Source organism: Myxine glutinosa, chromosome 13 (genome assembly GCF_964187855.1).
Source record: "Myxine glutinosa chromosome 13, kmMyxGlut1.1, whole genome shotgun sequence".
Lineage (NCBI taxonomy): Eukaryota > Metazoa > Chordata > Myxini > Myxiniformes > Myxinidae > Myxine > Myxine glutinosa.
Window position 1 is genome coordinate 36747150 of NC_136273.1, and position 72089 is coordinate 36819238.

The 72089-nt window shown below is 41.8% G+C and overlaps 1 protein-coding gene across 1 annotated transcript; it reads left to right on the top strand.

Annotated features, from left to right (window-relative positions):
* The first annotated feature begins 5347 nt into the window (after window positions 1-5347).
* LOC144888576 (uncharacterized) lies at window positions 5348-29356 on the top strand. The gene is made up of 5 exons (XM_078767003.1): window positions 5348-5729; window positions 6179-6610; window positions 6698-6903; window positions 6999-7197; window positions 29252-29356. The coding sequence occupies exons 1-5, from the start codon at window positions 5613-5615 to the stop codon at window positions 29354-29356; spliced, it is 1059 nt and encodes a 352-aa protein (XP_078623129.1). The 5' UTR covers window positions 5348-5612.
* Window positions 29357-72089: the final 42733 nt, after the last annotated feature.

Below are 72089 nucleotides of genomic sequence, written 5' to 3' on the forward strand. Positions count from 1 at the left end.
CTTCCCACCGTCAGTGTATAGTTTGAAGACCATTCCGCAATTCGGTTAACTGTGGGCGTAAGTCTGTTAGGCAGGGTGCAATGGAGCAGCGGGACACATTTATTTATGTTTTAAAACTGTCGCACTCAGGGTCAGGTTAAAAGTAGAGGGAACTACACCTACGTGTCACACTAAAAGTAAAAGTTGTAGGCCCGGGCCGTGCCTAAGAGGAGGAGGGTGCAGTGTTGCGGAGATGAGGACTGTATATTTTTTGATTGTGTGCTGTACTATTATTATTATTGTTTATTCTGCGCCCCCCTACCTCCGGAGCTGTGTAAAGGTGAAAGGGCATCCCATAATTAGTCCACAAGCATACACATCAGCCAAATAATAGAATACCCCTGTTAATAGTTATCTCTTATTCTGTGTTTTAGAGTAAGGCTGTGTCTCCCATTAATTGAAGTACTCCATTGCACCAGTGAAAGAGAATAGATCCCCTTTCCTTCCCATCCCCAAAATCTCCATTTCCTTTTACATCCCCTTCCGTCATTGCCGGGCCTCGATTCCCATATTACCTCCCCTCCAATAACCGCCATTGACCACGAGGCAGGGTCGGAGAAGAAAGGCGTGTCTCCACCTCATCATAGAGGGGAAGATGGGTGTGCCCGCCCGTCATCAAGGGCGGAGCCAGAGGGTCGCGCGACCAACCAGGGCCGAGGTGAGCACCCCGATGGGCGTGTCCAAAAGGCCGGCGGCTTAATCGCCGGAGGCGTTATAAAGGCGCGCACGCAGGAAGCAAGGGAGTTGGTCACGGAAGAGTTGGTCGCCAAGAGAGTCGTGAGGAGTCAGGCAGTGGAGTCGGTGGTCAGTTGGTTGCGGTGAGGAGTCGGTGGTGGCGGTCAGTGGTTGCGTTGTTTGCGGTGAGGAGTCGAAGAGGGAGGAGATCAGAAGTCAGGAAGGCCTTGAGTTGGACTAAGCAAGAGAGGAAGTTGTTGGACTGGGTGGGACTAAGAAAGAGAGAGAAAGAGTCCTGAAGCTTGTGAGGGAACGAGAGAGAACCCGTCACACCAAGGCTCCCCAAGCTCCGCGTTGGCTCCACCAAGCGTTCACCTCCACCAAGGCTCCACCAAGCTCCGCGTTGGCTCCACCAAGTGTTCACCTCCACCAAAGCTCCGCCAAGCTCCGCGTTGGCTCCACCAAGCGTTCACCTCCAGCCATCCACCTCCTGCCATTCCTGTCATTCCCCGCGTGAGTCTGTCTTCTGTTTGTTCTGTCCTGGGTTAATTAAGTCTGTATAAGCTAGTATTTTCCCTGTGTCACCTGCGTCTTATGTGCTTGTAAATAAACGTGACTGCTTTCTTTTTGCTTGTGTGTAAATAGTCAATAAATTCAGTAGCATTTCCAACCTTTTTGTCTTCTTTTTCTTCTTCACATCCGTGTCGCCTTTGTCTTTTCCCTATTGACTAGCTGCGGTGCGACCCGGCCAACGTTTGGGTGGAATCGGGTGAGTCGGGGATCCTGTTAGGTCGCGGTAATACACCACCGCTCGGTCATCATAACATCTAAACCGCGATCTGTAACAATATATATATATATATATATATATATATATATATATATATATATATATATATATATATATATATATATATATATATATATATATATATATATACACATGGTCGAGGCTCGTGGAATAGATGGAACAAAATGGAAAGGGAAAAACATCAACATGAGAGTCGGAGTGAGAGTGAGATGAAGGGGATGGGGGAGAAAGACAGATGTGGGTGAACAAGCTGAATGAAACGCAACAAGAAGAGGAAGGGAAAACCTGGGATGAAAGAGGAAAGGAACTAATTAACCGCATCGACTATAAATTTGAATCGGGGTTACGTGTGTCTCGCGTTACCATGGTGGCTCGATCGTGACCCTGTGATTTGGGGCTCAATCGTGACCCCGTGATTTGGGGCTCGATCGTGACCCCATGATTTGGGGCTCGATCGTGACCCCTTGATTTGGGGCTCGATCGTGACCCCGTGATTTGGGGCTCGATCGTGGCCCAGTGATTTGGGGCTCGATAGTGACCCAGTGATTTGGGGCTCGATTGTGACCCTGTGATTTGGGGCTCGATCGTGACCCCTTTTTTGGGGGCTCTATCGTGACCCCGTGATTTGGGGCTCGATAGTGACCCAGTGATTTGGGGCTCGATAGTGACCCAGTGATTTGGGGCTCAATTGTGACCCAGTGATTTGGGGCTCAATAGTGACCCAGTGGTTTGGGGCTCGATCGTGACCCCGTGATTTGCGGCTCTATCGTGACCCCGTGATTTGGGGCTCGATCGTGACCCTGTGATTTGGGGCTCGATCGTGACCCCGTGATTTGGGGCTCGATCGTGACCCCGTGATTTGCGGCTCTATCGTGACCCCGTGATTTGGGGCTCGATCGTGACCCCGTGATTTGGGGCTCGATCGCTGCAAACATGCGATGACCCTTTAAATGGCGATCAGCCATTGTGATGCCAAACAGACTGATGGCTCGTTAAGGTGCGCGTTTTCGAGAATTACTCGGACACGTGGAACCCTCTCCCACCCCTGCACCCCTCCGCCTGCACCCTTCCTTCCTGCATCCTTCCTCCCTGCATTCTCCTGCCCTGCACCCCCCCCCCCTCACACGCTCCTCCCTGCACCCCTCCTGCCTGCATCCTCCTCTCTGCACACCTCCTGTCTGCACACCTCCTCTCTGCACCACTCCTCGCACAGACAATGATGACGTCACACAGACGACGTCGTAACCATTGAGTTTTTCTGGAATTTTTAGGGACAGTTCCCACCAGGTTTGCTTTTTTTAAACTTTAGCACCTCAGAAAATTATTGGAACTAGTGAGATACCAGTGCTACGCATGAGTGGGAGGCCAGAAGCAAACAGACCATGCAGAAACGGCGAACGCTGAAGCATGAAACCAATAAATTCCACATTACTGTAGCATATTCAGTCGCATGTCAGACATGGACAGCAAGTTCATGAAGGACTTCCATGAAAAACGTACCCGTACGCAAACAAACGGGTACATCCACGTAAAGAAACATCGATCGTGGGACCGTGGCAAATCTGCATATGGCGATCCAGGAATTTCACGTTTAGAAAGTATAAACTTTCTAAACGATATCTCTTCGATATCTCTTTTTTTCATTCCAAACAGCATAACTCCAATCACAAATTAAATAGCATTAATATAAAAAATAACTTTTAACAACATTGTTAATGTTTCCTTTATTGTAAAAACTACGAAGTCAACAGGTAAAATGATTTTGAGCCGATAGGTGTTACGGCCTTGGCAAGATCGATGGAGACAGCGATCTGTTAGCTTATACACCGCCCAAATAGCTACAGTCACGTGAAAAAGTAAGTACACCCTTGGCTCTAATAGGTGGTATTGCCCCCCTTTGGCAGAAACAACCTCAAGTAGGCGTTTCTTATAACTGTCTACCAGTCTCTGACATCGACTGGGAGAAATTTTGCCCACTCCTCCATGCAGAATTCTTTCAGCTGTGCGATGTTTGAGGGGTTTCTTGCATGCACAGCTCATTTCAAATCCCCCCACAACATCTCGATGGGATTTAGATCCGGGCTTTGACTTGGCCATTCCAGAACCCTCCATTTCTTTCTTTTCAGCCATTCCTTGGTGGATTTACTGGTATGTTTAGGGTCATTGTCATGTTGCAAGTTCCACTTTCGGTTGAGCCTCAACTTTCCGACAGATGGCCTCACATTATCCTCAAGCACCCTCTGGTACAATGAAGAATTCATAGTGGATTCTATAATGGTGAGCTGCCCAGGCCCTGATGCAGCATAGCTGCCCCAAACCATAATATTTCCACCACCATGCTTTACAGTTGGTATCAGGTTCTTGTGGTCAAATGCTGTCTTTGGTTTTTGCCAAACATGTCTTCTGGTACTGTGGCCAAATAGCTCTACCTTTGACTCATCTGTCCAGAGCACATTGTTCCAGAAGTTCTGGACTTTGCCTCGGTGTTCATTGGCAAACTTCAGTCTTGCCCTGATGTTCTTTTTGGACAGCAAAGGCTTCCTCCTGGCACACCTCCCATATAGATCAAATTTGTGCAGCCTCTTTCCAATGGTAGACTCGTGCACTTTGACATCAATAGTGGCAAGAGCTACCTGAAGGTCCCGTGATGACATTCTGGGGTTCTTAGAGACTTCTTTCAGCATATTGCGATCTGCTCTTGGGCTGAACTTGCTGGGGTGGCCTGGCCTGAACAAGTTGGCAGTTGTTTGGAATCTTCTCCACTTGTTGATGATCTTCCTGACAGTCGAATGATTGATTTCAAATTGTTTGGAGATCTTTTTAACTCCCTTCCCAGACTCGTAGGCATCTATAACCTTCTTTCTGAAGGCCTCAGAGAGCTCTTTTGATCGAGGCATGGTGACGCAGCATTCTTCAACAACAAAGAGCAAACCAAACTAAATGTCTGAGGTTTAAATAAGACAGGTTCCTCCAAGATCCTCTCTAACGATGTTCTAATCATTTGCACCTGAGCTGGTGCACCCGATTCTAATTTTAGGTATTTGAAGTAGTGATAAATGTAGGAGTTTACTTACTTTTTTCCACATGTGAAATTTGCATTTATGTTTATTTAAATTATACAATGGACTACAAAATGTAAATGTTTCATGATATTTGTTATATTATATCACCTTTATCTATCAATATTGTTGAAATGAAGATCAAATAGCTGTATGTTGAAATATGTTGAAAAAGTCAAAACTTTACATGGGGTGTACTTACTTTTTCACATGACTGTAAGTAGATGATAAATGTTGCTTCTGGGACACCTCCGTTTAACATGGGAAATCCCTATCTAATGTCATTTACCCCCCTGTCTTTAACAAAAATCATAAACACCTCTATTTCTCCCTCTATGAACCTATAATCCTTCTCACCTTATGAACCTATGATCCTTCTCGCCTTATGAACCTATGATTTTCTTCCTTTATGAACCTATAATCCTTCTAGCCTTATGAACCTATGATCATTCTCACTTCCATGTAAATTTCCCTCTCACCATCACTTTTCTTCATTTCCCCTTAACACCTCTATTCCTGACCCCCTTGGTCTTATGGGCCTTTTACTCTTACTATCAATGATCATTGTTGTTCATTGATCATTGATTAATTATGTTCGGGTCCTGTGCCACACACTTTTTGTTAAGCTCCGCGCCACTTTTTGCTAAGCTTCGCCCACTTTTTGTTAATCCCCGTCCCCTTTTTGGTAGGTCCGCCCCCTTTTTGGTAGGCCCCACCCATTTTTGGTAGGCCCCGCCCACTTTTTACTAAAGCCCACCCACTTTATAAACTCTCCAGCATTACATTATTTTTAGTTAAGACATTACATCATTTTCTGTTGAAACATTACATCATTTTCTGTTGAAACAGTACATCATTTTCTGTTGAAACATTACATCATTTTCTGTTGAAACATTACATCATTTTCTGTTGAGACATGCCCAGACTTGCCCAAGGGAATTTCCACAGGAAATGACACACCCAGTCTTTCTTATAAAAGGCACTAACCACACAGGCCTTTTCAAACACACTTTCTGCTTCACTTGAGAATGGACTACTATGCTGAAAAGGAGTTGGATAACTTTGACATTCCTTGGAGTCCTACTACCTGTGTGGAGCTCAACCTTCAGATTGATGAACTGGACTCGAACCTCTTATCAATGGAGGTAAGTTTATTTATTTATTTATTTATTTATTTTATTATTATTATTATTATTATTATTTTTTTTTTTTTGGGATATTTTTTTTTTTTTTTTTTTGTATATATTTTTTTTTGTATTTTTTTTTTTTTTTTTTTGTATTTTTTTTTTTTTGTATATATTTTTTTTTTTGTATTTTTTTTTTTTGTTTGTTTTTTTTTTTTTGTATTTTTTTTTTGTATTTTTTTTTTTTGTTTTTTTGTATATTTTTTTGTTGTTGTTTTTTTGTATTTTTTTTTTTGGTATATTTTTTTTTTTTTGTATATATATATATATATTTTTTTTTTTTTTTTTTTTTTTTTTTTTAGATAAGACTCGTGTAAGAGTCAGCAAAGTTTCTTTTAATATTCATAGAGCTTGATTTATATAAATAATAATATTGTATTAAATTAATACGTTGTTATTTTCTCTCACAGGAAATTGTATCTGAGATACAAAATGAAAATACTACTTTTGCCACAACCTGGGGTGAAATGATGATTGATTTGTTTGAAGACCTTTTGAACAACCAAGACCCACAGAACGAGTTCTACCTTGATGACCCAGCCAAAGAGTTATACCTTGGAGACTCACTAAATTTGGGAAAAACAAATTATGAGGTCTGCCTAGATGGTTCTAACTGTGGAGCCTACCTTGGAGACTCACTAAATTTGGGAAAAACAAATTATGAGGTCTGCCTAGATGGTTCTAACTGTGGAGCCTACCTTGGAGACTCACTAAATTTCATAAAATTAGGAAAAGAGTTTTACCTTGGAGACTTTGAAAACTGGTTTCGTTTTGGAGACTCTAGCTGTGTGGAGCTAAACCTTCACCTTGATAAACTCGATTCAAATTTCTCATCAATGAAGGTAATATTTTATTTTAATATACATATAATAATTGTGTATTAAATGTAAAAAATAATTAATTAATACGTTGTTATTTTTCTCTCACAGGAAATTGTATCTGAGATTCAAAATGAAAATACCACTTTTGCCACAACCTGGGGTGAAATGATCGATTTGTTTAAAGACCTTTTGAGCAACCATGACCAAGAGAACGAGTTTTACCTTGATAATCCAACGAAAGAGTTTTACCTTGGAGGCTCTTTGGATTCTAAAGCAATGAACAATGTTCTTTCTTTAATGACGTTTGATTTAAGGTAAGTTCAGTTGATTAATATAATCAATTAAAGTATATGTTATTTCATTCAATATTAGATAAGTAATATATTTCTTTTTTTTACATGTATTTCAGCAATATCAAGAAAGTTCGGGGAAGAAGATGCTGGAAAATACTTTCTTCCCATTTCTACTTTTTCCAACTTGAAAGCCTTGAAAGACAGAATTGGAGGAAGAGGAAAAATATATATATTGAAATACGTATTAAAAAACATTTTAAAAAAATATTGAAATACGTATTAAAAAAAGAAAAGGAAAAAAAAGATTATGCTAGGGTTAGGGTTGGGATTTTGAATGTGAGGGTTAGGGATGGGGTTGGGTTAATGGGTTAGGGATGGGTTGGGTTAGGGTTGGGATTTTGAATGTGAGGGTTAGGGATGGGTTGGGTAAGGGATGGGGATGGGTTAGGGATTGGGTTGGGTTAGGGTTCTGGATGTGAGGTGAATTTTTGAATGAATGTCAAACCTCACAGACTCATTTATCTTATATTATCATTGAATTGTTTTAAAAAAGTTGGGAAAAGATAAATAGAATTGGAAGGTCATACAAAGAGATGGAGTTAAGAACTTTTTTTAATGGTTGATGTAATGGATTCAGTTGTTTTGACTAACAAATATGGTGTTTTAATGTGGGGGTTGGGTTAGGGTTTGTACATTATTATGACCCACTCACACACACACAAAAGTTAAGCCCCAACTAAAAAGTTGTGGGATTCTGTGTTTGGGGTTCACAGATTTAAAAACGTATCCCCATGATACACACAAAAGTTAAGCCCCAACTAAAAAGTTGTGGGATTCTGTGTTTGGGGTTCACAGATTTAAAAACGTGTCCCCGTTATACACACAAAAGTTAAGCCCCAACTAAAAAGTTGTGGGATTCTGTGTTTGGGGTTCACAGATTTAAAAACGTATCCCCATTATACACACAAAAGTTAAGCCCCAACTAAAAAGTTGTGGGATTCTGTGTTTGGGGTTCACAGATTTAAAAACGTATCCCCATTACATTTTTTTATTTATTTATTATTTTCAAGGGTTATCAGCTTTGTTTTTTGTAATTCCTGTGAATAAAATGACCCTAAGATTTCTTCTCCATTTAAATCATATAATTTGTAGGTCCAAGGGACTGTATCCATTACATCAACGATTTTAAATAATTCATTAGTCCATTTTTTTGTATAACCTTTCTCAAAATGGCTTTTCCATCTGTATATTCTTACAATATCACCAACTTTGAACTTCGGTTTTCTCAAATTAATCTCCTTTTCATATTCTAATTTTGTAAATGATTCTGATGGTTTTGATTTTGTTGATGAATGAACGGTATTATTGTAATTATCTACAATACCCTGAATTAAATACACCCATTTTTGAGAACCGAGTTGTGTGAATTTTTTATATAGCCTCTCTTTCAAAGTACGATTAAAACGCTCAATAACAACTGCTTTTCCTTCATTAAAGGTGCTGTATAATTTAATACCCTCCCCCTTAAGAAATTTCATAAATATTTTGTTATAGAACTCTGTTCCCTCATCGGTCCACAGTTTCTTTGGTTTTCTTTTATCCCTATCAAATATTAGCTTAAAGGATAACATTAAAGTATCACCCTTTTTATTTTTTAAAGGAACAACCCAGGCAAATCTACTCCTCAAATCAATAACGGTTAAAGCATACCTGTATCCCCTGTCATTATTCAATTCAATTAAATCAGCGGACCATATGTAGTCAGTGTCTTTGGAATAAACCTTCCTTCTTTTAAACTTGGTGATTATAGGTTTGTGTAATTCTTCAGCCAAAAGCTCCTCAGTCTTGATGACATCATTAGAGCCTAATAGTTTTTTGAGGGTGAATAACCAAGACCAAGTTTCAATTTAGCATTTATCAAATTTCTCACAATAAACCTATCAACTTTCTCTCTCAACGTTGGATTTTGTATCAAAGACAAATTATACAACATTTCTCTGTCGGCTTTATGTTTTTCAGTCAACGTAGTGGTTTTCCCATAAGCAATATCATGCTTCATACACACTTCATCAACCCTATTTGTAGGTTTAGACCAAGGTTTAGGATTGTCAGCCTCATCTAATCTTTTATCCAAGTTTGTTCCTGGGCCACAGAAAGAATACCCTGGAAGGTGTAATTCCCCTGGAATTCCAGTTGTTGTAAATTTGCTACCTGACAAAAACTTTTGTATGTCTCCTCCACTTTTATGAGAGATGAATTGACACTTTTTAGAGCCACACACTTGACATATTCCTTTTTGATAAACTCTATTATTTTTAGCTTTAACATAAGAGATATTTTTAGATTTAGTTTTCTTTTTACATTTGAGACAATAACTCATATTTATTTATGAGAAAAAGTCCTACATAGTGCCAAAACCTTTTTGGTTTTCAACATATACATTTCTATCTTGATTTTTAAAACATAAAGAATCCTTAGAAATGGCTTCACTCTCTCCTCCATTTATTTACAAATAAAACTAACTAAAGTCAATAACACCAACATCATCAACTATATGTTGTATATCTGCGCTCTGAATTCATTATAGCAAATTTAAAAACCAATAAGTTCGGAAGAGTCATTAATTCTTTATTTTCCTCTTCAGTGCGTTGAGATTTATTTATTTGCCGTAATACCTTCAATCTTTCATTAATCTCAGGAATGGTCATATTTTTATATTTTTCCACCCTCTCTCTTTCCTCCCTCTCCTCCTTCTCCTTCTCCTCCTTCTCCTTTTTCTCCCTTTCATCCTTCTCCTTTTTCTCCCTCTCCTCCTTCTCCTTTTTCTCCCTTTCCTCCGTCTCCTTTTTCTCCCTTTCCTCCTTCTCCTTTTTCTCTCTTTCCTCCTTCTCTTCTTCAACTCCTTCCTCATCCCTTGCTACCCTTGAGCTTGAGCCCCAAAGAATATTATACATATACTCATCTGGATTTTGAGATATTCTTGTATCTATAATTATTTTTCTCATAATAGGATACCAATAAGATTTGTTGACGATTTCTAAAAGAGTTTTATATTTCATAACTTTGAGAAGTTCATTTTTATTTAATATTTTAAACAAGTCTCTATTTGTGGGTTTAACAATATCAGTATAAGGCCAGTTTTTTATGACAAAATTCCCATGTATATGCTCCAAATCATAAGGTATGTAATACCGAGCACCCTTTTCTTGTAGGTATCCTTGAATACAAAAATTATAATTCTCTTGTAGTCTTCTTCCTGCCATTTATGTATCAGAAATATATGTGAGATTAATATTATGACAGGTAATACCACCCCATCTTCCCACTACCAAATCGGTTTGTATTCCTCGGCTTTCTATCCTTATCTCATTACCTTCCTTCTTTGTCATGCGAACCATCGCTATACTATCATATATTTTTCTTTTCTTAAAATCACGTATTTGTTGTTTACTAATTGTACTTCCACATAAATCCTTATCTTCACCAAGTGGATAATATTCTTCTTTACGAGACTGATTTAAATCATGTAGGTCTTCTATGTTTATTGAAAAAGACCAATTATACCCTAAATCGGGCATATCATACCCCCATTTATTAATTCGCATATTAACTAAATGTCCTTCTTTATAAAATTCAATTGTAAGCAGGTAGTTAAATTCAATGAGGAAAGGTGTATGGTCAGTATAACCAGGTGTTGTGGTTGTAAATTTTACTTGTTTAACAAAACGTGCTGTTTTCTTTAAAAATATATATTGTGATAAATCACTTAATCTAATTAAGTCATTCGCATCTGTAGGGTTTGGATAATTGATTAATTTATAAGTATTCTTCATATTAATATTTTTACTTACACTATATTTTTGTCGTTCAGCCTGTGCCTTTGTATAATAATTTGATAAATCAATATCCTGAGAGGATTTTCCAAAGATAGAACCATCTTTTCCAACATAAGTCATTTATATTAGATTAAAAATGATATCATAAAAATTTTCATTATTGTTGAGTTGAAATAATACATATAAACATAATTGACCACAACATTTAGAATTAATTTCTTGAACTTGAAATGTTTGATAAACACCATTCTGTAAGAATTGTATTACTTCAACAGGTGGTGGCATACCATAACTATCAAAATAATATTTATCCTGACTATTATGAATACAAACCCAATGAGAACCATTCTGTGTGTCTAAATTCATAATAATATTCTTTGTATTCTTATTTATATGTATTAATTCATCTCTCATACAAATAACCACATTATCAATTTTTAGTGTTTTACAATACTTAGCTAGTTCTATATTTGACGTTGTATTCTTTCCAAATTGTTTAAACCATTTATCCATTTATTTATGAGAAAGATACAATCCATTACCCTGTTTAGTTAGTTTAACACCCGCTTGAGCGATAGAGGAAAGCATATCTCCAACTAACAATCTAGCTTTATCAGGTAGACTTTCAAGTTTTTGAGCAAAATCTACAATTACACCACTTCCACTAATTTGTTTCTCCAACTCCTTGTTATGTCTTTCCAATTCTTTTTGAGCTTTTAGTTGTGCCTTCCTTTCGTTAGCAGTTTTTATCGCTGCTGAAATACCACCAGTCAATGCTCCCGCCGCACTTAAACCAGCAAATAAAGGAATTAGAAATGGGAGAAATCCTCCTCTTGACTCGTCTATTGAATATTTCTTTAACATAGGTTTTGTCATTTTAATTTTAAGTGATCCAGCATCATTTTGTGTTTTCACCTGCTCTCTTGTGAGTAAAACATCAATTCTTACTGCTCCTTTTCTTTGAAATGTATTAACATTAATAATACAAGGCTTTTGATTTTGAATACAAGATGTTAATTTATCAAGATTGATTTGATTAACATATACCCCTACCATTTATTTATGAGAAAAAACCTATGTGATATTAATCATAACACCATTATCTGTATTAATCTGTAATTCTGTTTCCTCCAAAAGCAAACAATAAGCATCAACTTCTTCATTCTCTCCTCTTTCAATGTATAGAGAAGTATCCACTCTATTAGACTTTATAGTTTCCTTTTGAGAACTCAGGTCAATTGCGTAGATTGTATAAAGTTTTTGAAACGCAACCATATCCAAAATAGGTTCATTATTACCATTACTTTCACACACCTTTTGGTAGGACTTGTAGGCTTCCGCATAATCATTTTTTTCCCAATCAATTTCCAATCTATCTCGCGGATAAAATGTTCCATCAAGAGAAACCCGAAGTTGTTTCACCTTAGCATTATCACTCAGCGCATTATTCTTATTAGTACCCTCCTCTCCATCTGGTTTTTAAAAAATGAGCCAGAGGTATCGTGGCTTTCCTTCAAGAACACCCAAATTCCAAGTGTAGGTAGTGTGTTCCAGTTTAACGTGTTGACATCTTCTTTTAAGGTATGATACATTTAGCGGTTTCTTTGAGTTAAGTCTTCTATTTAACATCTCTTCCGTTTTAAGATTAGGAGTATATTCACTGATATACCAACACAAATCATTAATAACAAATTTATTATTTTCTCCAAAAGCATTTTCATCCCCAAAAAGCAACCTATTTACATTATCATTCCTTTGTAGTTGAAATCTAATTTTAAGGCCATACAAAACTTTATCATAATCACAAAATCCAAATATACCTTTCAGAGGTACTGCTACCGTAAAACTATTCTCTGCTTTTGTATCATCATTATACATTGACTTCCTTTGACTATAACCAGGGTCAGCATTTGTTCCCGTTGACATATCAGGAATAAAACCTTCAACAGCTCCCTTACCCATTCTATCACTAAACGAATATAGTGTAAATTTCATCATTTCAGATATAGCAGAGACATAATCAACCGCTTCAACCTCTTGTGTTCCAATATACAGGCGGACACTATCAAACATTTTCCAGAAGAAATCATTTACGAGTGTAGCATTAGTATTATTCGCAGCCTTAGTGAATTTAAATTTACACAGCAAGAAACTATCAGCTATATTCAAGTAAGTTTGTTGATTATTTATTTCAAAACTTTTTGTTCCGTTTGAATTCCAGTCTGTTCCTGTTATAGCATTTACCTTAAAATAGTCTTCCTTTTTAGTAGAGTTTGAAATGATAATCGTATCATCCAAATCATAGATACTATCAATCGCTTCCATACTTGTATTTATATAGCATTAAAATCGTTGAAACCCTGACCCAAGTATTTTAATGATTTTTTGTCGTTCTTGTGAAGATAGTTGAGTTTTACCTTTTTTAATTTCTTTGATTGCTTGTAATTTATGAGACTCCTTTTGAGCATCTTTTATACTCTTTATAGCACCCGCAACTGAGCCCACGGCTGAAGCAGTTGAACCAATTAGGTCTTTATGTTTAAGGATGGTTGAACCAATACCCATTAGAGTATCAATTATCCCATCTCCTTTATTTCTAAATTGATGTCCCACACCCCGTTGTCTCTTTGGTTTATAGTATCCTCTCCCAAGAAACATACCTTCACCCTTATAGTATGGTGAAAGGAACATCCCATCCCCTGTAATTATTTTATATTTTCCCAACTCGTGTTTTCTCACAATAACCATTATTTATTTATTGAAAAACTTCACGTAGGTGAATTCTGATGGATATAATTTCATCATTAAAGGATATCATACGATTATCTTGGTCGGTTATCCTAAAATTTACTCTGTATATGGTTTTTCCTGACACAGGTAAATAGACAAGATTTTTTGGTTCCATATTAAATTTATAACCAATCGGGGTTGAGTATGCGCTGAATGAAAATATTGTATTTGTTCTTATTCCATCGTTATAAGCACCATCAATCAAATCACAATGAATTAATACTGAATTTATACCAGAGGATATTTGAATGACATTATCACTGTAAAACGTCCCGTTAGTTTCAATCTTTTTAGAAGAGAACCCCAATAGCTCTCTGAACGAATTTTCAATCGTGAAATCAACTTTATAATTATTTTTAAGTTTAATAGTTGATTTTGAAGTGTGTTTTTGAATATCTATTACAATATTTTTTGGTTCATCACCTTTTTCTTTCATAAGGCGAGAGACTTCTGAAGATATTTGAGAAATCTCGTAAGCACCGGGTGAAACGGTTATAGTTTTATATCCACTTCCTGGATTATAACTAAACTTGTTGTTTTTCTCTGTGATATTAAAAAGGGTATTGTAAGTCTCCATTGACAACAAAGAAGCCTCATATTCTTTTTTGGGGTCAAGTTGTAGTGGGTAAGGGAATGAAGCTGTGTAATCACTCGTTGTGAAATTAAAACTAAGAATTGTGCTTCTCATCTTATTTAATATCTAATAAAATATCTTTGTATTGACATTTATTAATTATTTTCATATTCATCAACTGATCTAAAATGGCGGATGCTTCATTAAAACAATTGTTGTTTCCAGCCTTCTTACTACCTAACAACAATAATAACCTATTAACTAATTGTGATGGGTCATTTGGAAGAAAACTAACACCCGAACCAAGCTTACTTAAAGCATCAATAATATGTTTCTCCTTCTCATTCTTCTTACTTTTACCAGCAACAGAAACTCCATAATCAAGTGCGTTTAGCAACTCAATATACTCTCTATCTTCCTCTCTTTCCATATCAAGCGGTTCATCAAAATAAGGTGAATTAGAATGTCCATCTTTTGTTAGAAGAAACATTAATCTTGGGGTTAATTCAACATTTGGTTGGTCAGAACTTAAGAACACCAATTTATCATTAAATATCAATAACTTTTCTTTCACAAGATGGAACTGTGCTGGTTCTTCTGTTGGAATGAGACCTGCTCTGGTTTTTGAACCCTTCAAATATTCATTGTTTTGAAGAGCTTCTACAATATAATTGGAAAGTTTATTTACCTTCTCAAGATGCCGAAATAATCCTTCATCATCATATTCTAATTCTCCAAGTTCTTGCTCTGTCATTTGACTAAAATCTTTGAGCATTTGAAATTTTTTTGGAGTAAATTCTACCGTGGGAACTGTAGGTGAAATCGTTTGTTGAGTTTTTAAAAGTGGTTTAAAAAATTTCTCTTGTTTTCTTTCAAAGGCTTCTTCACCAGTTAGTTTCTGTCTCCTTTTCTTCTTTATGTCTTCCTGTTGCTTTACAACTTTTGAAACCAACTCTTGATGTTCTTTAAACTTTCTTACTCTTTCTTCGGTATTCATTTTCTGTATTTATTTATTGAAAAATATCATTTAGTATCTCATCTTGTTTCACAACAATATATTTATATTTTCCGATCGTGTGTTTCATATTATTTTCAAATTCCTTCTTACTACGTAATGTAGAACAATTATCTCTCCAAAAATTATTTGTATCTATTGAATTTAACTTAAATAAAATAAAAGTATTAGCATTGTTTCTTATTGAGCGCCGAGGGAGTTGAAAATATGACTGACTAAGATAAATACAATTACAAGAAGAATGTCTCCCTCTTGTATAGTAGCTATCCATTACTGTTTGGTTTCTCTCATTAACACAATCATCAAAGATAACGAGGTTCTTTTTTGATTTATCTAAATCTTGAGGTGAAGGTATATCATCCGTATTATCACTGAGAATACAAGTTATGGGTTTTAGTTTTGATTTTGATTTCTGTGTATCACAAAATAATTGTATTATATCATCAATATTATAATCATTTAGTTTGTTTTGAAGTTTAAATAAACCGATAATGTCTTCCTTTTTAAGACCCGCATTAAAACCCTGTGAGAGTAGTTGATACTCAGGTTGAAAACTTGACTTTGTAAAAATTATTAAATTATCATAATCTAAAAAATTAGGACTAAGGAGCATCTTTAAAAGTAAACAGGTTTTTCCACATCCGCTTGAACCGACTATTAGACATCTCAATGAATTTGGAAGATTTTTATGGTTATTAAATTTTATCTTATTTTCCCAAACGGGTAAAAAATCATTCATTTATATATTTGGAAAACAAGTCATCCAACTTTTTTTGAGTTTTTTGAGAAACTCTATATTTTATCCTGAGTTCAGGTTTAATTTCAAAATAATCCATTATTTTGTTTATATAGTATCTTGTATTAACATTTCCATTAAAATTATTTTGAATAATAAATATCATTAAACCCTTATACATTTCCTCAATACAAATAGTCTCTTCCCTTGTAAGAAATGGTGTATTATCACCATAATACTTAACATTCATCTCTCTTATTAATCTTGTAAAGTAATTCATTTTTGGTTCTAATTTAAAAGAGTTATATATTTTTCTATATTTTTTGTTATCATTAATTAGAAGATAATCACAGAAAATACATTGTTTATATGCTTCTGATTCTGTATTAAGCCCCACTCTACCACAAGCCAGACAATTCTCTAATTTATCATATGGAGAGTCTGGAAATTCTAAATATCCTTCAGAATTTATCATATTTATAAAGTAAAATTATACTTAAAACAAAGTGTCTTTTTTAGAGGCTTTTTTAAAGATGAAACTGTGCTTAAAGTAAAACACCTTTGAGCTTTTCAACTCGTTTTATGTATATAACTTTACTTAAACTAAACGCAAATTTATTAGCTAATAAATACAATGTTTCAAAACACAAAAGACAAATTTCAATCAATCTCTACTTCGGTGGAAGATATAGAAAAATATGTCAAAGATGTTAAATTGAACAAAGATAAATATGGAAATTTTTGGATTAAACCCATAATGGAGAATAACATGTGTCCTTTTATTAAATTTACGGGACAAGCTATGTTAATTAATAACTCTATTAAAGTAAATTTGACAAAAGTTTCTCCACTACTACTAACAATTTACTCAAAGCTTGAAAAGGTCATTGATAAAGAAGCTTTGAAAATGAATGATAAGACCATCAACGATTCTAGAGGAAACATTTGTATATTCTTTAATAGACCCAAAGATGTGGGTGAAATTAATAATATGAATATTAGTGGTGAACTATCATTCCGTACTCTGATTTATTAGAGATTATTTGAAAATAACATTTAATGTAGAAAATATTGTGGTTATTAGTTCTAATGAAAGAAAACATATAGATATTGATGGAAGTTTAATGGTATGTAAATGAGTGATATTAACAGTCAATACTCTGAGAGTTATTATACTGAGAGTCTAGGATCTGAAGATAGTTATGATACTAATAGTTTGTGTTCAAATGATAGTTATGAGAGTAGCTTTATTGATGACTCAGATAGTGAAATTGAAATTGATGAACTAGAGTATCTAAACTTTCTGGCTAATACATAGACGCTTTACTTTAAGTAAAGTTATATACATAAAACGAGTTGAAAAGCTCAAAGGTGTTTTACTTTAAGTAAAGCTATATACATAAAACGAGTTGAAAAGCTCAAAGGTGTTTTACTTTAAGTAAAGTTATATACATAAAACGAGTTGAAAAGCTCAAAGGTGTTTTACTTTAAGTAAAGTTATATACATAAAACGAGTTGAAAAGCTCAAAGGTGTTTTACTTTAAGCACAGTTTCATCTTTTAAAAAGCCTCTAAAAAAGACACTTTGTTTTAAGTATAATTTTACTATATAAATAAATATGATCAAAGCAACGTATTGTGATGTTTGTGAACAAGAATATAAACACTACAAAAGACACCTTAAAACTAACAAACACACATTTAATCTACTTCACCTACTATCTCCTATTCAGAAGGAAACAAAACACTGTTCTGCATGTAATAAAAATATCCTCAAGAAAGGCTTCGAAATACATCTTAAAACAATTCTACATTTATCAAATTTTATCACAACTAAAAACTCTGATGGCGCATTCAAAGAACATATTAAAATAAGAGTCTTTAACTTCAAACCTCCTGAACCAGAGTCTATAGTTGATGCTGTAGAAATAGTTAAACCTGCTGTTCAAACGTTGATTGAAAAAACACTAAAAGAAATGAAACCACTTAAATTTTATATGGGAGTAAAATTAGAAATGACAAAGGACGAAGGAGTTATAGATACACCATACATGAGAACTGAGCCACACTTTATATCTTCATATCAAGATTTTAAAACATCAGGAGTCTATGATGAACTTATTAAACAAGAGCAAGATGTGGATAATTCAATCGTAGGAAGTGGATTCAATATAGGAAAAATTATTTACATAGACATTCATATTCTTAAATCAGATCCTCTAAAAGCTTCTTCCTACATTGATTTACCCAGTGTTATCAAAAATAGAAAAGCAGTTATCAATATCAAAAATAAAGACAATAAATGTTTTCTCTGGTCTATTCTAGCACACTTACATCCTCCACATTTTCATGATGAAAGAGTATCTCATTATAAAAAATATGAGAATACATTAAATACGAAAGATCTAAAGTTTCCGATGGCTTTAAATGATATTCCTAAATTTGAAAAGATAAATAATTTATCAGTTAATGTTTATGGTCTAACAGAAACAAACAGCATTCAGGTTTTAAAGCTTTCTGACAATTGTAAACAAACTCATATTAATCTTCTATATTTTAATTCAGAGGAAAATTCACATTATACATACATTAAAGATATTGCTAAATTAATAAAACCACAAGTATGTAAAAGAACAAATAAAATATATATTTGTTTGCGTTGTCTTAACTTCTTCCATACACAAGAAAGATTAGATAAACATTCAAATTATTGTGGTGAACATAAATCAACGGTAATCAATATGCCTAAAGAAGGCTCAAATATCACATTCAAAGATGAAAAGAAAAAGATCAAACATCCATTTGTTATATATGCTGATTATGAAAGTATTCTAGAAAAAATAGATACTGCTTCTCCAGATCCAAAAGATTCATACACAAATAAATATCAAAAACATACTCCTTGCGGTTTTTGTTATTATATCAAATCATCCGTTGGTGATAAATATAACAAGTTAGAGGAGTATAGAGGCTCAAATACCCCAGATGAGTTTGTGAAACGACTAGAAAAAGACTGTGTCCGATTAACCAAGATAATGAGAGAAACTAATAAACCAATGTCCTTGACGAGTGAACAGAAAAGGGAATTTAGAAAAAACAATGTTTGTCATATTTGTGAGGAAAAAATTGGTGAAGGTCTAAAGGTTAGAGATCATTGTCATCTCACTGGTAAATATAGAGGTCCAGCTCATCAAAGTTGTAATATTAATTATCAACTCCCCTCTTTCATTCCTGTCTTTCTTCATAACAATGCTCATTATGATACGCATCTATTTATTAATGAACTTTCAAAGACATCTGGACACATTTCAGCAATTCCTAACACAGATCAGAAATACATTTCATTCACAAAAACAATTCACACATCTCCTATTACTCATATCAGATTTCTTGATACATTTAAATTCATGGCAAGTCCATTGGCTAACTTGGTTCAAAATCTAAAAGAGTTTCCATGTCTTTCAGAGTATTTTTCAGATAAAGATTTTCTAACACAAAAGGGAATTTACCCCTATGACTATATGGACTCATTTGAGAGATTCAATGAAACACAACTTCCTTTAAAAGAAAATTTCGATAACAAATTAAACAACAGTCATATATCTGATAAAGATTATGTACACGCACAAAATGTTTGGGAAAAATATAACATCAAGAATCTTGGTGAGTATCACGATTTGTATCTCAAAACTGATGTGCTTTTATTGGCCGATGTATTTGAAGCCTTTAGATCTGTTTGTCGCACTGGATATGGATTGGATCCTGCTCACTACTACACAGCACCTGGATTGGCTTGGAGCGCGATGTTGAAAATGACAAAACAAGATTTGGATTTGATAACCGATGTCGATATGCTTTTGATGATTGAAAAGGCAAAAAGAGGTGGAATTTCACACGTATGCTCGAGCAGATACGCAAAAGCAAATAACAAATATCTTCCAAATTATGATTCAACGAAAGAGAGTTCTTACTTGATGTACTATGACGCAAACAACTTGTATGGCTGGGCAATGTCTCAAGCTCTTCCTTATGGGAAACTAAGATGGGTAAAGGAAAAAGACTACACAAAGGTTTTACAAGATGTATGTATCTCTACACAAAAACAATTGGATGATTCAAAGGTTGGTTATTATTTTGAGGTCGATTTAAAATATCCTGAAGAACTTCATATCAAACATAAAGATCTTCCATTTGCTTGTGAGAAAGAAAGTCCAAAGAAAGAATGGTTGAGTGATTATCAACGATCGTTTGATATAGGTGAATCAACAGAAAAATTACTTACTACATTATATAACAAGAAAAATTATGTACTACACCAAAGAAATTTGCGACAATATTTATCAAAAGGTCTAAGAGTAGAGAAGATCCACAGGGTTCTAAAGTTCAATCAAAGTCATTGGTTAAAGGGGTACATTGATTTTAATACACAAAGAAGAACAGAGTCAAAAACAGATTTTGAGAAAGACTTTTATAAATTGATGAATAATGCGGTCTTTGGTAAGACCATGGAGAATGTGAGGAAAAGACAAAATATCAGACTAGCAACATCTTGGGAACAAGCATCAAAATTAATTAATAGACCGAGTTTTACTAGAGCTGAGGTCTTTACTGAGAACTTTTGTGCGATCCATTTGGTTAAAGAGAGTATTGAAATGGACAAACCTATTTACATTGGAACATCAATTCTTGACTTGTCAAAGTCATTAATGTATGATTACTTTTATATTAATCTAAAATCAAAGTATAAGGATAATGTGTCATTGTTGTATATGGATACTGATAGTTTTATTTTGAAAATTAATACTGATGATGTTTATTCAGACATGAAAAAGGACATTAATATCTATGATACAAGTAATTACAGTCCAGAGAGTGAGTTGTTCTCTTCTAAAAATAAAAAGGTGATTGGAAAGTTCAAGGATGAATTGGGAGGAAATGTTATGAGTGAATTTGTGGGATTGAGGTCGAAGGCTTATGCTTATAAATACATTGTGAATAACGTTGAAAAGACTGATAAGAAGTTAAAAGGTATAAAGAAAAATGTCATTAAAGAAACAATAAACTTTAAGGATTATTATAACTGTTTAACAACAAAGAAAGAAGAGTTTAGAAAGATTAATGGAATAAGAAGTTATAAACATCAATTATATTCAGAAGAGGTGAATAAGAAAGCATTGGGGGCTTTTGATGATAAGAGGTTTATTTTAGAAAATGGAATTGATAGTCTCCCTTATGGTTATATAAGTATATAAGTGATAAGATATATAAGTGATAAGATATATAAGTGATAAGATATAAGTGATAAGATATATGTGATAAGATATATAAGTGATAAGATATATATATAAGTGATAAGATATATATATATAAGTGATAAGTTAAAAAGGGGGGTTAGGGATTTTAACAGGCTACCGCCACCTTTTTTACTATTATATAAATGATAGAACCAAGTATCAACCAGACTAAAGAGTGGAGGTGTAATCAACCTTGGTATATAAATGGAAAACATAACGAATGTGAAAAATATCAGATTCAAGAGGTTGAGAGAATCACTGGTCAGAAGGTTCTCAAGACGGATAAACGTATTCATTTGTTAAGTGGGGTAATGGAGGGCGGGAAGAAAAATATATTAGAGTGGAGTGAGAACTTTAATGGTTATCAATCGGATAATAAATATTATAATTTTAAAATGGTATGTGGGAGAGGAGGAGGTCAAACAAGAACCCTCCGTGAAACATACCACTTTATACTTTCACAACAAAAGGTTAAGGAACCTGTATACTTTATAAATATACTTGATGGGGATGAGTTATATAGGAGAATGGAACTCTTAAAAAAGTTAGAAAGAGATAATATATTTATAGGCTCATTAGTAGAGTGGTCTAAGGAACTACATTAAGGGGCTAGTGGGGGGAATAGGGTAAAAATTACATGGAAGTGAGAATGATCATAGGTTCATAAGGCTAGAAGGATTATAGGTTCATAAAGGAAGAAAATCATAGGTTCATAAGGCGAGAAGGATCATAGGTTCATAAGGTGAGAAGGATTATAGGTTCATAGAGGGAGAAATAGAGGTGTTTATGATTTTTGTTAAAGACAGGGGGGTAAATGACATTAGATAGGGATTTCCCATGTTAAACGGAGGTGTCCCAGAAGCAACATTTATCATCTACTACTGTATGTGGAATTCTCTCATGTAGAGTTTAAACCCACATCGTTTGAACTTTGGCCAAGGTCATTATTTACTTTTAAGACGTTCATTTACAAATCAAAAATAAGATACTTCGTTTTGGGTCGTCCTTTCCGCATATCTCGTGGGATTGTGAGTTAGAAAGACGACCGTGATGGCGGGGAGGGGGTTGGCATTCTCTCAAGCAGGTATTCAATACATGTCCTTTTAAAAGGTCTTTGTCTGAGGTCATTGTTTTTAACTGTGTGTTTTATTTCGTAAAGTTGCGATCGGTGCAGCCGTTTTTGCGGTACCTGGGAAAATAACGTTATGCGGGAGTCCAAACCTGGAAATGCTGGAGACCAAAGCTGAAATTGGAAAAACAACACAGCCTATTTTACTCCAGGGGGTCCCAGGATTACCCACCCAAAATATCGTTGCGATCGGTTCAGCCGTTTTTGCGGTACCTGGGAAGGGACGGACAGACGGACAGACGGACATTTGCTGAATTATAAGATTAAAAACCACGTTGTCAAATAAAAAAATCATTTTAAAAATCGGATTTTGTGGACCTTTGGCACATAAGACCTTGGCACATCTTTAAAGGTCATTTGGTGCCTTTGGCACATTTCGCACATTTGGCACCAACATCATGTCAAAAAAAAATCAGATTTTGTGGACCTTTGGCACATCTTTAAAGGTCCTTTGGCAACTTTGGCACAAACATCATAGCAAAAAAAAAATCCGATTTTGTGGACCTTTAAAGATATCATGAGAAAAGTTTATTTCTTTAAATTCATTCAATACCCCCACTCACACAACGTGCATCCATGTCAAAAATGGGGGCTGGAGGACATCTTGTAGGTGGGATGTGGGACGTGGGGGCGTATGGTGAAGTAGGTGCCCCTGCAATGTATAGTTAGTTTTATTATCGATTTCCTACACCATGAAGATCCATCTTGAAAGCATGAAATGTGCTGAATGAAGAATGTTGAATCTTTGGCACAGTAGTCGGTGATTGTTGAAAGGATTTTTCTCATCCCATCTGGCTTTGTTTCTGTCGTTCGTGGTGACTGTTCCATTGTAATTTCAAATGGCTGTCCTCTTTGCTGTATTTCTGCGGGTGTTTTTTCTGTAAAATTAGATGTCACACACATGTTAATCATGTAAAATGACATTAAAATTACACGTTAATCATATAAAATTACATGTCATGCACATGTTAATCATGCAAAATTACATGCCACACACATGTTAATCATGTAAAATTACATTAAAATTACACTTGTTAGTCATGTAAAATTACATTAATTAAAATTAAACGTTAATCATGTAAAATTGCATGTCACACACATGTTAATCATGTAAAATTACAATTTTTTTTTTTTTGTTTTTTTTTTTTGTATACAAGATCGAGGCTCGTGAAAGAGCGAACATTAATCACACAGAAAGACAAACAGACACACAAAACAAATAACATCGGGAGCGGTAGACAAGATGGGGAGAGAGGGGGAAGGACACAAACACAACATTTGAGAGCAGGGACCGAGAGACATGGAGACATCGAGAGAACTGTGGGAGGGAGAGGGCTTTGGGGGGGAGGCATGGGAAGGGGGGGGGGAGGCATGGGAAGGGGGGGGGGGGTGGGAGAGGTATAAAACATATGGACACTGCCAAGACTTCCAGGAAAGAAGTTGGAATTTCAAACAAGGTGGATCTGGGGTGAATTAGTGGGGGTAGAAAAGATCAAGGCTTTGGATGGGGGAAGATAAGAGATGGTGGTGAACAGCTGTTTTGAAGACCTGGAGGGAGGAGTGTGATTGAAGTGAGTGTGGGAGTTTGTTCCAGAGGCGGGAGAAAAGAGGAATGAAAGAGTGAAGGTGAGCAGAGAGCCGAGATTTCGGCAGTTTAACCATCAGAGGGTGGCTGGCAGATCTTGTGCGACCTGTAGGAATATTTGGGGGACAGAGCACAGAGAGAGCTGGGGGAGCAAGGCCGGAGAGGAGTCGGTAGAAGACAGAAAGACCACCTACCTGCCTGCGGTGAGTGAGTGAAAGGCCCTCAGAGATAGCTTCATCGCGGGAGATTCCAATGATTCTGAAAGCTTTGGATTCAACAGCGTGAAGCCGAGCCAGGTGTGAGGCAGGAGCACCAGCCCATAGGGGAGAACAGTATTCCATTGAGCTGCGGATGAAAGCCTTGTATGTGGTGAGGAGCTCAGGTGTGCCTAGGAAGGACTTCGCACGACGGAGGATGCCCAGTCGGCGACTGGCTTTGGAGGCCAGCTTGGAAATGTGGTTTTCCCAAGAAAGATCATGGCAGATGGTGAGACCCAAAAGCTTGAGCGACAGAACTTCTTGGAGAGGATTGTTGAGAAAGTAGATGGGAGGGTTGTCCAGTCGATCTTTTCGGAGAGACATAGTAAGAGTGTGAGATTTGGCAGGATTGAAAGACATGTTCCACATGTTTGACCAGTCTGTGATTTTGTCCAGGTCTTCAGAGAGTGAGGAGGCTGCAGACTGCCGATCTGAGGGAAGAGGAATGGAGCGGCAGAGAGTGGAATCATCAGCAAAGAGATACAGAGGATTTTCCAGAGAGTCGGAGAGATCATTGATAAAGACCAGAAAAAGCACAGGGCCCAGCACACTGCCTTGGGGAACTCCAGCCTGAACGGGAAGGGGAGATGAGAGAAATCCATTCAGGGCCACACGTTGACTACGACCAGAGAGGAAGTCCGCAAGCCATGCATGGAGATTTCCATGGATACCATAGGAGGAGAGTTTGGTGAGCAGAGCTGGGTGCCAGACCGTATCGAAGGCACGTGATATGTCAAGGGAGACAGCTCTGATTTCCTGTTTGGCATTGAGGACCTCCATCCATTGTTGAGACAGCAGAAGCAGCATGTCCAGAGTAGAGTGACCTGGTCTGAAACCAAATTGATGATCAGAGATCAAGCCATTGGAGAAGAGGAAAGATTTCATATCCGAAGCAATGATGGATTCCATGACTTTGCTGATAATTGGGAGCAGGCTGATTGGTCTGTAGTTGCAAGGATCTGTTTTTGCACCTTTTTTGTGTAAAGCGGTAATGTTTGCTGATTTCCAGGATGCTGGCAGATGACCTTGAGCAAAAGATAGGGTGAAAAGAACAGAGAGAGGGTGAGATAGAGCGGTAGAGCAGGATTTTAGGACCCGTGGGCTGATGCCATCTGGTCCAGTTGCAGAATCAGAGTCGAGGTTTGACAAAAACTCCTCCACCTTGTCAGGAGAGAAGGTCACAGAGTCCAGGAGCAGTTTGGTTCGACTGGGAAAGGTGGGAACAGAGAGAGATGGGTTTGGGACTAAGGATTTTGAGGCAAACACAGAGTTGAGGCATTCGGCTTTGTCACGTGCGATGTCAACTGTGTGGCCATTTGAGGTAAGGGAGGGGATGGAGGGGGAACAAACACCAGAAACGGATTTGACCAGACGCCACCAGGATTTGGAGGAAGGAGACAGGTTTGAGAGTTCATTCTTGAGTGAGGAGAGATAGTGCTTCCTGGCACTCCTGAGGGTAGACACACACTTGTTCCGAGCTTGGTGGAAGGAACTGAGATTTCCTTCAGTTGGATTAGCCTTCCAAGAGGCAAAGGCAAGTTGTTTCAGGGCAACTGCCTCACCACAAGATTCAGTGTACCATGGACGGGAGGAAGGGTAAGACAACTGAAGGCGAGATGGGATAAATCTGTGCATGAGAGAGATCAGTTTGCTTTGGAAGAATTCCCAGGAAGAATTGATGTCAGAGGCAGTGGAGATGGGAGACCAATCCAGACGATTGATGGCTGCTTGAAGACCGTCCCAGTCGGCCTGAGTGAAATGCCAGACTCGTCGACGCTGAGGAGGCTCTCTGAGAATGGCCAGAGAGATGTCCACTTTGACAAGCACATGATCAGAAGAACCGATTGGAGCAGAAGAAGAGCAGCAGACATTAGCAGGGAAGTTAGTCATAACCAAGTCTAGAAGAGAAGATACTCCATTGGCTGAGATCCGGGTCGGGAAATTGACAGATTGTGTCAATCCCAGTGAGTCACAGAAGTCCTTTGCTGAGGTGCCATGACTGGTGAGAGAGGAACCCACACCCAACCAGGTGGCATGATGACAACTGAAGTCACCACATATGAGGAAGAGAGAGTTGGGATGAGTGGATAGAAGTTGGTCCATGTTGTCAGACAGTGAAATGTAGATGGAGTCATCACTGTTTGGGGGACGGTACAGAACACATATGAACAAAAGGTGGGAGCGGAGAGGAAGCCGTAGCCAGAGGTACTCCTGGGGGTGAGGAGGAGAGAGGGCAGTGCAAGGAGAGTGAGGAAGAGAGTTTTTGATAAAGATAGCCACCCCACCACCAGGCTGAGGCTCAGGTCTATCATACCGGAGGAGGGAGTAACCAGGAAGAGATATTAAGGAATCAGAGACATCTTGAAGGAGGAAAGTCTCTGTTAAGCAGATCAAGTCTGGATTGTCAGAAGCAACCTGTATGGAGAGATCAGTCAGGTTTGAGCGAAGGCCCCGGATGTTTGAGGTCCATACCGTTAATGAAGAGAGAGGGGGAGCATCGGGTACAGGACAGGGGAGGGAAGGAGTAGGGTAAGATGAAGGATGAGAGGGGGAGGTAGGGAGAGCAGTTGTTAGTGTGTCAGCGATTGCAGAAGAGTTCCAAGAAAGGGAAGGATGAGGAGGATGAAAGGTTTGAAGGTGAAGGGATGAGGCACAGTGAGGGGTTGTTTGAGGGGGGGCAGAGGAAAGAAGAAGGTTGGGGGGGGGTGGAAGTATGAGATAGAAGGGAGACGAAGTGGGGAGGAGGCAGCTTTGAGGAGGAGGGGAGAGGAGGGAGAATTGGAGAGGAATGGTATGGGGGGAGATTTGAATGGGAGGGGTTGGGGGGGAGTTTTGAAGGGGAGGAGTGAGGGGGGAGTTTAGGAGGGGAGGGTAAGGGGGAGTTCAGGAGTGGAAGGGCAAGGGGGGAGTTCAGGAGTGGAGGGGTAGGGGGGGAGTTTAAGAGTGGTGGGGCAAGGGGGGAGTTTAGGAGTGTAGGTGCAAGGGGAGGGATTTGGATGGGAGGGGCAAGAGGGGAGTTTAGAAAGTGGATGATTAATGAAAGACGAACATTGAAAACAAATTGGGTTTGTTGTGATTTTCAAGTTAGCAATCCAGTTCAGAATGATGGAGGAGGGATGGAATGAATGTGAATTTAGACCATGTAGTGAGGGAGACGTATAAGATATTGAATTTCTTTTTTTTGAGGTGGAATGAGTTGGAGAGGAAATTGAGAAAAGCCTTTTAAATAGGAAGAAAAACAGCGTGTTGTAAAATACCACTGAGTAAAACACTGAAGGGGAAAGGTTATACATATTTAAATAATATTTAAACAGAACCGTGAACAATCTTATGTGCACAAAAATACCAACGGGGGGAGAGCCGAGAGGGACCACCACGAGTCACGTGAAGGGCAAACGGTGGATGGCAAGGAGTTAATGGGGGCGGGGCGAACAGCACACCTGGACAGAAAATACAGGATGAGTCAACAGTACACGTGGAGAAAGGAAAATAAATGTTTTTTTTTTTGTTTGTTTTTTTTGGTTTTTGGGGAAGGGGGGGGGGGAGGTGGGGATTTAGAACGTTAGACAGAGTATTATGTTCGGGGTAGAAGGGAAAAAAACTAAGAGCCAAGCAAAACACGATTAAGACAACAAACACCGATGGGGGTACAACTACAAGGCCGCACACGAGGAGCAGAACACGATTAAATAATTACAAGTTACAGGAAATTCAAACCAAAAGTAACTATAATCAAAACAATAACGCATGGACGATAAAATAACGAGTTGAAATTTGACAATCTATCTGGGGAAATGGGGGAGAAACACGTGGTCGAAGAACGAACGAACGAACGAATAAGAATGAATAAACGAATGAGAACAGAGAAGGAAATGTTTTTTTTGGGGATTTTTTTGAGTTGTGATTTACACAAGGAAGAGGGCTATGGGGTGAAAAGATTGGGAAAACAGAGAACGAAAGTTATTGGATCACAAAAACACGGACCGCTGAGAGAAAAACAAAGCCTCAAGGTTGTACAGTGTTCACTGTACAACTACAAGGCCTCAAAACACGACCCGAATTAACACGATTTTCAATACAGGTATGAAAGATTTGCACCGAAAATCTTCGTCGGGAGACAATATATACACCATAAAATAAATAGTTATAACGAAAATACAAATGGGAACAATTACTTAACTTCGATTTCGATGGATAGCATGGAGAGCTGAGAATAAACAATAATTTAAATTGCACATATTAATCATTATGTAAAATTGTATTAATTAAAATTATACATGTATGTTAATCATCATGTAAAATCATAACATTTGTCATGCAGTCTGACTCCTCATTACCATTAATCAGATGAGGCTCTACAAATGCAGGTTTATATCCAATATTGCAGTGAGCAAATGAAAAGCCCTTGAAGGTTCTTCAACGTTTCAATAGGGAAATGTTCGTAAACAATTAATTTTGTTGTGCTTGTGTTTGGAGATCTTTCCTCCATTAACATATGTTTGTGGTTTGCTGTTAAAAGCATGCATTCAATGAATTATTTCTGCAGTCAAACACTGACTGCACATTATCTGTACTTGTGAGGAAAATTGAGACTCTGCTGTTGAAGACTCTCCCGGAAATCAGACAGCCTTGGGATGATGGATTTTTTCAACATTCCCTATCAGCTTGGCGAACGCTGACAATTAGAAATGTACCGTTTGCCTGTAGGTCTATGTATTCATCTGGGTAGCCCCCAGCTGGTTTGTCGCCCTCCCTCCCCGTGCTCCTCCCCCATTGGTATGATACCTCTCTCCCCCTCCCCCCTTGGTGTCAGCCCATTTTTGGTATGTCTTTCAGGAAGATAACGCAAGTTGTTTCAGAGCAAATGCCTCGCCACAGGATTCAGTGTAACATGGGCGGGAAGAAGGGGAGGATAATTGAAGACTAGAAGGGATGAAAGAGAGAGAGAGAGAGAGAGAGAGAGAGAGAGAGAGAGAGAGAGAGAGAGAGAAAGAGAAAGAGAAAGAGAAAGAGAAAGAGAAAGAGAAAAAAAAAAGAAGAAGAAAGAAAGAAAGAAAAACAGAGCAGGTTTCTGTGGAAGAACTTCCAGGCCGAGTTAACATCAGGGGCACTAAATATGGAAGAACAGTCCTGAAGAGTGATGGTTACTTGCAGTCCCTGGCAATCTGCTTGAGTAAAATGTCAGACTCGCCGGTGTTGAAGCATCTCTTGGAGAAAATCCAGAGAGATGTTTACTTTCGTAAGCGCATGATCACATGAACCAATTGGGGCAGAGGAAGAACAGGAAACATTTGCAGAAAAGTTCGTCATCACCAAATCCAGAAGGGAGAATTTGCAATTGGGAGAAATCCATGTTGGAAAGTTCACATATTGAGTCAGTACCATGGAGTCACAGAAGTCCATTCTATGAAGTGTCCTTTGCTGAATTGCCATTAAGGAGTCGGAGCAGATCTGCGGGAGGAAAGATTCTGTTAAACAGACTAGTTAGATACCCGTGCTATGCACGGGTGGGAGGCCAGAAGCAAACAGGCAATGCAGATATGGCGAATGCTAAAGCATGAAACCAATAAATTCCACATTCCTGTAGCACCTTCAGTCGCACATCAGACATGGTCAGCAAGTTCGTGAAGGACTTCCATGAAAAACGTACCCGTTCGCAAACAAACGGGTACGTTCACGTATAGAAACATCGATCGTGGGTCCGTGGCGAATCTGCATATGGCGATCCGCGAAGTTCACGTTTAGAAAGTAGAAACCATCATGGCATGTCGTCATTCATTTGAACTCGATATCTCTTTTTTCATTCCAAACAACATAACTCCGATCACAAATTAATCACAAACTAAACTTTTAACAACATTGTTAATGTTTCCTTCATTGTAAAAACTACCAAGTCAACAGTTAAAAGGATTTTGAGCCGATAGGTGTTACGGCCTTGGCAAGATCGATGGAGACAGCGATCTTTTAGCATATAAACCGCCCAAATAGCTATGTGGAATTCTCTCATAAAGAGATTAAACCCACGTCGTTTGAACTTTGGCAGAGGTCATTATTTACTTTTAATGATGTTTATATTCGAATCAAAAAGAAGATAATTGGTTTTGGGTCATCCTTTCCGCATATCTCGTGGGATTGTGAGTTGGAGAGAGATGACCGACCGTGATGGCAGGGAGAGGGTTGGCATTCTCTGAAGCAGGGATTCAACCCATGTCCTTATAAAATGTCTTTGTCCGAGGTCACCGAGTCCGATCGGTGCAGCCGATCGGTGCAGCCATGCAGCAATGGGTCAGCCGTTTGTGCGGTACCTGGGAAAATAACGTTATGCGGGAGTCCAAACCTGAAAATGCTGTAGGCCAAAGCTGAAATTGGAAAAACAATATACCCTATTTTACTCCAGGAGATCCCAGGATTACCCACCCAAAATATCGTTGCGATCGGTTCAGTCGTTTTTGCGGTACCTTCGAACGGACCGACAGACAGACAGACAGACGGATGGACATTTGGTGAATTATAGTAAGATGATGTCTGGTTTATCGGCAGCGGCCTGGATTGAGAGATCTGTCAGTTTAGACCGGAGACCTTGGATGCTTGAGGTCCACAGAGTTAGAGATAGGGGGAGGAGGCATTGGAAGGGGCAGAATTGTAGGTAGGCTTTGTGGGGTGAATGGGGTGCAGGGGAAGGTTTGAGTGTGTGGGTACAGAGGAAGGGTTGAGTGTGTGGGTACAGGGGAAAGTTTGAATGTGTGGGTGCTGAGGAAAGTTTGAATATGTGGGTGCAGGGCAAGGTTTGAGTGTGTGGGTGCAGGGGAAGGTTTGAGTGTGTGTGTACAGGGGAAGGTTTGAATGTGTGGGTGTGGGGGAAGGTTTGAATGTGTGGATACAGGAGAAGGTTTTAGAGTGTATGTACAGGGGAAGGTTTGAGTGTGTGGTGTGGGTGCGGGGTGTTTGGAATAATTTTCAATTTTGTTTAATTCGTAGACAGACTAAAATGTTATCTTACTTCTCTCGGCGCTTGTGTGATCGAGATGAATTCAGAGCCAAGGCACTGTTATACTGAAGGTTCGTGTTCTGATTCATGTTCAAAATACAACATTCAATTGAAATAAAGTTGTTCCTCGATCATAAACTGATGTTTGTGGACAGACAGACAGACAGACAGACAAACTCAACCAATTGCTGAACCCCACTTTTTTTTCGTGCCCGTGAGATAGCCCGTCCGCACCCATCATTTTTGAACATCCCCATAAGCGCTTTAAATGCTCGATTCCCAAACATCCCGTTACCGGATTGTTAAAGGTAATTTAATCCCGTACCTCGAATGATAATGTACAGGTTTTTATGAGAAAAGGTTTATTACCATAGAGACAGAGACAGACACAGACACAGACACAGGACAGACACAGACAGACACAGGCAGACACAGACAGACACAGACAGAGACAGACAGACAGAGACAGACAGAGACAGACAGAGACAGACAGAGACAGAGACAGACAGAGACAAGCAGAGAAAGACAGAGACAGACAGAGACAGACAGACACAGACAGACAGACAGACACAGACAGAGACACACACAGACAGACAGACACACACAGACAGACACACACAGACAGGCACACACAGACAGACACACACAGACAGACACACACAGACAGACAGACACAGACAGATAGACACACACAGAGACACAGACACAGACAGACAGAGACAGACAGAGACACACAGACAGACAGAGACAGATAGAGACAGAGAGAGACAGACATAAAATAAATCCCCCTATTCGGAATCACAATGAATCTTATTTATCTAAACATATTCATTCACATGCGAACACGGGACAGAAACGGCTCTATCTAATCTTATTCATTCTGAACTCACCTACTGAACACACGACTGACGTTCTTGAGGTCCGAGCCTAGATCTCCTGTTATCTATATACCCCACAGAAGATAATACCATAACCCTTCCTGCCGCTCTTGTACAGATTAGGTGTACCAGTTGCCTGAAACCAGACCCAATTGTCCGTCAGACTTGTAATTTATATTTAACCAAACCGTGAAGACCCCAAGATATGAATTGTATAATACCCTCACCAGCAAGGAAGGAGTTGAGGACAAGGGAGGTGAAAAGTATATATTGTTGCGGAGCTCGAGCTCGTCGACGTACTGAGGGGGGGGGGGGGGGGGTTAAGCCCTGCTCCGCCTCGAGCTCCGAGTCCACGAGGCCGCCACCCACACTATACTCGTGGGGGACGGATTGCTAAGCAATTCCAGCCACCGAGCTCGCAGCCACGCGTGGAAGGGTTAACGGTCACGACCCGAGTACCTTCAACACACGCAGGCGTGAGAACGGGGACTGAACCTCGCACGAGTCACGCTGGTATTGAACGCCCGAGCGGTTTGTGCGTCGCGTAACTCGTGCCGTTAATCACTATTGAACCCGATCGAGCGGTTTTAATTCGTGCAATGCTAGGCCAAATGGTGAAAGGACGAAGACGGCCAGGTTGGAAACAAACCACAGGATTTATTCACAAATGTACAGTATTCATAGAAAAGGGACACAGCGAAGAATCTTAACGGCCTTACTTACGTTCCCAGACAAGGGCCCTCAGACTCGTTCGGGCAAGGAGAGGAAGAGGGGAATGCCCGAAAGCGCGGCCGCTCGTGCAGTTTGCTCGGACGGGCTCGTTTGGCAGATACCCCCAAGGATTGCTCCAACCCCAGGACACTACAGCCGGGGATGTTCGCGGCAGGGGCGTTGATCGCGGATGTGCATGCAGCAGGAATCCGAGGAGCCTATCTCAAGGTCAGCGAGGCAAAAGTGCGCATATATTCAGGGAGTCCAGGCAGAGAGACCAGAGTGCCGAGCCAGAGAATCCAGAGAGAGAGAGCGGGGGTCCGGGCCGGGTTTTATAACCCCCCCCCCCCCCCCCGGAGCCCCACTCGAATGTTTCACGGGCCTCCACTGGCCGCCTGGGGTCACGTATCATGACCGCCCCTTATTGGTCACCCTTGGCCACTCCCTTCTGTTCTCATTGGCTGTAACTTATTTGCCACTCCATTTTTGCTCCAAATTGGCTGTTCGCTGCTCTCCGGCCACGCCCTCCAGCTCCTCCCTCGGGCCTGCTAGACTTGTCCTAGGCCCATTACACGGCACTTCAGGCTGCAATGAGGCCTACCATTACTCTACCTGCCTCAACGCATACGAACACTGGGAAGGAGACTATACTTCACATTTAATAAGAAATAACTAACTAAGCGAGGCTACATGTTGTGGTGTAACTAACTATGGGGGGGGGGGGGCGGGGGGGGGTTGCCTTTATTCCCAAAACCGCAACAATATTATGTGTCAAGGTTGTGACCACAATGCGGTCATTCTTGTGTATAGATTAAGCCGAACTGAATCTTTATTGTAAATGTTAAAATCTCCTCTCAATACTTAGACATCGTACTTTCTTTTTGTGCATCTTCATGAAAGCAAAAAAACTTTTTCCATTTAATTCCATCCGATCAATGTCCTGCCATGTGGAAACGCTTTATAAACCCTGAACAACCCTATTAATGCTCAAATTGTCTCCTATATTTATCTAATGACAAACCTGGATAGGTCACAATTGTGTCCCATAATGAGGATTTCATTCATCAGTTCATTCTGTGCAAATTACACATCCTTAAAAGCTCATTTGATGCTGAGCATTTTTATCTTTGGTTTGCTCATTTTATCAAATGTTATTTTTATAGATTGTTATTTAAACACACCTGGAGGGCCTTACTTACACCATCATCCCTCCCAAGGTGACACCATGAAATGTTTATGCTTGAGAAGCCTCTAAAAGACTTGAGCCTGACCCCAAGGGATTGCTATAAATGGTGGTACCTTTTTCATTCTCGAGTATGAACTCTCTGAATGAAAAGGTTATACTGCACGACAAACAGCATTATTTTACCGTGTTGCATATTCAAACACAAACCCCTTGTAAAGGTGTCCTCCTCCAATTTCTTCCTACCAATAGTCTTCTAATATACTGTATATATATATATATGTGTGTGTGTGTATTGTATATATATATATATATATATATATATATATATATATATATATATATATATATATATATATATGTGTGTGTGTATTGTGTGTGTATTCTCCCAGTTGATGTCTGAGACTGGTAGACAGTTATAAGAAACGCCTACTTGAGGTTGTTTCTGCCAAAGTGGGCAATACCACCAATTAGAGCCAAGGGTGTGCTTACTTTTTCCACATGCGAAATTTGCATTTATTTTTATTTAAATAATACAATGGACTACAAAATGTCAATGTTTCATGATATTTGTTATATTATATCACCGTTATCTGTCAATATTGTTGAAATGAAGATCAAATAGCTGGATGTTGAAAAAGTCTAAACTTTACATGGGGTGTACGTACTTTTTCACGTGACTTATATATATATATATATATATATATATATATATATATATATATATATATATATATATATATATATATATATATATATATATACATATACTGAAACGCAAAAGAAACTTACCACCTTTGAAACCTTTAAATATCAACAATAACACCGTGTAGTAAATGTGTGAACTTATTTGTGGACAATAGTGTCCTCACTGTCAGACAAAACGGTCACGGATGGTCACTTGAACCTTCAATGGTCACTTCATAGCACAGCTGTTGAACAGCCGTTTTGACTGTCAGTGATTAGCCAAGGGGTACGGGATGATTTTAATGAGCTGCACGTGATGTCTTGATATTGGCTTTAAAAAGGCCAGTGCAAAATGGGCATTTCAATCAACATGCCACGATTGTCAAGGGATCAAGGCAGCGTGCCCTGGGCATGCTGCAAGGCGGACTGAGCTACCGTGAGGTGGCACGTCGCCTTGGCTGTTCACACCAGACGATATCGGCCCTGGTGGACAGAGACACCCTCCACAACTCTGCAGATGACAGACCTCGATCAGGGAGGCCAAGAGTCACCACTGCAAGGCAGGACAGGCAGATGGTCCGAAGTCACCTGCGGGATCGATTCCGTCCAGCATCCCGCACTGCGGCAGAAACTCCGGGGCGTGCAAACCCACGGATCTCCAATGATACTGCACGAAGACGACTGCATGACTATGGTCTGACTGCCAGAAGACCATACAGAGGCCCCGTGATGACGGCTGCCCATCGCCGCAACCGACAGAGATGGTGCCAGCAGCATCAGCGGTGGACCTTGGCACAGTGGAACGAGGTCGCTTTCAGCGATGAGTCAAGGTTCTGTGTGGACAGTCCTGATGGGCGTGAGCGTGTCTGGAGAAGAACTGGCGAGCGATATGCCAATTGTTGCGTGCGTCAAGCCAACAGGTGGGGTGGCCCAAGTGTGATGGTGTGGGCCGCCATATCAGGCCGGTACAGGACGCCACTGGTGGTTGTGGATGGGAATCTTAACGCCCAGCGGTATGTGGATAACATACCCCCTCCCTTGCCAGACTCGTCTCCAAGTCGAACCCACACAGGTGAGAATGACCGGTTTTGAGAAAGGTTCAGGACTAGTTTAAAAAAATTACGTTTGACACTTAGATGTGGTTTCCCTCTATATTTAATCTAACACCCTGTATGTGACAGTTTTACAACACTAGATATGTCCCACCTACTGCATTGTGTACTAACTAACAGACTCACACCCACAGCTAACCGAATTGCGGAATTGATTCTCAAACTAAACATAAAGCCGGTGGGGAGCATGTTATTTACAACACTAAACTAATTATTTACATCTCTATAACTCAGGACTTGTTCTTTTGTGGAAAGAAATTTGGATGGGAGAAAACACAGCAATGCACCAATACACCAATACACAAAAACGTTAGTATATGTATATGTATATGTTCACACTTCAAATGTTATATGTAAAATGTCACATTTGCTGCTTGGCTGCATCTTCTTGCTTCCTGCTTCGTCTTCGGTGTGCCATAATAAAAACTTGAAGGTCTTCTTTCCTGACACACCAGAATAAAATGTACCAACCGTGTCCGTTTTTATTTCCAGCAGGGCCAATCTTATGGTCCATCTGCGTGACATTGACGCCACTTAAAGCCAGTGGTCCGCAGGTGCAAGGTAACGTTTGCAGCAAATGACCGCTCAGCAAAGATGCCAGGCCACAGAACGTGTGGTCCATAAGGTGTATTGGTGCAGCAAAATGGAGCAGGGGCGCCGCACAAGAGTAGCCAGGCGCCGCTGCACTGTTCAGGGTTCCTGCACACTCCCCTCCAAAATGGGTCCATGGGTGGGGAGGAAGACAAAGCACAGTTAGCGGAGGAAAGGGCGCAAGGGTACACACAAACACAAAGCAATGCAACATGAGGGGCGCGGGAGAGCAAGCAGAGAAAGCTCGTCCCTAACCGTTCGTACCCCCCCCCCCCCCCATGTCAGCCTACACTACCCTTGCCCTTCCCTGTATTTACACTTTACAAATTCGTCACTACGTCTTGTCTCCCATATCCCCCTCTAAACCAAATTCGTCTTCCAATCCCTCCCAAGAAGGAAGAGATGGATTTATACACATTGTCAAATCACGTCAAGATGCGTCTCACCCACTCAAATCGTTCACAAAACTTGGTGTGGAGTTCCGTCTCCCTTGATGAGTGGATGTGGATGGTGCGAAGGGACTTCCTCACCCTAACTATACTCTAATAACATTAACTCAGTTACACTACCCGGGGTCTTGCTCTGCCAATTCAATTGGCCATCTTTAAACTATGTGGTTCTAAAAACCAATTCCCATTGACCCACCCTGTGGTGCCCTACGAATTTGGGTCTCACTCCCCAATTTTTCAATACTGTGCCTTCGCACAATTTTGGGGCTGGGTCGTGTGGCTCCACTAGCAGGTCCAACTACCTGCGCACCTCCGCCACTGAAGTCGCCACCCGAGCTTACCTTGCTCCTTGCGACTACCCTAAATCGGGGAAGGCCCCTCCTGGCTCTCTCACCCCTCTGATGCCCTCTCTGGCATTGGGCTATGCGGGTCCTCTCCTAGGATCCTCGGGCCCCACTGAACACTACTCTGACTCTAACTGGCTCCCAGAGCCTACCTGCGGCCTCACCTGGCCGACAGACTACCAGTGGCGGAGTGCCCCAATAACCATACGCACCAACAAAGCCCACACGCCCAGCCATTCACTGGCTCATGCACCCATCCAAGCACTTCATTGCCACTACCTGCACCACAGGTGTCAAATGAATGAATGAATGATCGTTTTAAGGCCATTTTCCCCTCTAGAGCGGGGGTTAGCCTTACGGGCCCCATGACAATCATGGTTCCCTGTTTGAGGCAATGTTTTTATGGCCAGATGCCCTTCCTGACGCCAACCCTTAGTCGCCTCTTACGATGCGCAGGGGTACGGTGTACCTATTCTAAACCGGGGTACACACCGGGAACAATGTACCTAAACCCTCTACCTAACTTTAAACTACCCTCCCCGGGTAGTCGTGAAGGGGTCCATCTTCCCCCATTCACTCCTTCGCACCATGCATTCCACACCACTCATTCCACACCATTTATTCCACACACCTGTTCTCCACTTGCACCCCATGCAAGTCAATTCACTCAACACAATTCCATTTGTTCTCAATACACCACTTATACACTATTACATACACACAGCATCATCTAACTAACTACTTCCCCTAATACTTGTGCTTTCCCGTCTTCCCTTACACTAAGCACTCCCTCGTCATTATAGTAAGGGAAACATATGAAAATCTGTTAACTAAATTGTTACCAAAAAATTTCTTCACCAATATGTTTGTAAAGGTGTGTAATAACATGTGTTAAAATGTTGAAGGTCAACTCCCGTGGGAAACCCAGAAAAAAAGCTGTTGAATTCGGGTACCGAAAAATTATTTTCGAGAATTTTTATTTTTTTAATCGGCCCTTAAGTAACTTATGAGGGGTCAAATAAGGGTTTTTCATGATTCCGAGTTGATTGTTAACATTTATATTTCACCACAGACACTCCTTTGTGGAAAAATAATTTCTAAATATATCTCATTTTCTACTTTGCAGGACATGGAGTCTAGCAATATGGATGAAGACATTACTCCACCTGTGCTCAATTGCTTCATCTGTGCACGCTCGGATACACCAGCTGAAAGGCTCATACAGGCAACTCCAAAGGGATACTCAACTTTATTGAAACAAGCAGAAACTGTCGAAAATGTTACTGTTGTGGAACGTGTGAAGGAGGCTCAAAAGGAAGGAAAACTGAGGTACCACCAGTAGTGTAAAAATGATCTGTACAACAACTTTGTTGCAACCACCAAGAAGTCAGCTCAAGCATCAAAGGCAGAGAAAGAGTCATCAAAGTTGAAGAGAAGACGCACTACTTGTGAGTTCAGTTCATCAACTGGCTGCAGTTCTAGAAGATCACAGTCAGTTGACCTCCTGTATAAGGATGTATGCATTCTTTGCAACCAACCAGCCCAGCTCTACAAAAATAATCCAGCACAAGCTAGAAAGAAATACAGAGTGCCAGATAATTTGACTGCAGATACACTGAAGGCAAGCTTGCTGAAGACAGCACGGAGTCGCGGGGATGACTGGGGCACTGAAGTCACTGGACGCCTGGAAGGGATCAACGACTTGGTAGCAGAAGAAACACTGTACCATTTGCGATGCAAACTTATGTTTGCGAGAGGTGACAGTTTGTCCAAGACTGATGAGGAAGGAAAAAGGAAGAGAGGACAGAGGAGTGTTGATGAGGAGCGAGAGGCAGTTTTTATTGAATTCTGCGAATGGTTAGACTCAGAATTAGAGCATGGGGTAATGAACATGGACCAAGTCCATGAAAAGCTGCAGGAGTTTGATCAGTCGCCAGAGAAGAGCCTTTCTTATTCAAAGCATTGGCTAAAGATAAAACTTCTAGAGAAATACGAAGACACCTTGTATTTCACAACACAGGAAAGAAGGGCAGATGTACTCTGTCTCAAAGATGGCACCGACAATATTCTGCCAGAGCATCATGCTAATCTTGACCATGGAGATGAGAAGACTCAGATCATAAAGACGGCACTCAAGTTCATATCCAATGATATTGCCTTGATTGATTTAGGTCCAAAGTCATACCCCACCACACACAGTATGACTGACATCGATAGTCAGCTGACACTTGTTCCTGCAAGCCTTCAGATGTTCTTGAGACCGATTGTCAAGACAGACGAAAGAGTTGCCGTTTGGGGGCAGAATTTTATTAAGGCCTGTCGACCTCGGTCTGGAGTCGACAGACTACTACCTCCAACAGAGGGTGCAGCTGCACAACATTCACTCTGTGCCTACCTGCAGACCCGGGACTGGATCCTTCTACAGAGCATGTCTCTGAACCCCAGTGACTATGGATGGACAATAGGTGTGCATGGGTATGAGCCAGTTCCAACACTGGACCCCACGGCTCCTGAGGAGCTATTGCAGTTCACGAGCTGTAATTGTCATGGAGATTGCAGCAACTGGCGATGCAGCTGCAATAAGAATGGGGTCACGTGCATCTCGGCCTGTGGAGTCTGTAATGGCATTACATGCAGAAACTGCAGTCATGATGTTGTTGAGTCTGAAGAAGACATAGACAATGACTGTTGAAACTTCTGACATTGTGAATGAGAAATAACTCTTGAGTATTATATATGTATGTGAAATAAAAGCTACTTTGTGTGTAAATGTAAAAGTGAAAATATAAATGTTAACAATAAACTCAGAATCATGAAAAACCCTTATTTGACCCCTCATAAGTTACTTAAGGGCCGATTAAAAAAAAAAAAAATTCTCGAAAATAATTTTTCGGTACCCGAATTCAACAGCTTTTTTTCTGGGTTTCCCACGGGAGTTGAACTTCAACATTTTAACACATGTTATTACACACCTTTACAAACATATTGGTGAATAAATTTTTTGGTAACAATTTAGTTAACAGATTTGTGAAATATCTCATAAAATGCCCTTACTATTAACATCCATCTAATCTCTCTCCGTCCCCTCTACCTGTACAAAAGTCACTACTTAAATCTCATGTCCTCTACTGTCATTTACTAAATCCCTAACAATTATCCTAGCCTGCCCTCGGCTAGTTTACATTGCCATCCCCATAATCTAAGGCTCATGTGCCCCAATGAATGGGAAAGCTACCATTCGCCAACACTATGGCTAACTGTCCACTCCACTCGAGCCTCTCCGTGCGGCAATACATTTTCGTCATCACAACTCGGCTTCCCAAAGCCGAGCAATGCATGCGGGTGGTTGGTCTCCTGTAGGTTGGGTCCGTCCGGCATTTTCGATTCAGTGGAGGAGGTTTTGTTGGGCCTAGGTTCCAGACGCCATCCCTGCGCGGAGCCTTTCGGTCCCCGGCACGATGGTCCAATTGCCCACGGTCGGAGCACTGCGCCCGCCAGGGGGCGCGGTTCCGACCTCTCCTACCCCCCCCCCCTTGAACCGTGCTGATCGCCTTTCCCGCCAAGGCGCGGCACTGACCATACAGGGCGGGGCCTGGCACGAATCGTGCACGGCGCTCCTTGCGAGACCGCCGCGGCAACGATCCCCGCCGGTCCCCGCAGCACACAAAGCACCCGACTCACCGAGGGCTCGTGTCGGCTATTCGTCGCAATACGCGCTAACCCCCCGGTCTGGGTCGATGCCCGAGTCGCATTCTCACACCCACATGCGACCCACTCCTCTCTCGCACACCGAGGCGCTCCAACGCCTCCCATACACTCCATACATTTTATTACCGCATGCTCTCATGCATTCTCTTTTCTCGCACACTCAGGTGCACACCACTCAGGTGCACTCACGCTGCTCGCACACTCCATTATCATACACCCTCGTGCACACTCTTTTGTTACACCCTCAGTAACAACCACGGGTGTGCACTCTCTTGGTACACACCCAATCAGCGCACACTTACCCACGGGTGTGCACTCTCCAGTTGCACACCCAATCACATGCTCTGGTGTGCACTCCCACACACTCTCCACAACACGCTCTGGTGTGCATCCGCTCTCACTCTCCTCGTCAATCGCACACTCTGTTTCGCACTCTGTTTCACAATCGGTTTCACACTCTTCCCTCATACACTCCGTTGTGCATTCCTCCTCGCACCCTGTAACACACTCTCCTGTTACACACTCACGCTCCGGTGCCGTTCGCACACGCGCACCATACATCCTCACACATCGCACCACGGACCTTCCACGAGCACCCGGGTTACGTCTGGATCCCAAGCGCGCGAAAAATCTTTTCGCGCCAAACATTTTCGCGCCATACACGCTCCTACTCACCTTCGGGACCCTTTTCCGCAGCAGCACCTGCAAACCTTCATTGGGGTTAGGCAGCACGGCATCACAATGCGAACACAGACTTTTCACGTATTCCATTTCTTTCTCTGGCAATTCAATTTCTAACTCTGCCGTCTCTTCAGCCCCAATTTCAATTATAATTTATTTTTCTTTATTAAGCTCGACGACCGCTGGCGCGCATAAAATGATATTTTCCAGTTCAGCAGCCGTCGGCTTTTCCATACCCCGAGTCGCGATCTCTATCCCCTCAGTCAACTTGGCTGTGCTCTGCCCAAGCTCGCTCTTCCCGCATTTCTTGCACCGCGTTACCTCGTCGCGTACAAATGCGACTTTCCCGCTCGACCTGCGCTCAATGTCCTCCCCCATTTTTTTTATTTGGCCACCCATTTTGTTTTCCAACCCTTTTATTTCCCGGGTGGATTTGTCCCCCATTTCATTCAATTGGCCACCCATTTCCTTCAATTGGCCCCCCATTTCTTTCCTCTCCCTGGTGGATTTGTTAATTTGGGCGTCCATCTTACCAATCATTTTATTTATTTCATTCATGAGTTGCGCCATGAAGGCTTGCATGTCCATAACCCCCACTTGTGCAGCGGGCGCGGCCCTCATCGCCATGTGCGAGGCGCCGCCATTTTCTTCCCCTACTGCCGGCCCCTCATCAATTGCCTCTTCTCCCCCCCAATTCTTCCCGGGGGTCCTGGGTTATTGATTCTACCTCCTCTATCTCCTCATTTACCCCCACCGGCATCCGATCGCTTTGGCTAGCCATGGCACAAATTTAATTTAGATGTTAATACTAAATTTTGGTCGCTCGTAATTTTCGAGTGCGTTAAGCGCACTTCGGGTCCCAATCCCACTCCTGACACCAAATGTTGCGGATCTCGCTGCCGGCCTTCTCCCCTTACCAAGGGGGGATTAGTCCCCTTGTCTTTGACTGGCCGACGGGATCCGGGACCTATGACGTCCTTCCCGGACAGCGCGAAATAGGGTATTAGGACTAGAATCGCTATTACCTAATTACTCGCGCTGCCCTGAAACGAGGAAATAAGCCCCGCACGAACCACGCGTGTTGAGACGCCGAGCGGTGCGTACACGCGATCCGTGCCGTTTATATGGTGAACCCGGTTCTAGCGATCTTATTCGTGCCATGCTTAGTCAATGGATAAATCACAAAAGCGGTCGAATTGGAAAAAGGAATAACAGGTTTTATTTACACTATTCACAATGGTTCAGAGAAAAAGAGGGCACAGTGCAGCCTTACAACAGTCTTAACTTACTACCCAGGACAAATGGGCCCATCACACACACACTCACACGGGGCTTGCAGCTGCAGGATGATGGTCCGCATCCAAGGATGGCTCCCGTGCAGCTCCCTCCGTTCTCCGGCTCGTCCCGTGCAGATGGTAAGTAAAGAAGGCAGGAGCTCTCCGCGTGTCGTTTGGCGCACAAGGGTTGATACGGGGCGATTTGGTAGGGAGCGGACTTCGGCGGTTAATCACTGGCAGGTATTACCGCGTTTACTCGCGTGGCTGAAGTAGGCGCTATTCGTCTAACTGCAGCCGTGTACTCAACGCCTCTTCTTCCTCTCCTCTGGCGCGTACGTTATGTGCGAGATATAGTTCAAAGCCTCAAAGCGAGTGATGCGAGTCAGGTTCTTTCTCTCTCTCCACTTCGAGTCCTCCTGATAAGTCCTGTTCAAGGGCTTTGTGCAATGACTTATATAGGCACGCCCCACGAACCTTCTAGAACTTACCAGACGTGCCTCTCCACGCCCTCTCATGCCATGCCGTTCGAGCCCTGGTTGGCTGGTGGCTCTTACCGTCATCGCCTCTGACGCTCCGCCTTGTCGCCGCCCCCACCCCGACCCCACGCTCCTCCTTCTCAGGCCTACCTCCTCTTACTCGATTAGTGAGCGAGCAAAGGGCAGCAAAATGCTGCGGGCAGCCAAAGCGTAACAACTGAACGGGTCAGCCAAATGGGGCGCGGGATCAATTATGCCCATAGAGGTGGAATTGGAGGGTGGACGCAAAATGACTGGGACCTAATCTCACGTCTTTACACAATGCAGGTATCAACAGGGGAAATGGCCTACTTACACATACTATGACATAACTAAGACTAGAGGTGGTCTACGTGTTGCTCGTGGACTAACTATGGAGGGCAACCATTTAACTTTTAATGATCAATATGTGCAAATCTCAAAACTGTAGCAATATATAAATATACATATACACATATACATATACATACATATATATATATTGCAGGGGCAGATCCAGGAATTTCAAGATGGGGGGGGGGGTGCATGAAACTATAGCGCTGGGGAGGGGGGGTTAGGGAGGTCTGGGGGTCCTCCCCCAGGAAATTTTTAAAAATTGATTGTAAGAAACGGCATTTTGTGCGTTCTTGGAAGTTTCTGCAGTTCCTTGTGTTCTTCCCTGGTCCAACAGTTCCGCGATGACTAATGGTCAGATAGAGGAACTGGTGAAATGACTTGCCCAGCTGTTCCTTCTGCTTTAAATTGATGAATTTTGTATTTGTGTGTGTGTGTGTGTGTGTGTGTGTGTGTGTGTGTGTGTGTGTGTGCGTGTGGCATGCTTTTTGTGTAGTTCTACTGGAGCTTTCTGAGATAGAATTTCTGATTTGTGTCGGTCTCGCGAAATGATTGTTATGATCTCCTGAGTTAATTAGGCTAATTAACTACAAAGAATCCAGAAGAATTCCCATGTTTCTAAGCGCACGCCATATTAATGTGTATAGAGCAGCGAATATTGTCGGCCACAATATCACCGACATCATAAGCTGGCGCGGGTTGTATGTCTTCCAACACAGGCACTGATTTTTCCTCTTTTTTTTTTTGTATACAAGATCGAGGCTCGTGAAGGAGGTAACATTAATCACACAAAAAGTCAAACAGACACACAAAACACAAAATAAGGGGAGCGGTAGACAAGATGGGGAGAGAGGGGGAAGGACACAAACACAACATTTGAGAGCAGGGACATCGAGAGAACTGTTCCAGAGAGGATTTGGGGGGAGGTGGGAGAGGGATAAAACATATGGACACTGCAAGGACTTCCAGGAAAGAAGTTGGAATTTCAAAAAAGTGTATCTGGGGTGAATTAGCGGGGGTAGAAAAGATCAAGGTTTTGGATGGGGGAAGATAAGAGATGGTGGTGAACAGCTGTTCTAACGACCTGGAGGGAGGAGTGGGATTGAAGGGAGGGGGGGAGTTTGTTCCAGAGGCTGGAGAAAAGAGGATTGAAGGAGTGAAGGTGAGCAGAGAGCCTAGATTTTGGGAGTTTGACCATAAGAGGGATGCTGGCAGATCTTGTGCGACCTGTAGGAATATTTGGGGGACAGAGCACAGAGAGAGCTGGGGTAGCAAGGCCGGAGAGGAGTCGGTAGAAGACAGAAAGACCACCAACCTGATTGTCGTTTGTTGCATCACTCACTTTAAGAGTGTTTGTATTGCCAAGGGGATCGGAAGACGTGGTTGCTTTATTACAATACGGTGTACTCGTACCTTTGGTTGGGCCTCAGTTGTTGGTGCTGCTGCAGGCCTACCCAGTGGGTGTTGTGCCTCATATGTTGTTATAATATGGTCTGTCGCAGTGATGGACGAAAAGAAGTCCGTAATCTTTCTCTTTTTTGGAAATTCCATGACACTCACTCGTTTTGTCTCAAGACAAAGTAAGTGATCCGATGTTTGTCGATATGATTATGATACCTCTGTATTCCGCATTGACCAGTTTCCTCAACGCTCAGCAATGCATTATTGGATGGACGAGTCCACTAACGCGTTCGGCGAGGGGTGTTGAAAATAGGATTGTACTATTGTGAACGTACTCCACGTCGAGCGATTTAATGAACTCGTCGACAAAGCACATGAGTATCGATCATGTACACACACGAATAATTGACACAAACATGAAGAGAAATTTGAGTTCTGCGCAAACTGTACTGCAACCATTATAATTGTGCTCCGCTATAAACGAGTTTCAATGTAATGCTGTATATTTATGCTCCGCCCATGTTTGCCTCATGCATATCATGCTCCACCCATGTGTTGCGTCATCGCCATGGCGTTATCTTTGCGTCATATCCGCTGAAGTAGCTGCTGCTGATTATTTCGCTTTGGACAGTGGATTTATGTGATGAAAGGATGGTTTTTTTTACCGTCGCACTTGGAGTGTTTTATAATCAAGCAAAAGTTATTTAAAACCTCTGAGCGTTGGTAAGCCGCCTGAAACGTTCCTTGTTCAAAATAATCTGGACACGAGGGCTCTTCCAGGATATTCAGAGCTTATAATTTATCAAAAATCCAGAGGGGAGGGGGGAGGATGCGCACCCCCTGAACCCCCCCGGGCCCACCCTCCTGGATCCGCCCATGTATTGTTACATGCTCCTCCCAAACCCCGGTCACGGTGTACCTCCGAGCCCCGAAAGGAGTCACGGCAGAAAGAAGTGCTATTATGTGTACCAATGACCAATGGTGAAACCACACCAATCAAGCAATACCAAAACCAAGTATTGTATTAATGTCACACAAGAATAACAACTTGCACAAGTACAATATAAATTCAATTGCACAACAAAATACCATACAATACCTATGATGGTACCACCAGTTTCTTAACTCGATAACTCACGGTGCTCCACGTGAGCGAAATGTAACACCCCCAAAGTCACTGTCCCGGCACCAGGCCAAAGTCGATCCACGCTCTGGTGATCACAAGACATAGGTCGTATCGCGACCAGAACCCCGGACGGCTGACAGTCAACGCTGCCGAAGAGCCGCTGGGTGGGTGTCGGGCCGACGTCGGTCAGGCAAAAGTTCACCCAAAAGGCGTCTGGGAATTCACACCTTCAGTTCACCAGATAAGGACGCCGATATGAATGACCAGCTGCGGCTCCCAAGCGGAAAACCGCGAATTCCCAGGCGAAATCCACGTCACACACGCGAACCAGGCTAACGGCTGGCTCGAGGTGAAATGGCTCATGCGAGGCGAAATGGCGGACGGGCCCGTAATGGAGGCATACCTGCTCTCCAACAACGATTCACTTCGGAACCACAAAACCCATCACGCAGGTTTATCTGTGACAGCGATAACGACTCTGTCACAGGAATCCCTGTCCCGGGGAAACCAATATTCACTAGTGACCAACGTTCGCCAGCGTCCGCTCGATACCTCGAAGCCGATCAGCCTTTCTCTCCCGACCTCACTTGCCCCGCTTCAGCCTCCTCCTCTTCTTCTGCCGGTCTTCCCCCGATCCATTTCGTTTTTCTCTTGAAACACTAATTTTTCCTTTTGAAGACAGTTATCTCCATTTCACTCAAACTATAACAATAATAGTACATGGAACTAAAAATGCTTCCAGTGGATGAAAACCACAAAGATGGAAGTGACGAATCCATAACAATATATATACATATACATATACATATATACGTATACATATATACATATACATATATATGTATATATATACATATATACATATACATATATACATATATATATATACATATATACAAATATACATATATACATGTATATATATATATATATATATATATATATATATATATATATATATATATATATATATATACACATACATATACATATATACATATACATATTGTTATGGTTTGTAGAACCTTCACTAGTAAATTTTAGTAAATGTATCCCTTATAAATGTCCCCCTGTAGATATCCCCATCAATTGGCTGGTTAAAGATCGCACCCTAGTTAGTCCATGAACCACACGTAACGAACCATAGGACCTCTTCGTAGTTATCTCATTATTATGTGTTTCAGTTAAGGATCTGTTCCCAGTCGTTGAATTTGCGTTGCATTAATCAAATAAGGGTAGGCCCAAACTTCCCTTCAAAAGCGGTGCAAGTGGTGTTCTAACTCCCCACCAGCCGCCATTGGCCATGCGGTCGGGCTGAGAAAGAAGGGGGAGGAGCCACCAGAATAAGGTGTGGCAAGTCGGCTCATCATCGAAGGTGGAGTCAGCAAGCCCTTACCGGCCAACCAGCACCGCGGTGAGCCAACCGGTAGGCGTGCCCTCGGAGCCCGTGGCTTGATACGGCCACGAGCAATAAAAAGGACGGCAAGGGACTGCTTGGAGAGTCAGTGAGAAGGTACGAGTTGGATGAGTTGGAAGAGAGTTGGACGAAGAAGGCAGAGAGAGACGAAGCTGCGCGGAGCTCTGTGACAAGCTGCTTCAAAAAGCCCTACCGCGTGAAACGACTACGTGTACCTGCCACTGGCTGCTCGCTTCCAGCCCGGAGCATGGACCTGAAGCGGACCTCCTTGCTGTACCCTGCCGAACCTTCCAGCCCTGTTGTCCGCCTGGACCTTCTCCTTCTTCCAGTGATTCCTGCCTGCTATTCCCGTTCGTGTGAGTCTGTGTTTGTTCTGTCTGGGCGTTGATAATTAAGACTGTTTTAAGGCTTGCCCTGTGTATCTGCTTTTTCTTCGGTATATTGCTTTCGTTTCTTCCTTTGGTTTCTTTGGTTTTGGAAATAATTAATAAATCCCACCTGTTCCTTCTTATTCTATGGTTTCATTCTCCCCCGATCGCTTTAGCCCCTTCTTTCAATTGAGTACCTGTGGCACGATTCGGCCAATGCTCGGAATCGGGTTTAGTCTCTTGATAACGGCCCGAGTCGCAGCTCGCTTCGCTCGGCGCAATCCAATCACGCTGCGGCCCGGGTGGGAGTATTTCCTCGCTTGTGGCCCATGGTAGCACTTAGGTATTAAGACAAATTGGGCTTACAACCCTACTTACCCCCCCCCCCCCCCCCCCCTTGCTAATGGGAGTGCCGTCCCCCGGATCCGTAACAATATATACATATACATATATACATATACATATATACATATATACATATATATATATATATATACATATATACATATATACATATATACATATACATATATACATATATACATATAAACATATATACAAATATACATATACATAATTATATACACATACATATACACATATATAATTTTAAAATCTCAACAATCACATCCCACATGACAACAACACCACGTATAACTCCAATTGGTCTTGTTTAAATGTCAGGGGAAGAAACAGTTGCAAACAGACCAAAATCGAGTGGTTGGCTGCTTGGCTGCATCATTTTCTGGGGGCATGGCTGTGCCACTGATGCAATGCCCAGGGGCAGATCCAAGGGGGTTCACTGGGTGCACGTGAACCTCCCCTCCCCCTTCCGCCCCTACCTTTTTTTAACCTCCGCTATCTCGAATGGACAGAGGTTGTTTTCACCGCTGTCAGTTTGTTTGCGTGCAGGGTATCTCAAAAGGTTATTGACGGATTTAGATGAAATCTGGTGGGCAGGTTGAATGTGTGACATGGACGAATTGATTTGAATTTTGTGAAAATCCGATTCTGGATCCGGATACGAGTATTATAAAAAAAATTTAAGTGATTCTTCACCATTGAGAGACATGGCAACAACGATATATCGCACGATATTTCAAAAAGTTGTGGATGGATTCGACTGAAACTTGGTGGCAGGTTCAGTGTGTGACAAGGAAGACTTGATTCGATTTTGGTGAAGTACCGGATCAGCATCCAGATACGATAATTATTTAATTTTATAATTCATTCTTCACCATTGAGTGATAGGTTTTAAAACGATATATTGCATGATGTTTCAAAAGGTTATGGACGTTTTATAACTAAACTTGGTGGATCAGTCGGTTCGGTGACAATAAGAAGCCGATTAGATTTTGGTTTAGGTCCGAATCCAGATCCGGTTTATCAGTGGGATACAAAACGTAAACTGTTCAACCTGGCGGAGGTGTGCTCTACCGAGTGCTGTTCTAGTTTGTCACCTGATCGTCGTGCGAGATATCATTGGCCAATCACGTGCATCTTTTTCTTTCATGCAGCAATTAATCCAAGCCATGTTACTTTTCTCCTCTCGCTCTGTGTTAATTCCTGATACCCAGTGTTTAGATTTGGCTCCTAAGCGAAAGGACCAATTTTTCTGGATCTTCCTCTTCTGGACAGCAAAGCGCAATACAATCCTGAACTACTTCGTCAGGTAATTCCAACCTTCAGTTGTTACATCGTCCATTGTTATGACGATCTGATCCGTAATGGCGAAATTTAGGTTTAGTACTCGGATTCTTTTCATCACATTTTGTGCATGCCTGTTCAATGTTCTTGTTGATCTGTATCGTAATTTTTTTTGTATTTATGTCGTTGTTGTAAAAATCCGTCGCAAAGATTCCAAAACCTTCGGCTCTTCTTTAGACTCGGTTAGTGACAGGGCCGAGGCCTTTTCGTCGAGTACCGTACCCCAATTTTCCTGAATTTTCCTGTGGAGAAAGTAAGTTGATGGTTGAATATCACCAGCTCTGGATAAATTTACTGGTTTTTCCTCGACTCATTTGCAATTTCTATTGTTTTGTGTACTTGGGTGTGTCCCTCTTGGAGATATTTTATTTGTTAACAAATCTAAATAATCACAACATCCATGATGGATCTATAATTTTAAAATCGTCTATCACAAACAAAACCAGAGTTTCCACTTGGTGGGTTGAATCGTGTATCTTAACTACACACAAAAGTTGCTTCCTCAATGTAAAACGTGCAGTGATTTCTACATATTGCACGCCATGAGCTACCACGTTGGACAAAAACGCCAACAAGAAAGCAAGCGAGCCACGTGCTACAGATTCAAGTTGCACTCAACCTTCAGAGTCCCAGCTATCATCTTTTCCGGCCCAGGAAACAAGTCGTCCTTGAAGTCCTTGAAAGATCCTTGAAGCACTTGTAAGATCGTGCATCTCCACATCTGGTGCCTCTCCTCCAATGATACTTCTGCCTCTGCTGGCTTCTGCCAATGTCTTCGGACCTGCTCATTGAACTACAGACCCGCTTCACTGAGCACACACGACAGGACACACGGCACTGCATCTCATCCCATCTGTGATCTGCTCGTTTGGGACAGTGGACACAGAAGTCATCAGTGAACTGGTGGATTTCTACCAAGATGACCGACCATCACCAATATTAGTTGATACAGAGGTGCACAGTTGTCAGTTAAGAGTAGAAAGGCAAGTCAACATCAGATGTCCCCAAAACAGCAGCAAAAACCCTCAAACAGACAGACAGATCATTCTTCCCAGACATCCACTGCCTGACACGTCTCTTCTGCACGATGCCCGTAACATCATGCGACGGTCCATTAGCGGACTGAGACGTCTGCAGCCATCAATATGTGAAGATCAGATGAATGAACTGCTACTAACACACATTCACTAAGGCGTGAATTTAGATAGAAATGGCATCATTGATGATTTTGCAAGGCGAAATCCACGGAGAATGGAGCTTCTGGACACCCTTTAGTCGAGCTAGTGGACTACTACAGCTAACAATGTACAAATAGTAAACCGTCATTTCACTCAGTAGGACATCCGGCACAAGCTTACATTCATCACTCTTGAAGACAATAGCTCTCTTTTAGCTCAATATTGTCAAGTGAAAACGAAAAGACGAATGCATTGATTTGAATAAAGCTTGGTGGTAGATTTTGCGATCTGTGAATATTTTAATCTCAAGTGAACCCCCCTAAAAAATTTCTGGATCCACCCCTGATGCCCCCCTATTACCAGTAAGCTGGAACTCAATTTTCTGACCTCGGAAGGATGACAGGCTGAGTCAACCCACCTGGTGTTAATTCAACGGCTCGACACAGGGGCTTGAACTCAGGACCCTAAGATCTTAAGCTAGCTACCGTAACCGTTAAGCCAACAACTGGCTAAAATGCAGTGGAAAATAAATTATTTGTTCCCCCATTAAGAGCTGTTGGATTTGCTCGTTGTTATACTATTTCCTGGTGGCATGACTGAAGAAGGTTCCAGAATAATTAATGATTGGCTATGAATCCTTTCTTCCTCGTATTCTTCATGCATCGTGTCCACAGTTGGATTCGCTCTATTCCCTTTAATGTGCCCACTCGCTGGGATGGTTGCGCATATCTGGTCTGATATTGAAGATTGGGCTCAGAATACCTGCTAATGTCAAACGTTTTCATTTGAACTCGGGATAACGTTTTGATGGTGTCGGAGCTGACATGTGTTGATGTGATGGAGGTCGTTGTGAGTACAATTCCTCAGAGACTTTTGGTAAGGTGGTTATGTTTTTTTAATTTTTTGCCCTCCTGAAATATGTTATGTTGGCTTCCTGCTGAAATACGGGCCCATAATACGGTCATTACTCATCTCTGCTCCATGTTTGCAAGGTCCCTGTTTATTAGTGATGTGCCGTAAGAATACAAAACTTCCAAAATAAACCTTGGAAACTTTGTTTCACCCGGTAACATCCCATAAACATCCCGGTAACATCAATTTTATATAAAAGGCCCTGTTGTATTCAAAATAATTGGATTAATTTGTCTGCAAATACAGTACAGTATGAAAGTGCCATTTGTTGCCATGTACATACGATCTTGTATATATTGTGAACTGTGGATCTGTCCGTGCTTTTGTCTGTCTCCCGTTTCTGGCGGCCTCTTCCCACGCAGTGTTTGAAAAGATGCTGATTGGTTGTTTTGCATTTTCATTTCACCTTTCTTGATACAATATTGTCGGTCACTTTATTTTCCCTTTCGGTGATCTTTAAAATCAACATGACCATCTGGATAGATTTAACATAGATCTTCTTGGAGTAACACACTATTTAAAAAAGCTATATTTTGCTTTCTTTTTAGACAAATTGAACCTGTGCCGCCCGATGTTGCACCACCATTTCTTGGTGGGCGGCATAAGTAGCTTCGAGCCTTGGTTCTGAGTGAAACCAAGAGTGCAACACAATTAACCTTTTTAAAGTCCATGAAATAATTTAAGTTTAAAGATTAACGTAAACTTTTCCCATCACTGGGGACAGGCACTTTTATTAGACATTTTATAAACTCGACGATGTAAGGTTTCTAATATCCATGAAATGTGTTTTGTTTTAATTGCCTTCTATATTTTTCGGCCTCAATGACTACTTCAACTGACTGCATCACTTTACTTTCTATTTTCCTGGTTTTTCTCTTGAACTGCGTAACTTTGACCAAAGACGGTAAATTTGTGCACCAGAAATGATCAAACACGACAGTATAAGCCCTTCCAAGGATGTAATTTGGCGTTGCTCACTCGCGAAACTTTTACGAAAAAATAACATTTTTTGACCAAAAACAAAACAAAAATTCAATACGATGTACTTGAAAGCTCCCTCAAAATTTAGTTGCCAATAACCTGTAACTACCCTTAAATTCCCAATCGTCTGTCTCTGATACCCCCTTTCATTACCCCCCCCCAGCCCCCTCCCCCGCCACCAAAGGTGGACGGAGGTTATGTTTTTACCCCTGACTCCCTCCGCCACCGAAGGTGGATGGAGGTAATGTTTTCACCCCTGTCTGTTTGTCTGTCCGTCTATTTGTCCGTTTGAGAACAAAATATCTCAAAAAGTTGTGGATGGATTCGGACGAAATTTGACAGAGACGTAGCATATGTGACGAGGTCGAAATGATTAGATATTGGTAAAGATCAGGATTCGGATCCGGATACTAGAATTTTAAAGTGCTTCTTCACCATTGGGAGATAGGGCCAAGAACGATACATAGCAGAATATCTCAAAAAGTTGTTGACGGATTTGGACGAAACTTAGTGAACAAGTTGGGTGTCTGACAAGGACGGTTCAATTCGATTTTGGTGAAGATCTGAATATAGATTCGGATATTAGAATTATTAATTTTTTTAAGTGATTCTTCACCATTGGGAGAAGGCTAAAACACGATACATAGCAGGATATCTCAAAAGGTTATGGATGGATTTGGACGAAATTTGTTGGACAGGTTGTGTGTGACAAGGATGAAGTGATTCAATTTTGGTGAAGACCCGGATCCGGATCCAGCTAGTATAATTTTTAAAGTGATTCTTCACCATTGAGTAATATGGCCAAAAATGATACATAGCAAGATATCTCAAAAAGTTGTGGACGGATTTGGACGAAACTTGGTGGAGTGGTTGTGTGTGTGAAAAGGACTAATCGTGTCGATTTTGGTGAAGATCTGAATATGGATCCGGCTACAATAATTATTTAATTTTTCAGTGATTCTTCACCCATTGAGAGATCAGGTGAAAAGCGATATATAACACGATATTTAAAAAAGTTATTGAGAAGTTATGAATAAACTTGGTGGATGAGTTGGTTGGGTGACAAGAACAAGCCGATTAGATTTTGGTTCATGTCCGAATCCAGATCCGGCCTATAAGTGAGATACAAAACGTAAACTGTTCGCGAGGCGGAGGTATGCTCTCTACTGAGTGCCGTTCTAGTTGTTTGTTACTTGGCCAAAATGTTTTTTTGTTTTTTTGCGAGTATGTTGATCACTCCGATTTGTGTGTGTGTTTGTATGTTTGTTTGTGTGTGTTTGTGTGTTTGTCTGTCCGCTCACTCATACTTGCCTACAGGTCACAATTTGAAACCGATCTTCACGAAATTTCACCAAATGGTAGAGTTCGTGGTTTGACAAAATCCTATTTATTTTGGAGGTCAAAAGGTCAACATAGGCCGAAGGTCAACCCCTTTTTTTCAAATTTCTAAAATCCTCAATTTTAATCCGAATGACTTGAAATTTGAATAGGATTTACATATCGGCTAACTGAATTCAACCACTAACTATTTTTGAGACCAGCTTCGGCCAAAAGGTCAACATAGGCCAAAGGTCAACCACTTTTTTGGAATTTCTAAAATCCTCAATTTTCATCCAATTGACTTGAAATTTGAGTAGGATTTACAAATCAGCTTACTGAAGTCAACCACTAACTATTTTTGAGATCAGCTTGGGCCAAAAGGTCAACATAGGCCAAAGGTCAACCACTTTTTTTTTAATTTCTAAAATCCTAAATTTTCATCCAATTGACTTGAAATTTGAAGAAGATTTACACATCAGCTAACTGAATTCAACCACCAACTATTTTTTAGATCAACATCGGCCAAAATGTCAACAAAGGCCAAAGGTAAACCACATTTTTCAAATTTCTAAAATCCTCAATTTTCATCCGATTGACTTGAAATTTGAAAAGGATTTACATATAGGCTAACTGAATTCAACCACCAACTATTTTTGAGATCAGCATAGGCCAAAAGGTCAACATAGGCCAAAGATCAACCACTTGTTTTTCAAATTTCTAAAATCCTCAATTTTCATCCGATTCACTTGAAATTTGGAAAGGATTTACATATTGGCGAACTGAATTCAACCACCAACTATTTTTGATATCAGCATAGGCAAAAAGGTCAACATAGGCCAAAGGTCATCAACAATTTCAAATTTCTAAAATCCTTAATTTTCATCCGATTCACTTGAAATTTGAATGGGATTTACATATCAGCAAACTGAATTCAACCACCAACTATTTTTGAGATCACCATAGGCCAAAAGAGCAACATAGGCCAAATTTCTAAAATTGTCAATTTTCATCCGATTAACTTAAACTTTGAAGACGATTTGCATATTAGGTCACTGAATGCTACCACAAATGATTTTTGAGGTCAAAAGGATGCTCTACTGAGTGCCATTCTACTTTGTTCTGTTTTGCCAAGTATCGCTCTATGAGTGATTTTTCATTTGTCTGTCTGTGGGTAAGATATCCCAAAACGTTGTGGATAGATTCAGGCGAAATTTGGTGGACAGATTGGGTGTATATCAAGGACGAATTTATTCGATTTTGATGAATATCTGGATCCGGATCTGGATACTAGAATTTTAAAGTGACCCTTCACCATTGAGTGATGTGGCCAAAAACGATATATTGCACGATATCTCAAAAAATTATGGACAGATTCGGATGAAGATGAAAAGATTTGGGTGTGTGACAAGAGCAAATTGATTCGATTTTGGTTAGGTTTCGGATGCAGATCCAGCCTATCAGTGGGATACAAAACAGAAACTGTTCGGCCTGGCGGAGGACTGTTGTAGTTATTTAAAGTGTTTGACAGACATCGATTTTTTTAAAATTAGATGACGCTCAAAAAGTACCAAAATGTTGCCATGATTAAAAGTCATTTTTGTGGTCAGAAATTACTGAGAATGCAGGAGAGACCCTCTAGAATGCACTCCAGCGTCTGAGCCACCGCAGTGCCCCAAACCCCCGGCCTGTAGTTATCGGACCCTAGACCAGCAATATTTCATTTAGACCTGCAACTGCAAATACTAAATACATACATCTCTGCTTCCGTGTGTGAGTAGAAACATTTCATTGGAGTCGATATGTCATAACTTATATCACAATTTAAGTAAAGCTAAACATCATCTTCCTCCCCCTCATCCCAATCCTTCTGTATATTTGTACAGTTGTGGCAAAAAAATGTTGGCACCCTTGCACTTTTTTCAAATAACTCCCAATTTTCTCTAAAAAAATAAGTTGAAATTGACAAAAGTATTTGGTCTCCACAATTCTTTATTTCACTTTCAATATTACAGAAGCTTTGTTTTTGATTCAGAACTTAATATATCCTTTTAAATCAGAAAAAAATGGCATTGATAAAATTATTGACACCCGAGACGTAATGTTTGGTAGCACAGCTTTTGGACAAAATAACTACAGTCAAGCACTTCCTACAGCCATAAATGAGCTTCCTGCACCGCTCTACTGGCAGTTTGGCCCACTCTTCTAATGTAAACTGCTCAAGTTCTTCCAGAATTGAAAGGTGCCTTCTCCCAACTGCTGTTTTCAGATCTCCTCACAGTTTTTATTTTCAGATCTCCTCACAACTCATTGCTGGCCACTTCAGAACAGTCCAGAATTTTGTCTTGAAGCACACTTGGGTGCTTTTTTAAGTGTGTTTGGGGTCATTGTCCTGCTGCAAGACCCATGACCTTTGAGGGAGACCCAGCTTTCTGACACTGGGTTGAACATTGCACTCCAAAATGCCTTGGAAATCTCCTAATTTCATGATGCCATGCACACATTCAAGGAACACAGTGCCAGAGGCAGCACAGCAACCCCAAAATATCACTGCAACCTCCTCCATGTTTGACTGTAGGGAAGATGTTCTTTTCTTTGAAGGCTTCATTTTGTTTTCTGTAAACATAGAGAAGTTGTGCTTTACCAAAAAGCTCTAATTTGGTCTCATCTCCCAGAAGGATTTTGGCTTGTTCAGGTGCGTTTTTGCCAAACTCCAGTCGGGCTTTCTTATGTCTTTCTCTCAGCAGTGGGGTCCTCCTGGGTCTCCTACCATATAACCCCCTTTCAATGAGTTTGCGACGGGTGGTGCAAGTTGAAATTGTCATACCATGTGTCTGAATGTCAGCTTGAATCTGTTTGGCAGTTAATCGAGGTGCTTTCTCCACCATTCGAACAATCCTTCACTGCAATCTTCGATTAAGCTTTCTCTTGCGGCCACGTCCAGGGAGGTTGGCTACAGTGCTGCATACGGTGGACACAGGAACATCAAGGTCTCTGGAGATGGAATTGCAGCCTTGAGATTGTCCATGCTTGGCTACAATCTTGTATCTGACCTCCTCAGACAATTCTCTGGTTTTTGTTCTTTTCTCCATGCTCATTGTGGTACACACAGTGACACAAAACAGCAGAATGACTCCTTTTCTCCATTCAAACTGGTTGAATGAGTGATTTTTATATTGCACGCACCTGCATCTTACCACAAGTGAGTTTAATTCCAAAGTAATGGAGAATCACCTGCCTGGAGAATCACCTGGAGAATGGAGAATCTAATTATTTCTACCAACATCGAAGAGGTGCCAATAATATTGTCCAGGCCATTTTCGGATTTATGTGTGGAATAAGCTAAGATTTCAGCTTGTTTTGTTCCACTACAAACCAAAGAAATACATATGTGGATACCAAAATATTTTTTAATTTCAACATTTTTCTGGAAGAAATGGTGCATTATTTGAAAAAAGTGCAATGGTGCCAATATTTTTGGCCACGACTATATATATATGTACACATCATCATCAGCAATTTTCAGTCCACTGCTGGATGAAAGCCTCAGCATTTTGACACCAAGTGGCTCTGTCTCTTACTTTGTTGTTCCAATTGCTTCTTACCCAATATTTGTCCATTTCATCCATCCATCTTAGGCATGGCCTTCCCCTGTTCCTGTTGCCATTTGATGTTGTTACTCGTGTTGGCCACCTGTTTTCTGACTTTCTGCTAATGTGTCGTGCCAATTTCCATTTCCTGAGTTTGATTATTTCGAAGATATCCTGAGGTTTGTCTTGTTCTCTGACCCATTTATTTGTCTTGCTATCTGCGACGTATCTGCGGGATGAGGTGGCGAAAGGCATGCAAGCCACAACCCAGGACGGAGCTCCACGTTTATTCCAGGAGGTGATACACTGCACACGCGCAGCATGGTAACTTTGACAGAAAATGTCACTATCTTTGTCTATCATACCTAGCATATTTTGTTTCATGTTGTGTTGTGCAACTGTTAATTTTTTCTCCATTTTTGTTGTTACCACCTAGATCTCTGCCCCAAAGATGATAACTGGAATAGTTCACCGATTGAAAACTTTCCTTTTCATACATATTGGTAAGTGACCTCTCATGACGTTACTGAGTTTTCCATGTTGTCTCCATCCAACTTTGATTCTCCTCTTTATTTATTGTTATTGATTCGTTTATTTAAGGCAAAAGCTTTGCCCGAGGTATATGTTTTCTTCAACTTCTACTCTTTTTCTGCAATGATCCATGCTGTGGCAATTATCAAAGGAAAATGCCTGTCCCCCCCCCCCCGCCCCCCCCCCCCCATCCCTACTCCCCACCCTCTCCTCTTGCCCACTTGCCAATCATCTTGTAGTTTGTCATGCACTTTGTGGCATGTGTTGGTTTGATTCCCTTGGACCTTCTGGTGGCCACACTACAAGGCATAGTAATTACCAAATAATTTATCGCAACAGCCTGAGCATGCGTAAAATTGGCTCTATAGGGGTGGGGATGTGTGTATGGGTATTGGGGGGAGGGTGCAGGGAAGGGGAGCAATCTGAGCACGTGATGGTGTGCCTATTGTGATGTAATAGTCAACACCATTTATCGCTCTGTGCAGACCGTTCCTACGTTCCTCGATGTGGAGCCTTGTGGGTTTATGATATTACCAATGTGCTAGGACATTTCCCAGGACGAGACTGGATGGCTCTGTCTGGGCAAATTAAGGTCTGGGAATTCGCTGCATGCACTATTCCTGCCGGCTGTTCCTGCAGATTTAAAATTCTACGGTTGCTTCATTCTTGCAAGAAATGAAAATGTGACGAATTGCAAAATGCCGCAATTGTCTCATTAATGTTGCACTTCAACAACAACAAAAAAACCTCGACCAGTGCCAAGCTGGTCCCAAATTTACACATCCCTGTGCCTTGCTTGTCAAAGTTTTCGCACTTGACTGATTGTAACGTCACATTTTAGCCTCCAAAGAAGATGCCCAGATTGAACGGAGACACCAGCCAAGATTAGAACGGCGTCTGTTCTTGGCCCACAGATTGGACGTGTCGCCGCTGTCGGTGTAAATGAGTGGAATATATGCACACACATCCCAGGAAAATGACTAAATCTGAGTCATCTCCTGTCGTTATGTCACACGTTTAGACTGTTTGTGACCAAGACTTTTATGTGTATGTTCATATAAACATGTATATACACTATACAGTCACGTGAAAAAGTAAGTACACCTCACGTAAAGTTTTGACTTTTTCAACATATTTAAACATACAGCTATTTGATCTTCATTTCAACAATATTGATAGATAAAGGTGATATAATATAACAAATATCATGAAACATTTACATTTTGTAGTCCATTGTATAATTCAAATAAACATAAATGCAAATTTCACATGTGGAAAAAGTAAGTACACCCTTGGCTCTAATAGGTGGTATTGCCCCCTTTGGCAGAAACAACCTCAAGTAGGCATTTCTTATAACTGTCTACCAGTCTCTGACATCGACTGGGAGAAATTTTTGCCCGCTCCTCCATGCAGAATTCTTTCATCTGTGCGATGTTTGAGGGGTTTCTTGCATGCACAGCTCGTTTAAAATCCCCCACAACATCTCGATGGGATTTAGATCCGGGCTTTGACTTGGCCATTCCAGAACCCTCCATTTCTTTCTTTTCAGCCATTCCTTGGTGGATTTACTGGTATGTTTAGGGTCATTGTCATGTTGCAAGGTCCACCTTCGGTTGCGCTTCAACTTTCCTACAGATGGCCTCACATTATCCTCAAGCACCCTCTGGTACAATGAAGAATTCATAGTGGATTATATGATGGTGAGCTGCCCAGGCCTTTCGAGGTGTGTGCCTTTCCAAATCATGTCCAATTAATTGAATTTACCACAGGTGGATTCCAATCAAGGTGTAGAAACATCTCAAAGATGATCAAGAGAAATGGGAGGCACCTGAGCTAAATTTCAAGTGTCATAGCAAAGGGTATGAATACTTATGTCAATATGATATTTCAGTTTTTTCTTTTTAATAAATTTGCAAAACTTTCTAAAATCCTGTTTTCTCTTTGTCATTATGGGGTATTGAGTGTAGATTGATGAGGGAAAAAATGAATTTAAACGATTTCAGCATAAGGCTGCAACATAACAAAATGTGAAAAAAGTGAAAGGGTCTGAATACTTTTTGAATGCACTGTATATGTGGATTAAATGAAATGAAAATAGTGCCCAGACTCTGAACAAATCACTGGTAGATGTCATGGGTTAGTATAGCATGTCATATATGAAGATGGAATTGAACTAAAACCACCAATGGGGTGGAAACAACTCAGGGAAAAGTTATCACATGCATCGACGTCAATCAACAATTAGCACTAACTGAAAACATTACTGTAGATATGAGCCTATACAATATCAACACAATCAGGATAAGTCAGCAATCGTGCAGACAACCAGGCGGTCGCCAAGCGTGACTGGAGCCACACAGGTTGGGTGCAGGTGATAGCTGAGGATAGCTTCGGAGCTATAGCACCGAAGCACGGATGACTGGCTGACCACCGTGTGGAAGGTAGCGATCCATATCAGGCTCTATGGCTGTGGCAACCTCCAAAGGGACCTCAGGGACCCGGGCCGGTATTCATATAACTTCTTAATTTAAGACTACTTAACTGCTCAGTACCTCCACTTTGCTGAGTGGGGTAGTTATCTTGAAATTCATAAACACTCTTAAGTACCCTGCTTAGCTGAGTGCCCCGCATAAAGTTATGAAGATTGTCTCAAGTGGTTTCCAAGGCTCGATGTCACATTTCATTGCCGTTTATGTTCATTTTCTGTGGTTTGGCGACAGACCAATGACAGTTATTACTGAGTTCCAAGGCCAAGTCTGGGAAATTAGCAATATCGTAAAAATCTGCAACTATATCCTGTATATTTGCCGGGGATGGAAATTTCACAGCTCTCCCCATCAATGGAAGCAGTGCATTGTTTACCTGTGAAATGATACGGCATAAGCTTGGTTGAGATATATGAACTGTATCTCCTGTCACCTGTTGGAATGATCCGGTCGCATAAAAACGTAAGGCTGCGAGTAGTTTCAGTTCAGTTGGAAGCGCGTGGTTACGAAATGTCCTTGGTTCGAGGTCAATGCGAATAATATCAGCAAGATCCAGTATTGTCTGTCGATCCAAACGATACCTTTGATAAAGCTGAAGGTCATTGTAAATTTCCAATGGGTGAACTCTGTCACGAAAAACACGTTCGCGACGCATTGCCCGCCTTCGGTCTATATCAAACTGCACTGCTAACATCAGATCTGCCATATCCCTTGAGCGAACTGAACCGAATGACAGAATATTCAATCTCGTAACCACCCACCCTAAAGTTAAGACTGCCTCGGAGGTGTCTTAAATTTAGGGGCCGATTTAAGTGAGTTCCATGAGATAAGTAGCACATTGAATTCCACTTGTTCAGTCCGCTTAAGTTAAGATGGTACTTAGTGGCCCCACTTTGACTTAAGTAGCTTTATGAATACCAGCCCCAGAGCGGCACAACCCAGAGCGGTATAGGTGGTGACACAGGGGTGGTGGTGTCCAACAATCCCCGGTATACTCCAGGTCGCGATCAGACTCACAATGATAGGGTCCAGCCCCGGCAGAGGAAGGATGGCCATGAGCCGGAACCCGACAACATCCGTCCTGGCAAACCCCATAGGCAGATTAGTGCAGCTGTCTGCCCAGGATTCCGTGGACGGAACACCATGGGAGGTCCAGTGATGCCACAATATGTCGGTGTCGTGCCGAGGACACGGCACAATCCACAGCGAGGCAAACGAGGCCACAAACGGGAGGCAAATCCACACAAACGAGTCAGATCATTGAGCAGTGTCGCCCTATGCCCGTCATTGACAATGCAGGTGGTAGTGAAGGAAGCGACAGTCCCCCGAAGAACAAGGACCAACCAGCGCTTGTAGTTAAGGATGTCAGCAGCAAAGGAAATGGCTACTGTGTCCGGGGAGCTCACAGTTGGCTGCTCACTAGCCAGGTAAGGAAAGTATGCACTGAGCTTTATGGGGAGGTCTGGGGTGCTTGAACTTCCGCCCTGACCGGCCACAAAGTGAACAAAGCAAGGCTCATGCCAAAATCGCGTAGGTGGCTCTCCATAGTAAACCTGTTCAAAGTCAGAGGTTGTCATGAGTTGCTTAGCTTGATGCAGGCTGATATCATTTGCAATCACCAATAGGGTTCCCTCGAGTACATTCCCATCAACATATCTCTGAGCCAGCTTGGGGCTGGGAGGCTCAGGTCTCACATCATTGTTGTCTTCTTCAGAACAGTGGTTAAACCACATGTGCCGAGCACTAATGTCATAGGCATGAGGGATGAAGCACAACATCAAGGTTGTCTTCCTCCTCTTCTTCATTACAATCGTTAATGGTTAATGGGTAGTCATTACTCCCCATGCCACTATCACTGACCTTGTAGGCACGAGGCTCAGGTTTCACGACAAATTTGTATTCTTCTTCTTCTTCCCTGTCGGAACAGTCGGTAATCCAGTCTGTTGTATTCTTCTTCTTCTTCACTGTCGTCATAAATCCACAGAGGCCTCGCATCAAGGCTCAAGGTCCTCGTAAGCATGAGGGTCAGACTCTACACCAAGGTTGTCCTCCTCCTCCTCTTCTTCTTCATAACAGTCATTGATCGTTAATGGGTAGTTGTTAATCCCCATGTCACAAGCACCGCCCTCGTAGGCACGATGCTCAGGTTTCACATTAAAGTTGTGTTCTTCTTCTTCTTCCTCGTTGGAACAGTTTGTAACCAACAGTCTGTTGTATTCTTCTTCTTCACTCGCGTAGTTGTTAATCCCCATGTGACGAGTACCAGACATAAAGCGATGGTCAGGCTTAGAAAAAAACGGCCCAGATGTGTGAAATCCGTAATGGAGCCGAATGGAGGCTAAAAATGCAGAGGCCTTCACAATAGAGCCTCTGAGATGATGGGACAATAATTAGCGATTTGATTCAGCATGAAGTCCAAGTGCAGCACCTTCTGTTGTGCATTGCGTCACACGGCAGCAGGGACGTCCTCTCTGTCATATGCAAGGCCTCGAATGGGCGAACGATTGGTTTTCTGTCCCCAGGTGATGCCGTCACTAAGAAAATATGAAAAGTTTGGGTCGAGAGAAAGGTTACACTGGACATTTTGTCGCCAGTTCTCGAAAGACGTAAATGTTTCCTGCTTCGTCAGACTCCATTGTTTAGGAGCCCGATGTGCTGCCACCATTTTGGGAGTGCGGAGTTCTTCGACTGTTTCGGGGAGTCGGTCGTGCATATACGCACGACCTCTTCAGTCAGGAAATTGTCTTGGTGCGCGATGTATATTCGCCATGTTTTACACTGTGTGCTGACGAAATGACTGTAGTAAGTTCAGGAATCTCCTTTAATCAAGTGGTTTATTAAAGATGATACCAAGCTCTCACAGAGCACACGGCCATCAGGACGAGCCGCCATCAACCACTGAAGCCACGCCCCCAGACATCACTACGCAGTACGTAGTACCAATCACAACATCTCCCTTTCATTGAAATTATTATGTTTGTATGCAACAAAACACTACGAAACTAAATCAAAATAATAAACACAATCAGACACAACTTGAACCACACATAGATGGGATCTGGGGTTACTGTTATAACTCTTAACCAAAATGTAATTACTGCTCAGTATGATTGGCTAAAACAGAGAAAACACAGAATCATTCCAATCAACGGATTGTCTCTGCACCAATATTACAAGGGCTGATTTCTGGTGGTCGTTATTCACTATCATGATATCTCAATGGTTTTCGAATCACACGGCCTGATCTGGTCGAGTACGGAGAGTTGTCCAGCCTTGTTGTCTCAGCACGCTCGTCATCCTTGGAGCTGGAGCAGCCGTTAGTTTCCATTGCTAAAGCGTCGTTGTTGAAATGTACGTGTCGAGCAGTTGGTGGACTTTGATGTGTTGGTTGGGTCGGTTCGTCCTTCCAATTGGCGCCACAATCGGGTGGATGAAGTTCACGCAAATGTGCCCTGGTTCTTCGAAAATGCGTCCCGTTAGGCGTCTGTACTATATACAAGCGGAGTTCATTACAGCGAGCCACAACTTTCCCGGGGTACCATTGGTGCATGCCCTTGTTCAGAATCCGAACCCGATGTCCAATAGCCAATTCAGGTAATTGCGGCCCAGCCGTTCTGTTGTATTGCTTCGCCATCTGTAGTAAGTCTCCAGTCTCCACGGTCTCCACGTTCCTTCAATCGTTCCTGAATTTCCTGATGCCTTTGTTGTGCAGGAACCAACAGGCGACTTGGTAGGTTGGTGCGTATGGGCCGGTTGAACAGCATTTCGCTTGGACTTGGGAGGTGGGAATCTACAGGTGTGCACCTCAGGTGTTGTAGTGCAATATCTATGTCACTCCCTGATCTAATACACTTTTGGATTATGTTCTTCACTGTTTGAACTTGTCTCTCAACCAATCCATTACTGCGTGGATACCTCGGCGATGTTGTCGTGTGTTTTACATTCCATTTTGTACACATATCACGGTACGGCTTACCCACATATTGAGGTCCATTGTCCGATATGACCTCCAGAGGTGGGCTGAACATACTGAAACATAAAGATGTGGCCTTGGCTACTGCACTGCTCGTCGTGTATTCCATTCTCTTCACAACTGGGTACTTGGTGTAATAATCCGTCACCAAGAGGTAGGTCTGCCCGTGTAGCTCACACATATCACTGGCTACCTTTGTTCATGGTACCGCTGGTATCTCATGAGCTATCATAGCCTCACGCCTTTGTTCTGGTTGGTTCTCTTGACATGCCTTACATGTTCTGACAGCTCTCTCAATGTCCAGATATATACTTGGCCAGTAAACACATTCGTGTGCTAGACGTTTTGTCTTTTCGATCCCCATGTGTGCCTCATGGAGCTGGTCGAGGATATCCCTCCGTAGCTGCTCTGGAATTCGTACCTGTCGACCTTTGAAGAGAACACCGTCACAAATACCAATTTCATCACGGTATGGCCATTACGGACGTAGGTCCACAGGCAGCTCTGTAATCCTAGCAGGCCACCCTCGATGAACAACCTGCTGCAATGCTCGAAAGGTTCTATCAGCCTTTCCACACTCTCTGAGTTTGTCCTGTTTCCTTGACCTGAAATCAATGAGGTCAAAGTGATGATGATCATCCACATCATCAAGCTCAATACCATCTACACGTGTGTCCAACTGCAGTTCCTGATTGTTCTCTGGGTTAGGTAGCCTTGACAGCGTGTCTGATAACATCATCTCACGGCCGGCCTTATACTTCAGATCAAAATCGTAGCCTTGGATTTTCGCAAGAAGGCGCTGAAGCCACGGAGGGGCGATTGTAAGCGGTTTGCTGATGATCATGACCAATGGTTTGTGGTCTGTGTATACCTTGAAGCGTTTCCCAAACACATAAGTATGGAACTTCTGTATGCCAGCAACAAGGGCCAGGGTTTCTCGTTCAATGTTTGAATATGCAGACTGAGTGGGTGTCAGAGTACATGACGCAAAAGCAACAGGCTTGTCATCCTGCAAAAGGCATGCACCCAGTCCCTTCTGTGATGCATCTACTTCCAAAACTGTCTCCTTGTCATGATGATAGTGTTGATGCAGACGCCTGTCTAACATACTATGTTTCAGTTGCTCAAATGCAAACTGATGGTCTTCCTGCCACATGAATGGCACTCCTTTCTTCAGTAAATCTCGGAGGGGTGCCACTTTATCCGCAAAGTGGGGAATATGTGGTGACAGATAGTTCGTCAGTCCAATGAATCGGCTCAAGTCTTCCTTATCCTGCGGTGACGGCATTTTCCGGATGTCGCAGATCTTCCCAGGATCAGGTGAGATTGCTTGTTTGCTGTAGATCGAGCCGAAGAAGTTGATGCGGTCGGTCTTGATGATACATTTCAAAGAGTTGAAAACCAGACCCTCTCTTCGTGCTACTTTCATCAGGTTCAGAAGATTACGATCATGCTCCTCTTCAATTCGTCCTGATACTGCCACATCATCGGAGATACCAATACAGCCTGGTGCTTGCTCGAGTATGCGGTCCATGGCTTGCTGGGACAGATCCTGGCTGACACATAACCCAAAAGGCAATCTCTTGAAGCACCAGCGCCCAAAAGCATCCTGATACACAGCCCAATAGCCAGCCCTAGCATCTAATTTTGAGAATATCGTGGCGTCAGCAAATTCTGAGTTCAGCTCGTCTAATGTCGGTATTTTATGAGGACACCTCTTCGGCCAATAGTTTAGGCGTTTCGGATCGAGACATACTCTAAAGCTCCCATCTTTCTTTACACTATTACAGATGGAAGAGCACCAATCCGTATGATAGTCCACTTTCCTGATGATACCCTGTTTTTCCATTTTCATTCGTTCCTCCTTCAACTTCCCTTTGATGTGAACACTACACTTCCTTGGTGCGTCAATCGATGCCTTTGCATTAGGCTTTAGATGAAGCCTCACTTTTCCTTTAAAATTCCCAATGCAGTCAAACCTGTCCGGGAACAGCCTTTTCAAATCATCCACGGAATTCACCTTGTAGGCCTGTTCCCCGTGGCGCATTGGTTTCGCAATCCTTGATGCTGGAGGTGCAGCCTTCAGAAATGTCCTCCGTTGCCCAGCAATGCTGTTTATGGTGACGATGTTGAGCCGTTCACATGCTGGTAGTCCAAGTACTGCAGGTCCAGGTACTTCAACCACATAGAACCTGTACTTGAACCAATCTGAGTCTTTATATCGACACAAGAGCTTTAGGATTCCGTGACACTTGATCTCACTGCCATTGTAAGCAGTGAGCTTGGTCCCACCAAGTGGAGTCAGTTTTGACATCCATTTGTTTCCATACATGTCCTTCACAATACGCGTTGGCAAAGTATTCCCTGACGCACCTGTATCCACTTTCAACTGCAGTTTGTATACACCTTTCATGTCAGGGCATACAATGTTCAACAATGTGTACACTTCATCCCTCATCTCCTTCATACACAGTGCGGTACCCTGATCACGTGAAATGGCTTGGTGTGTTCATATGCGTCAGTGTCACTTTCGTAACTGTCTTCATCGCCTTCAGTACAATACCCCGACACTTCATTCACCGAGGTCCCATTGTTGTTACCTCCCCGAAGCATACCTCTCAACTTGCTTCTGCTGACTCGACGGCCTCTTCCACCCATTGCAGGACGGCGGCTCCACTCATAACCATCAGCATATCTCGTGCTTCGTTTGGGATTTTCACAACAATGGGCCCAGCGTCCCAGTTCACCACAATACTTACAATAATCATTGTATGCTGGGAAGTTCCGTGGTGGATGTGAAAGTCCACACTTTTTGCACTTTTGTCGATGTGTCATGGCATTCACAGACGATGAAGGCCCTTCCATCTTCTGGATAGCCTGCTTTCCGATTACCATTGCTTCGTACTTGCGTCCCTCACTTAAAACCAGATCCATGTCGTACCCGACCTCCTGGTCGAGCAGATGCTTTTGAAAATCATCATGTGGGGTGCTCGCAACAATTAACTCGATAATCCGTTCCGAGAGTTCTGCTTCGGATAAATTGCACAACCTTCCCTTCCGTCGGCATCGGTTGACGAAATCATCAATGGACTCTCCTTCTTGCTGCTGAAATCTCATCATTTCCAGCCGGTGAATCCGAAAGTTTATATGAATGTCCAACTGATCCTCGAATAATTTATATAATTTATCCGGATCCTTTTTATCATCCTCACTCAGAGTCGATGCATTGATCCGCCTCAGTCCTTCGTCTCCCACAGCAATCTGAATCTTGATGGCCTGTCTGGCTTTAGTATCGATGCCCTCATCCGACAGCACCAAGTTCATTCGCTGCTTGAATAACTTGAAGGTCTCCGCCAGGTCCTAGCTGGACCAGTCCATTGTCGGGAACTTCGCCATGTTGAAAAAAACAGGGAATGTGCCGCCGTGGTAATCCGCAAAGAAAACAAGACCAAACGTCAAACTGCTTGTTGATCTTCACGATCCCGCGCTGCCACCATGTAGTAAGTTCAGGAATCTCCTTTAATCAAGTCATTTATGAAAGACGATACCAAGCTCTCACAGAGCACACGGCCATCATGACGAGCCGCCATCAACCACTGAAGCCACGCCCCCAGACTTCACTACGCAGTACGTAGTACCAATCACAACAATGACAACACCCGTGCTATCCAGATTTGTATTCCTCTGCCTGGTTGGTCACGTTTGTGTGAAAACGCTCCTGTGGAATGAGGCGGGAATTTACCAGTTCGTCCGTCGTCGGTTGTTGGATCAGCAGGCGAATGGGTTCAAAGACGCTGCCACCACGCCAGCGAAGGTAAACGCCTCTCCTTCCTTCAGAGCGAATGCCCAACCAAAACACGTTCAAGCTTTGTTACGTCACCATTTAATCATCGCACTTTATCGGATGACGCGGCAAGAGGCAACAGAACACCAAGATTTGCCATTACACCACAACCGTCGGGCCGCGCATGCGCAATAGCGATGATGCATATGCCTACATCACCAACAGTAACCACATTAACATATAATGGCGTAAGATGTTTCGAAAGATATCCGAGACGAATCAGACCCTTACTCACTCCCACTGGATTACAAATACATATTTTATAGACGACCAATGTGGGTGATGACATCAGATTGGTCATACTAAAATACGCCGTTTCTGTCTGTCTGTCTGATGAATTTTTGACCCCAATACATTCTGTCGTGACTTATCCAATCTCAACCAAACTTGACAGGATGACGAAGGGTTACACAATGAAGGTTGTAGTGCATTCATTTGCCCCCTTCCTCAAGGGGGTTTTCTCCTCGCCATTGCCATCAATGGGGTTGCATGTTGAGGTGTATATCGATGTTAAGTTAGCTTTATCATGGCGTTTTTCCAAGGCCGCTTCGAATAACAAAACTAACGATAATAGCCGGCGAAGCCGGTGTTGTCAATAAACGAGTACGTATTATGTTGAAAACCTGATTATGCCTTGGCTCGAGAATCCGAAGCGCAGTGGAGGCAGCCATCTTGTGGATGCGGAAGTATGCATAACAAATTTAAAACGTTCATTAGGAGTTTCTTTAACCCGTCATCGTTTGATTCACAATCTTATGCACCTCCAATGTATTAATAAAATATTTTATGACCAACATCGGCCCGCACGGGCCTGGTTATCTTCAACAAAATGCGTCACCAAACACCGGACCCAATGAGAGTCGAGCATTTGCAAAAATATTTCTAAAATGAAATCACTCAATGGTGGCCGCCATCGACCGGATGCGGAAGTTTGCATAAAACAATTGCGAAAAAGTTCAATAGGAGTTTGTTTCACCCGTCGTTCTTTGATTCACAATCTAATGAAACCTCTAATTAGTAATTAAAATACGTTAAGACCAACCTCGTTATCTTCAACGAAAATCATCAAACACCAGAACCAATGAGATTCGAGCATTTGAAAAAATATTATTACGCGTTTCGGAGGGTGAAAACGGCGTCAAATATTCTAACATTGACGAAGAATTATTTTTTAGAAATCTCGCGGCCGTATGGGATAGTTTTTCACGGCCAGAAATATGGTATAAGCGGTTTACATATTTAGTTTAGAAATACGGATAGTTTTTCACGGCCGGAAATATCCGAAGTTGAGACGGAATTCACCGAATTAATCACTGCAAGCTAACGTCTTCTGGTGGAGGAAGCTGCAGTGCCCGGAGAGAACCAGTCCTGCCAGCGACTGAAGTTAGAAGACTACACACATACTGTGAAAACGTATGTTAAGCCCAGTTAAAATTTCTTAAAATAGGCCCTAAGCTAGCACATCGTATAGTTACTTCCTTAAGCTTCTTGTGACATTTATTGAATGCAGGTATTGGGGAGGACTGTCTGCTCTTCTCTTTTACCAAGTCTTACCAGGTACGGTACCTACTACACCTACCTACCAACTACCTACCTACCTACTACCAACTACCTAACCTACTGATGCCATGGTGATGGGTAAAATAGTGGCAAGAGGTATGCAGGTATTGGGGAGGACTGTCTGCTCTTCTCTTTTACCAAGTCTTACCAGGTACGGTACCTACTACACCTACCTACTACCAACTACCTAACCTACTGATACCATAGTGATGGGTAAAATAGTGGCAAGAGGCTTTGGCTTCGCCGGCTCATTGCGGCTTTGCAGTCTGTACTAGTAGCATAATAATGTTATTACAAAACAATATTAATACCATTAATATCCCACCTCCCCAAGGGGTTTTTCCTCCTTGAACAAACGTCAGTCAACGTTTATAAATAGCTTAACATGGCGTTTTAGCTTATCATGGCGTTTCTGTGGGAGCAACGGCCCAATGGCCTCCACCAGAAGTAAAAATATTAGAAACCACAAACACACATGATTAGCTTTTTAAACAGTTGCTAATGCTGTTTATAACACTAAACAAAGACATTTGGAGGAAATCCCGACATCCGTGAGGTAATTTTTACTTAGAGAACTGAGCAAAGATATACTGTACTCTATATACCCCACAATGGTTGGGTTAATAACATGACCCTTCCTGGCGCTAACATGCCGTTTTTCGTGGCGACCTTTTGAAACTCGCTCCTGCTGTTTAACATGAAACTGAAAGGGAGGAAGCCCGGGTTGTGCTCATTTACCAAGCAGCTAGATAGTGCTTGCCAAGCCAGCCGTTCCTTAACGGTTTTGAATGGCGTGCTTGCTCTAATGCTTAAACCACTTGGCGATCTCTCCACAAGAAACTTGGCAAATGAACACACACCCAATGTTCTTGAGACCCGACCATAGATCGACTGTAATCTATATACCCAGGGTCGGATCCAGGAATTTTTTGACGGGGGGGGGGGGGGTGCATGAAACCATAGCGCTGGGGAAAGGGGGGGGGTAAAGAGGGTAGGGGGTCCTCCCCCAGGAATTTTTTTTTTAATGATCGTCAGAAACGGCATTTCGTGCGTTCTTGGAAGTTTCTGCAGTTCCTTGTGTGCTTCCCTGGTCCAACAGTTCAGCAGATTCGCACCGCCTGCACCCTCATCCTGGATCGAGGGGGGGGGGGGGATGCGCACCTCCTGCACCTGCCCCTGGATCCGCCCCTGATACCCCAAAGAGGAATGACCCTTCCTGCCCCTCCCGTAGTGAGCGGGTGCTCCAGTAGAGTTAAAACTGAAAATAGAAGTAAACAGCAGGTGGAGAAATCATGTTCATAAGATGTTCATAAGAAACTTGTGCAGCACACCTTTGAGGAGGTAACGGGTTACGCAGGGAAATGGCCTTTTCTTTAGAAGATCCTTCCTTCATTGACGTCTTTACTTACCACATCCGGTGAAATGTTTTTGTTTTCCAGCAAATTCGCTGTGGGAGTAACTGACTGCCATGGACCCAATTTTGTTTGATGTCGAAATGTCGAATACATTACTTGATAATTCGATTTACACATGCTGGCGCTTCTTCCATAATATTTTCGCACACAAGTTGGTGGTGTCTCTTGTCTTCTACCGCAACCTTTCTGGTCTTGCACCCTCTGCTCATTTTTATGCCTCCGCCGACGAAGTCGCCAGAGGCATTATGTTTTCGGGTTGTTCGTCCGTCTGCTGTCCATCCGTCCGTCTGTCCGTGCATGCGTCCGTACGTCCGTGATAGTTTTTCTTTACCGCGATAACTTGAGAACGCCTGAAGGGATCCAAGTCAAACTTGGTGCAGTTATGTAGAATGAGGTAAAGATTAACTGATTACATTTTGCGGTCACGAGGACAAAGGTCAACGGTCAGAGGTCATGTTTGGTAAAAATTATGTTAAGCGCCAACTTGTGAACCAGTGATGGGATTTTGACCAAACTTGACACAAGTAAATATTATGATGAAAAGATGAACTGATTAGATTTCGGCATCAAAGGTCAGAGGTCATGTCAGGTAAAAATGTGATACTTGAGAACAGCTGAAGATATGAAAGTCAAACTTGGTACAAGTATGTATAATGATGGAATAATGTGGGTGGAGGCATATCGGTCGACATCGTGGTCAAAGAGTGCCGTTCTAGTTTATATATGGTC

Coding starts and splice junctions, on each gene's coding strand:
- LOC144888576 (XM_078767003.1), top strand. CDS start 5,613: ATGGACTACTATGCTGAAAAGGAGTTGGATAACTTTGACATTCCTTGG. Junction 6,904..6,998: donor TTAATGACGTTTGATTTAAG/GTAAGTTCAGTT, acceptor CATGTATTTCAG/CAATATCAAGAAAGTTCGGG. Junction 7,198..29,251: donor AAAAAAAAGATTATGCTAGG/GTTAGGGTTGGG, acceptor GGTTACTTGCAG/TCCCTGGCAATCTGCTTGAG.